The sequence below is a fragment of the Asterias amurensis genome, chromosome 3, assembly GCF_032118995.1.
Source record: "Asterias amurensis chromosome 3, ASM3211899v1".
Taxonomy (NCBI): Eukaryota; Metazoa; Echinodermata; class Asteroidea; order Forcipulatida; family Asteriidae; genus Asterias; species Asterias amurensis.
In genome coordinates this window covers 10,281,752-10,353,840 of record NC_092650.1, presented here as the reverse complement: position 1 = coordinate 10,353,840, position 72,089 = coordinate 10,281,752, and the positions used below count along the sequence as shown (strand labels likewise).

The following is a 72,089-nucleotide window of genomic DNA, read 5'->3' as shown; positions in this document are numbered from 1 at the left end:
TTGACTGAACCATAACCGAGTTGCTGGAATCGACCAGTCGCTGTATTTTGAGGCCCCACTTACTACTTCCAAAGGTATATATTGTTTCTTTACATAAAGAAGTTTTTAACAATTCCAATCTTTATAAAGCTCCTTTTAATTCAGAAATTTCTTTTTTAAAGATTTCTTTTGTTGTGCTCTTCAGGTTGGCTGCTTGGTGTCTCACCGGGACGTTGACTGAACCATCTATCGGAGTTGCTGGAATCGACCTGGTGCTGTACCTGGACGCCTCACTCTCCACTTCTTGAGGTAGATATTTTTTCTTTTAGATAAAGAAGTTTTGGACAATATCAGTCTGTAAAAGCTCTATTTAATTCAGCACCTGCCGCTGTATCTGGATGCCTTACTCTCTACTTCAAAAGGTGGATATTTTTTCTTTAGACAAAGAAGTTTTTAACAAATCCAATCTGTTTTAAGCTCTATTTAATTGAGGACCTTCTTTGTTTTAATTTTTCTTTTGATATGTTATTCAGGTTGGCTGCTTGATGACTGACCGGGGCGTTGACTGAACCATCTAATGGAGTTGCTGGAATCGACCTGTTGCTGTAGCTGGACGCCTCACTCTCCACTTCATAAGGTAGATTTCTTTTCTTTGAGATAAAGAAGTTTTGGACAATATCAATCTGTAAAAGCTCTATTTAATCCAGCATTTTCCTGTTTTAGTTGTATTTGATGTGTTATTCAGGTTGGCTGTTTAATGACTAACTGGAACGTTGACTGAACCGCCTAATTGGGTTACAGGGATCGACCTGACGCTGTATCTGGCTGCCTCATTCTCTTCTTTAACTAGTAGATTTTGTTTCTGTTATTTTTACATTCAAGAAAAACATCACTAGTATTTTGACACAATCTCTAAAGGTATGCCATTTTTTTCATTACTCTACTTGCCAAACTTGCACCTCCTTCGTCATGGTTCACAGGGTCATATGTAGCAACCACCCACACCATCTATCGCACCGAATCTAATCCCAAACTAATAAGAAGAAACCTGGTTTCTAAATGCATTTTTTTATTGTATGTATTTGTTTTTTGTTTCATGCAATGATGAAATGTGACTGAACCATCCAACGGAGTTGCTGAAATTGGCCTGTCGCTGTATCTGGATGCCTCACTCTCTACTTCAAAAGGTAGATAATTTTTCTTTAGACAAAGAAGTTTTTAACAAATCCAATCTGTTTAAAGCTCTATTTAATTTAGATTCTTATTTGTTTTAGTTTTTCTTTTGATATGTTATTCAGGTTGGCTGCTGGATGACTGAACGGGATGTTGACTGAACCATAACCGAGTTGCTGGAATCGACCAGTCGCTGTATTTTGAGGCCCCACTTACTACTTCCAAAGGTATATATTGTTTCTTTACATAAAGAAGTTTTTAACAATTCCAATCTTTATAAAGCTCCTTTTAATTCAGAAATTTCTTTTTTAAAGATTTCTTTTGTTGTGCTCTTCAGGTTGGCTGCTTGGTGTCTCACCAGGACGTTGACTGAATTATCTATCGGAGTTGCTGGAATCGACCTGTTGCTGTACCTGGACGCCTCACTCTCCACTTCTTGAGGTAGATATTTTTTCTTTTAGATAAAGAAGTTTTGGACAATATCAGTCTGTAAAAGCTCTATTCAATTCAGCATTTTCCTGTTTTAGTTGTATTTGATGTGTTATTCAGGTTGGCTGTTTAATGACTGACTGGAACGTTGACTGAACCGCCTAATGGGGTTACAGGGATCGACCTGACGCTTTATCTGGCTGCCTCGTTCTCTACTTCAACAAGTAGATTTTGTTTCTGTTAATTTTACATTCAATAAAAACATCACTAGTATTTTGACACAATCTCTAAAGGTATGCCATTTTATTCTTTACTCTACTAGCCAAACTTTCACCTCCATCCATCATGGTTCACAGGGTCATATGTAACAACCACCCACACCATCTATCGCACCGAATATAATCCCAAACTAATAAAAGGAAACCTGGTTTCTAAATGTATTTTTTTATTGTATGTATTTGTTTTTTATTTCATGCAATGATGAAATGTGACTGAACCATCCAACGGAGTTGCTGAAATTGGCCTGTCGCTGTATCTGGATGCCTCACTCTCTACTTCAAAAGGTAGATAATTTTTCTTTAGACAAAGAAGTTTTTAACAAATCCAATCTGTTTTAAGCTCTATTTAATTGAGGACCTTCTTTGTTTTAATTTTTCTTTTGATATGTTATTCAGGTTGGCTGCTTGATGACTGACCGGGGCGTTGACTGAACCATCTAATGGAGTTGCTGGAATCGACCTGTTGCTGTAGCTGGACGCCTCACTCTCCACTTCATAAGGTAGATTTCTTTTCTTTGAGATAAAGAAGTTTTGGACAATATCAATCTGTAAAAGCTCTATTTAATCCAGCATTTTCCTGTTTTAGTTGTATTTGATGTGTTATTCAGGTTGGCTGTTTAATGACTAACTGGAACGTTGACTGAACCGCCTAATGGGGTTACAGGGATCGACCTGACGCTGTATCTGGCTGCCTCATTCTCTTCTTTAACTAGTAGATTTTGTTTCTGTTATTTTTACATTCAAGAAAAACATCACTAGTATTTTGACACAATCTCTAAAGGTATGCCATTTTTTCATTACTCTACTTGCCAAACTTGCACCTCCTTCGTCATGGTTCACAGGGTCATATGTAGCAACCACCCACACCATCTATCGCACCGAATATAATCCCAAACTAATAAGAAGAAACCTGGTTTCTAAATGCATTTTTTGATTGTATGTATTTGTTTTTTGTTTCATGCAATGATGAAATGTGACTGAACCATCCAACGGAGTTGCTGAAATTGGCCTGTCGCTGTATCTGGATGCCTCACTCTCTACTTCAAAAGGTAGATAATTTTTCTTTAGACAAAGAAGTTTTTAACAAATCCAATCTGTTTAAAGCTCTATTTAATTTAGATTCTTATTTGTTTAAGTTTTTCTTTTGATATGTTATTCAGGTTGGCTGCTGGATGACTGAACGGGATGTTGACTGAACCATAACCGAGTTGCTGGAATCGACCAGTCGCTGTATTTTGAGGCCCCACTTACTACTTCCAAAGGTATATATTGTTTCTTTACATAAAGAAGTTTTTAACAATTCCAATCTTTATAAAGCTCCTTTTAATTCAGAAATTTCTTTTTTAAAGATTTCTTTTGTTGTGCTCTTCAGGTTGGCTGCTTGGTGTCTCACCAGGACGTTGACTGAATTATCTATCGGAGTTGCTGGAATCGACCTGTTGCTGTACCTGGACGCCTCACTCTCCACTTCTTGAGGTAGATATTTTTTCTTTTAGATAAAGAAGTTTTGGACAATATCAGTCTGTAAAAGCTCTATTCAATTCAGCATTTTCCTGTTTTAGTTGTATTTGATGTGTTATTCAGGTTGGCTGTTTAATGACTGACTGGAACGTTGACTGAACCGCCTAATGGGGTTACAGGGATCGACCTGACGCTTTATCTGGCTGCCTCGTTCTCTACTTCAACAAGTAGATTTTGTTTCTGTTAATTTTACATTCAATAAAAACATCACTAGTATTTTGACACAATCTCTAAAGGTATGCCATTTTATTCATTACTCTACTAGCCAAACTTTCACCTCCATCCGTCATGGTTCACAGGGTCATATGTAACAACCACCCACACCATCTATCGCACCGAATATAATCCCAAACTAATAAAAGGAAACCTGGTTTCTAAATGTATTTTTTTATTGTATGTATTTGTTTTTTATTTCATGCAATGATGAAATGTGACTGAACCATCCAACGGAGTTGCTGAAATTGACCTGTCGCTGTATCTGGATGCCTCACTTTCTACTTCAAAAGGTGGATATTTTTTCTTTAGACAAAGAAGTTTTTTATAAATCCAATCTGTTTAAAGCTCTATTTAATTCAGGACCTTCTTTGTTTAAATTTTTCTTTTGATATGTTATTCAGGTTGGTTACTTGATGACTGACCGGGGCGTTGACTGAACCATCTAATGGAGTTGCTGGAACCGACCTGTCGCCGTATTTTTCCGCCTCACTCATACTTCAAAAGGTAGATAATTTTTTCTTTAGATAAAGAAGTTTTTAACAACTCCAATCTTTATAAAGCTCCGTTTAATTCAGAAACTTCTTTTTTAAAGATTTTTTTTGATGTGCTTTTCAGGTTGGCTGCTTGATGTCTCACCGGGACATTGACTGAACCATCGTTCGGAGTTGCCGGAATCGACCTGTTGTTGTGTCTGGACGCCTCACTCTCCACTTCATAAGGTAGATATCTTTTCTTTGAGATAAAGAAGTTTTGGACAATATCAATCTGTAAAAGCTCTATTTAATCCAGCATTTTCCTGTTTTAGTTGTATTTGATGTGTTATTCAGGTTGGCTGTTTAATGACTGACTGGAACGTTGACTGAACCGCCTAATGGGGTTACAGGGATCGACCTGACGCTGTATCTGGCTGCCTCATTCTCTTCTTTAACTAGTAGATTTTGTTTCTGTTATTTTTACATTCAAGAAAAACATCACTAGTATTTTGACACAATCTCTAAAGGTATGCCATTTTTTTCATTACTCTACTTGCCAAACTTGCACCTCCTTCGTCATGGTTCACAGGGTGATATGTAACAACCACCCACACCATCTATCGCACCGAATATAATCCCAAACTAATCAGAAGAAACCTGGTTTCTTAATGTATGTTTTGATTGTATGTATTTGTTTTTTATTTCATGCAATGATGAAATGTGACTGAACCATCCAACGGAGTTGCTGAAATTGACCTGTCGCTGTATCTGGATGCCTCACTTTCTACTTCAAAAGGTGGATATTTTTTCTTTAGACAAAGAAGTTTTTTATAAATCCAATCTGTTTAAAGCTCTATTTAATTCAGGACCTTCTTTGTTTTAATTTTTCTTTTGATATGTTATGCAGGTTGATTACTTGATGACTGACCGGGGCGTCGACTGAACCATCTAATGGAGTGGTTGGAACCGACCTGTCGCTGTATTTTTTCCCCTCACTCATACTTCAAAAGGTAGATAATTTTTTTTTTTAGATAAAGAAGAAACCTGGTTTCTAAATGCATTTTTTGATTGTATGTATTTGTTTTTTGTTTCATGCAATGATGAAATGTGACTGAACCATCCAACGGAGTTGCTGAAATTGACCTGTCGCTGTATCTGGATGCCTCACTTTCTACTTCAAAAGGTGGATATTTTTTCTTTAGACAAAGAAGTTTTTAACAAATCCAATCTGTTTTAAGCTCTATTTAATTGAGGACCTTCTTTGTTTTAATTTTTCTTTTGATATGTTATTCAGGTTGGCTGCTTGATGACTGACCGGGGCGTTGACTGAACCATCTAATGGAGTTGCTGGAATCGACCTGTTGCTGTAGCTGGACGCCTCACTCTCCACTTCATAAGGTAGATATCTTTTTTTTGAGATAAAGAAGTTTTGGACAACATTAATCTGTAAAAGCTCTATTTAATTCAGCATTTTCCTGTTTTAGTTTAATTTGATGTGTTATTCAGGTTGGCTGTTTAATGACTGACTGGAATGTTGACTTAACCGCCTAATGGGGTTACTGGGAACGACCTGACACTGTATCTGGCTGCCTCATTCTCTACTTCAACAAGTAGATTTTGTTTCTGTTATTTTTACATTCAAGAAAAACATCACTAGTATTTTTACACAATCTCTTAAGGTATGCCATTTTATTCATTACTCGACTAACCAAACTTGCACCTCCATCCTTCATGGTTCACAGGGTCATATGTAACAACCACCCACACCATCTATCGCACCGAATATAATCCCAAACTAATAAGAAGAAACCTGGTTTCTAAATGTATTTTTTGATTGTATGTATTTGTTTTTTATTTCATGCAATGATGAAATGTGACTGAACCATCCAACGGAGTTGCTGAAATTGACCTGTTGCTGTATCTGGATGCCTTACTCTTGACTTCAAAAGGTGGATATTTTTTCTTTAGACAAAGAAGTTTTTAACAAACCCAATCTGTTTAAAGCTCTATTTAATTCAGATCCTTTTCCTTATAGTTTTCTTTTCATGTGTTATTCAGGTTGGCTGCTTGATGACTGACCGGGACGTTGACTGAACTGTCTAACGGAGTTTCTGGAATCGACCTGTTGCTGTATCTTGACGCCTCACTTTCTACCTCAAAAAGGTAGATATTTTTCTTTTCGATAATTTAAAATACAATGATTTCAATCTGTAAAAGCTCTGATTAATTCAGAAACTTCTTGTTTTAGTTTTCTTTTGATGTGTTATTCAGGTTGGCTGTTTAATGACTGACCGGGACGTTGACTGAACCATCCAACGGAGTTGCTGCAATTAACCTGTTACTGTACCTGGATGCCTCACTCTCTACTTCAAAAGGAGTACAATTTTTTTCTGTAGACAAACAAGACTATGTTCGTATCTGGAAAAAGTTCTTCTTAATTCAGCATCGTCCTGTTTTGTAATCAGGGCCAAATTTCATCTGGCTGTTTAAGCAAAAAATATTGCTTAACAGTTTTCTGCTAACCAAAACAAAAGCAGGATACTAGTCATAAATTGTACATGTGACACGGTATTTTGGCATATTAATGTTGTGCTTAGTTCCCTGTGGAGCTTAAGCAGCGTTGTAACTGGACCCTGATGATCTATATTTGTTTTCATATGGTTCGTCCTGATGTGAGTACATTGTTATTTTCTTTCAGATGATTGTGACGACTGCTTTTCTGCCCTCCGTCAATATGGACCATGAAGATGTGACAACACAGTACAAAGAGAGATACATCATGGCTTGAGGAGATGGACATCAAAGTATTTCTCAGCTACATACCAGGGTCCCAAGTGGAGTTTGAAGGTAGGATCTCTTTTAGCTAAGCTTAAGCTGAAAGTTTAGAAATCCATTAAAGTGCAGAAAATATACATTTCTTACGTCTCATAATTAAAACATAGTCCCATATTACCTTGCACCAATACTGTATTGTTAAACTGCAGGCGCGTCACTGAGTGAGAGATATGCATGCTTTATAAAAAGCCATTTTTGTGGTTATTATTACACACTCATCTTTGACCTTTAAATTAAAACCTGAGTTAAATCTTGAGTTTAAAGGTCAAAGATGAGTGTATAATAGTGACCACAAAAAAAACCAGTTAAAACTTTTTTTTTACGTTTGATCATATTATTACAGGATTAACGTGAAGAAAACTCTTTCTTCACCACCTCATCTAAGGCGTCATGTCAACAGATGGACACATTGTATAACAGAATGAACCCCAAGAACACAAAGAGGCAGATCAAGTTGGCCTTGGATGGACGGCACAACAGAATGTGGAAGCTTCACGTGGAAGCTTCACATGGAAGCGACAAGCACAAGAAAGATCAAGGTGGAATGGTGACGAAGAGACCTTCCTTCTACAGTATGGAGCGGTATAGGCTAGATAGATTGATATTTTCCCATTTAAAATAACACAAAATCTTTTTTTTTGTAAATTTCACTATTCGTTGGCCTGTTTTATTCATTCTTGGAAGTTGACATGAAACAGTTTTTGTCCTCATTGCTAAAATACTTAACTCTGGATGAAGTTTATTTCATTGCTATTGTAATTTTTATTATTCTTATTGCTTATATGGTATCTGTTCTGTGGAACCCTTACATGGTGGCCACCATGTTTTTATTATTATTATCTACTGTATGAAGACATGTAAAATATTGTGACACACATAGGGTTATGTAAAGTTTGTAATGTCAAAGTTCATGACCTTGTCTTTGTTTGAGTACTCATTAACAAGGTTTTATAATTACCAAGTTCTTGACATTGTCCATGGTATTCATTAAGGTCATTTGAGTTCTCATTAACTAGAGGTTTTATAATTACATAGATCATGACAGAGCCATGGTATTAAGGGTAATTGAGTTCTCATTAACAAGGTTTTAATTATATTGGTCATGACGTTGTCTTTAGTGTTTTTTTATAGTGTGTTGAGTACCCCTTAACGATGTATAAAGATCCCCTTTAACTGATTGTGGGGTGGGAGATGACAATCTTCACGTGGTCCACCCTGTTGTTAACTAATTGTCATCAGACAATACAGCTCTATAATACTTGTTTGTATAGCTCTATATGCACCAAACCAATGTTTTAATTATATTGGTCATGACATTGTCTTTAGTGTTTATTTAATGTGTGCTTAGTACCATTAAGGATCTTTTAAGATTCCTTTAACTTTTATTTGTGGGGTGGGAGATGACAACCTTCACGTGGTCCACCCTGTTGTTAACTAATTGTCATCAAACAATAGAGCTATAATTTATATACTTGTTTGTATAGCTCTATGCACCAAACCAATGTTTTAATTATATTGGTCATGACATTGTCTTTAGTGTTTATTTAATGTGTGTTTAGTACCATTAAGGATCTCGTAAGATTCCTTTAACTGTTATTTGTGGGGTGGGAGATGACAACCTTCACGTGGTCCACCCTGTTGTTAACTAATTGTCATCAAACGATAGAGCTATATATACTTGTTTGTATAGCTCTATGCACCAAACCAATGTTTTAATTATATTGGTCATGACATTGTCTTTAGTGTTTATTTAATGTGTGTTTAGTACCATCAAGGATCTATTAAGATTCCTTTAACCGTTATTTGTGGGGTGGGAGATGACAACCTTCACGTGGTCCACCCTGTTGTTAACTAATTGTCATCAAACAATAGAGCTATATAAATACTTGTTTCTATAGCTCTTTGCACCAAACCAATGTTTTAATTATATTGGTCATGAAATTGTCTTTAGTGTTTATTTAATGTGTGTTTAGTACCATTAAGGATCTATTAAGATTCCTTTAACTGTTATTTGTGGGGTGGGAGATGACAACCTTCACGTGGTCCACCCTGTTGTTAACTAATTGTCATCAAACAATAGAGCTATATAAATACTTGTTTCTATAGCTCTTTGCACCAAACCAATGTTTTAATTATATTGGTCATGAAATTGTCTTAAGTGTTTATTTAATGTGTGTTTAGTACCATTAAGGATCTCGTAAGATTCCTTTAACTGTTATTTGTGGGGTGGGAGATGACAACCTTCACGTGGTCCACCCTGTTGTTAACTAATTGTCATCAAACATTAGACCTATATATACTTGTTTGTATAGCTCTATGCACCAAACCAATGTTTTAATTACCAGGTCATGACATTGTCTTTAGTGTTTATTTATAGGGTGTTTAGTACTATTAAGGATCTGTTAAGATTCCTTTAACTGTTATTTGTGGGGTGGGAGATGACAACCTTCACGTGGTCCACCCTGTTGTTAACTAATTGTCATCAAACAATAGAGCTATATATACTTGTTTGTATAGCTCTATGCACCAAACCAATGTTTTAATTATATTGGTCATGAAATTGTCTTTAGTGTTAATTTAATGTGTGTTTAGTACCATTAAGGATCTATTAAGATTCCTTTAACCGTTTTTTGTGGGGTGGGAGATGACAACCTTCACGTGGTCCACCCTGTTGTTAACTAATTGTCATCAAACAATATACCTATATATACTTGTTTGTATAGCTCTATGCACCAAACCAATGTTTTAATTACCAGGTCATGACATTGTCTTTAGTGTTTATTTATAGGGTGTTTAGTACCATTAAGGATCTATTAAGATTCCTTTAACTGTTATTTGTGGGGTGGGAGATGACAACCTTCACGTGGTCCACCCTGTTGTTAACTAATTGTCATCAAACAATAGAGCTATATAAATACTTGTTTCTATAGCTCTTTGCACCAAACCAATGTTTTAATTATATTGGTCATGAAATTGTCTTAAGTGTTTATTTAATGTGTGTTTAGTACCATTAAGGATCTCGTAAGATTCCTTTAACTGTTATTTGTGGGGTGGGAGATGACAACCTTCACGTGGTCCACCCTGTTGTTAACTAATTGTCATCAAACATTAGACCTATATATACTTGTTTGTATAGCTCTATGCACCAAACCAATGTTTTAATTACCAGGTCATGACATTGTCTTTAGTGTTTATTTATAGGGTGTTTAGTACCATTAAGGATCTGTTAAGATTCCTTTAACTGTTATTTGTGGGGTGGGAGATGACAACCTTCACGTGGTCCACCCTGTTGTTAACTAATTGTCATCAAACAATAGAGCTATATATACTTGTTTGTATAGCTCTATGCACCAAACCAATGTTTTAATTATATTGGTCATGAAATTGTCTTTAGTGTTAATTTAATGTGTGTTTAGTACCATTAAGGATCTATTAAGATTCCTTTAACCGTTTTTTGTGGGGTGGGAGATGACAACCTTCACGTGGTCCACCCTGTTGTTAACTAATTGTCATCAAACAATATACCTATATATACTTGTTTGTATAGCTCTATGCACCAAACCAATGTTTTAATTACCAGGTCATGACATTGTCTTTAGTGTTTATTTATAGGGTGTTTAGTACCATTAAGGATCTATTAAGATTCCTTTAACTGTTATTTGTGGGGTGGGAGATGACAACCTTCACGTGGTCCACCCTGTTGTTAACTAATTGTCATCAAACAATAGAGCTATATAAATACTTGTTTCTATAGCTCTTTGCACCAAACCAATGTTTTAATTATATTGGTCATGAAATTGTCTTTAGTGTTTATTTAATGTGTGTTTAGTACCATTAAGGATCTCTTAAGATTCCTTTAACTGTTATTTGTGGGGTGGGAAATGACAACCTTCACGTGGTCCACCCTGTTGTTAACTAATTGTCATCAAACAATAGAGCTATATAAAAACTTGTTTCTATAGCTCTTTGCACCAAACCAATGTTTTAATTATATTGGTCATGAAATTGTCTTTAGTGTTTATTTAATGTGTGTTTAGTACCATTAAGGATCTATTAAGATTCCTTTAACTGTTATTTGTGGGGTGGGAGATGACAACCTTCACTTGGTCCACTCTGTTGTTAACTAATTGTCATTCAACAATAGAGCTAAATATACTTGTTTGTATAGCTCTATGCACCAAACCAATGTTTTAATTATATTTGTCATGACATTGCTTTAGTGTTTATTTAATGTGTGCTACGTACCATTGAGGATCTTTTAAGATTCCTTTAACTGTTATTTGTGGGGTGGGAGATGACAATCTTCACGTGGTCCACCCTGTTGTTAACTAATTGTCATCAAACAATAGAGCTATAATTTATATACTTGTTTGTATAGCTCTATGCACCAAACCAATGTTTTAATTATATTGGTCATGACATTGTCTTTAGTGTTTATTTAATGTGTGTTTAGTACCATTAAGGATCTCGTAAGATTCCTTTAACTGTTATTTGTGGGGTGGGAGATGACAACCTTCACGTGGTCCACCCTGTTGTTAACTAATTGTCATCAAACAATAGAGCTATAATTTATATACTTGTTTGTATAGCTCTAAGCACCAAACCAATGTTTTAATTATATTGGTCATGACATTGTCTTTAGTGTTTATTTAATGTGTGTTTAGTACCATTAAGGATCTATTAAGATTCCTTTAACTGTTATTTGTGGGGTGGGAGATGACAACCTTCACGTGGTCCACCCTGTTGTTAACTAATTGTCATCAAACAATAGACCTATATATACTTGTTTGTATAGCTCTTTGCACCAAACCAATGTTTTAATTATATTGGTCATGAAATTGTCTTTAGTGTTTATTTAATGTGTGTTTAGTACCATTAAGGATCTATTAATATTCCTTTAACTGTTATTTGTGGGGTGGGAGATGACAACCTTCACTTGGTCCACCCTGTTGTTAACTAATTGTCATCAAACAATATACCTATATATACTTGTTTGTATAGCTCTATGCACCAAACCAATGTTTTAATTACCAGGTCATGACATTGTCTTTAGTGTTTATTTATAGGGTGTTTAGTACCATTAAGGATCTATTAAGATTCCTTTAACTGTTATTTGTGGGGTGGGAGATGACAACCTTCACGTGGTCCACCCTGTTGTTAACTAATTGTCATCAAACAATAGAGCTATATAAATACTTGTTTCTATAGCTCTTTGAAACAAAACCAATGTTTTAATTATATTGGTCATGAAATTGTCTTTAGTGTTTATTTAATGTGTGTTTAGTACCATTAAGGATCTCGTAAGATTCCTGTAAGTGTTATTTGTGGGGTGGGAGATGACAACCTTCACGTGGTCCACCCTGTTGTTAACTAATTGTCATCAAACAATAGAGCTATATATACTTGTTTGTATAGCTCTATGCACCAAACCAATGTTTTAATTATATTGGTCATGACATTGTCTTTAGTGTTTATTTAATGTGTGCTACGTACCATTAAGGATCTTTTAAGATTCCTTTAACTGTTATTTGTGGGGTGGGAGATGACAACCTTCACGTGGTCCACCCTGTTGTTAACTAATTGTCATCAAACAATAGAGCTATAATTTATATACTTGTTTGTATAGCTCTATGCACCAAACCAATGTTTTAATTACCAGGTCATGACATTGTCTTTAGTGTTTATTTAATGTGTGTTTAGTACCATTAAGGATCTATTAATATTCCTTTAACTGTTATTTGTGGGGTGGGAGATGACAACCTTCACTTGGTCCACCCTGTTGTTAACTAATTGTCATCAAACAATATACCTATATATACTTGTTTGTATAGCTCTATGCACCAAACCAATGTTTTAATTACCAGGTCATGACATTGTCTTTAGTGTTTATTTATAGGGTGTTTAGTACCATTAAGGATCTATTAAGATTCCTTTAACTGTTATTTGTGGGGTGGGAGATGACAACCTTCACGTGGTCCACCCTGTTGTTAACTAATTGTCATCAAACAATAGAGCTATATAAATACTTGTTTCTATAGCTCTTTGAAACAAAACCAATGTTTTAATTATATTGGTCATGAAATTGTCTTTAGTGTTTATTTAATGTGTGTTTAGTACCATTAAGGATCTCGTAAGATTCCTGTAAGTGTTATTTGTGGGGTGGGAGATGACAACCTTCACGTGGTCCACCCTGTTGTTAACTAATTGTCATCAAACAATAGAGCTATATATACTTGTTTGTATAGCTCTATGCACCAAACCAATGTTTTAATTATATTGGTCATGACATTGTCTTTAGTGTTTATTTAATGTGTGCTACGTACCATTAAGGATCTTTTAAGATTCCTTTAACTGTTATTTGTGGGGTGGGAGATGACAACCTTCACGTGGTCCACCCTGTTGTTAACTAATTGTCATCAAACAATAGAGCTATAATTTATATACTTGTTTGTATAGCTCTATGCACCAAACCAATGTTTTAATTACCAGGTCATGACATTGTCTTTAGTGTTTATTTATAGGGTGTTTAGTACCATTAAGGATCTATTAAGATTCCTTTAATTGTTATTTGTGGGGTGGGAGATGACATTCTTCACGTGGTCCACCCTGTTGTTAACTAATTGTCATCAAACAATAGAGCTATATAAAAACTTGTTTCTATAGCTCTTTGCACCAAACCAATGTTTTAATTATATTGGTCATGAAATTGTCTTTAGTGTTTATTTAATGTGTGTTTAGTACCATTAAGGATCTATTAAGATTCCTTTAACTGTTATTTGTGGGGTGGGAGATGACAACCTTCACTTGGTCCACTCTGTTGTTAACTAATTGTCATTCAACAATAGAGCTAAATATACTTGTTTGTATAGCTCTATGCACCAAACCAATGTTTTAATTATATTTGTCATGACATTGCTTTAGTGTTTATTTAATGTGTGCTACGTACCATTAAGGATCTTTTAAGATTCCTTTAACTGTTATTTGTGGGGTGGGAGATGACAATCTTCACGTGGTCCACCCTGTTGTTAACTAATTGTCATCAAACAATAGAGCTATAATTTATATACTTGTTTGTATAGCTCTATGCACCAAACCAATGTTTTAATTATATTGGTCATGACATTGTCTTTAGTGTTTATTTAATGTGTGTTTAGTACCATTAAGGATCTCGTAAGATTCCTTTAACTGTTATTTGTGGGGTGGGAGATGACAACCTTCACGTGGTCCACCCTGTTGTTAACTAATTGTCATCAAACAATAGAGCTATAATTTATATACTTGTTTGTATAGCTCTAAGCACCAAACCAATGTTTTAATTATATTGGTCATGACATTGTCTTTAGTGTTTATTTAATGTGTGTTTAGTACCATTAAGGATCTATTAAGATTCCTTTAACTGTTATTTGTGGGGTGGGAGATGACAACCTTCACGTGGTCCACCCTGTTGTTAACTAATTGTCATCAAACAATAGACCTATATATACTTGTTTGTATAGCTCTATGCACCAAACCAATGTTTTAATTATATTGGTCATGAAATTGTCTTTAGTGTTTATTTAATGTGTGTTTAGTACCATTAAGGATCTATTAATATTCCTTTAACTGTTATTTGTGGGGTGGGAGATGACAACCTTCACTTGGTCCACCCTGTTGTTAACCAATTGTCATCAAACAATATACCTATATATACTTGTTTGTATAGCTCTATGCACCAAACCAATGTTTTAATTACCAGGTCATGACATTGTCTTTAGTGTTTATTTATAGGGTGTTTAGTACCATTAAGGATCTATTAAGATTCCTTTAACTGTTATTTGTGGGGTGGGAGATGACAACCTTCACGTGGTCCACCCTGTTGTTAACTAATTGTCATCAAACAATAGAGCTATATAAATACTTGTTTCTATAGCTCTTTGAAACAAAACCAATGTTTTAATTATATTGGTCATGAAATTGTCTTTAGTGTTTATTTAATGTGTGTTTAGTACCATTAAGGATCTCGTAAGATTCCTGTAACTGTTATTTGTGGGGTGGGAGATGACAACCTTCACGTGGTCCACCCTGTTGTTAACTAATTGTCATCAAACAATAGAGCTATAATTTATATACTTGTTTGTATAGCTCTATGCACCAAACCAATGTTTTAATTACCAGGTCATGACATTGTCTTTAGTGTTTATTTATAGGGTGTTTAGTACCATTAAGGATCTATTAAGATTCCTTTAATTGTTATTTGTGGGGTGGGAGATGACATTCTTCACGTGGTCCACCCTGTTGTTAACTAATTGTCATCAAACAATAGAGCTATATATACTTGTTTGTATAGCTCTATGCACCAAACCAATGTTTTAATTATATTGGTCATGAAATTGTCTTTAGTGTTTATTTAATGTGTGTTTAGTACCTATAAGGATCTATTAAGATTTCTTTAACTGTTATTTACGGGGTGGGAGATGACAACCTTTACGTGGTCCACCCTCTTGTGAACTAATTGTCATCAAACAATAGAGCTATATAAATACTTGTTTCTATAGCTCTTTGCACCAAACCAATGTTTTAATTATATTGGTCATGAAATTGTCTTTAGTGTTTATTTAATGTGTGTTTAGTACCATTAAGGATCTATTAAGATTCCTTTAACTGTTATTTGTGGGGTGGGAGATGACAACCTTCACTTGGTCCACCCTGTTGTTAACTAATTGTCATCAAACAATATACCTATATATACTTGTTTGTATAGCTCTATGCACCAAACCAATGTTTTAATTACCAGGTCATGACATTGTCTTTAGTGTTTATTTATAGGGTGTTTAGTACCATTAAGGATCTATTAAGATTCCTTTAACTGTTATTTGTGGGGTGGGACATGACAACCTTCACGTGGTCCACCCTGTTGTTAACTAATTGTCATCAAACAATAGAGCTATATAAATACTTGTTTCTATAGCTCTTTGCACCAAACCAATGTTTTAATTATATTGGTCATGAAATTGTCTTTAGTGTTTATTTAATGTGTGTTTAGTACCATTAAGGATCTCGTAAGATTCCTTTAAGTGTTATTTGTGGGGTGGGAGATGACAACCTTCACGTGGTCCACCCTGTTGTTAACTAATTGTCATCAAACAATAGAGCTATATAAATACTTGTTTCTATAGCTCTTTGCACCAAACCAATGTTTTAATTATATTGGTCATGAAATTGTCTTTAGTGTTTATTTAATGTGTGTTTAGTACCATTAAGGATCTCGTAAGATTCCTTTAAGTGTTATTTGTGGGGTGGGAGATGACAACCTTCACGTGGTCCACCCTGTTGTTAACTAATTGTCATCAAACAATAGAGCTATATAAATACTTGTTTCTATAGCTCTTTGCACCAAACCAATGTTTTAATTATATTGGTCATGAAATTGTCTTTAGTGTTTATTTAGTGTGTGTTTAGTACCATTAAGGATCTATTAAGATTCCTTTAACTCTTATTTGTGGGGTGGGAGATGACAACCTTCACGTGGTCCACTCTGTTGTTAACTAATTGTCATCAAACAATAGAGCTATATATACTTGTTTGTATAGCTCTATGCACCAAACCAATGTTTTAATTATATTGGTCATGACATTGTCTTTAGTGTTTATTTAATGTGTGCTACTTACCATTAAGGATCTTTTAAGATTCCTTTAACTGTTATTTGTGGGGTGGGAGATGACAACCTTCACGTGGTCCACCCTGTTGTTAACTAATTGTCATCAAACAATAGAGCTATAATTTATATACTTGTTTGTATAGCTCTATGCACCAAACCAATGTTTTAATTATATTGGTCATGACATTGTCTTTAGTGTTTATTTAATGTGTGCTACGTACCATTAAGGATCTTTTAAGATTCCTTTAACTGTTATTTGTGGGGTGGGAGATGACACCCTTCACGTGGTCCACCCTGTTGTTAACTAATTGTCGTCAAACAATAGAGCTATATATACTTGTTTGTATAGCTCTATGCACCAAACCAATGTTTTAATTATATTGGTCATGACATTGTCTTTAGTGTTTATTTAATGTGTGTTTAGTACCATCAAGGATCTATTAAGATTCCTTTAACCGTTATTTGTGGGGTGGGAGATGACAACCTTCACGTGGTCCACCCTGTTGTTAACTAATTGTCATCAAACAATGGAGCTATAATTTATATACTTGTTTGTATAGCTCTATGCACCAAACCAATGTTTTAATTATATTGGTCATGAAATTGTCTTTAGTGTTTATTTAATGTGTGTTTAGTACCTATAAGGATCTATTAAGATTTCTTTAACTGTTATTTGTGGGGTGGGAGATGACAACCTTTACGTGGTCCACCCTGTTGTTAACTAATTGTCATCAAACAATAGAGCTATATATACTTGTTTGTATAGCTCTATGCACCAAACCAATGTTTTAATTATATTGGTCATGACATTGTCTTTAGTGTTTATTTAATGTGTGTTTAGTACCATTAATGATCTATTAAGATTCCTTTAACTGTTATTTGTGGGGTGGGAGATGACAACCTTCACGTGGTCCACCCTGTTGTTAACTAATTGTCATCAAACAATAGAGCTATATATACTTGTTTGTATAGCTCTATGCACCAAACCAATGTTTTAATTATATTGGTCATGACATTGTCTTTAGTGTTTATTTAATGTGTGTTTAGTACCATTAAGGATCTATTAAGATTTCTTTAACTGTTGTTTGTGGGGTGGGAGATGACAACCTTCACGTGGTCCACCCTGTTGTTAACTAATTGTCATCAAACAATACAGCTTCATATACTTGTTTGTATAGCTCTTTGCACCAAACCAATGTTTTAATTACCAGGTCATGACATGGTCTTTAGTGCTATTTATATGGTGTTTAGGACCATTAAGGATCTATTAAGATTTCTTTAACATTTATTTGCGGGGTGGGAGATGACAACCTTCACGTGGTCCACCCTGTTGTTAACTATTTGTCATCCAACAATAGAGCTATATAAATACTTGTTTGTATAGCTCTATGCACCAAACAATTTTTTTAACTACAAGGTCATGACATTGTCTTTAGTGTTATTTATTGAGTACTCATTAAGGATGTATTAAGATTCCCTTTAACTGTTATTTGTGGGGTGGGAGATGACAACCTTCACGTGGTCCACCCTGCTGTTAACTAATTGTCATCGAACAATAGAGCTATATAAAACTTGTTTGTATAGATCTATTCACCAAACATATTTTTTTACATATTTTTTTATTACAAGGTCGTGACACTGTCTTTAGTGTTTATTTATAGCGTGTTAATGACAGTGGACACTATTGGTAATTGTCAAAAACTAGTCTTCACAGTTGGTGTATCTCATCATAATGCATAAAATTTGAGCTCAATTGGTCAGCGAAGTTGCGAGATATTAAGCAAGCTTGCAGAGTGTAGTCTAGATTTCGAGCCGTCCACGTAACTAAATCATACCGTGGCGGGCGCGCTTTGGCGATTCAACCGCGCGTAGTACACTATCCAGAATCAAGCACCATCGTCTTGGGCCAAGACTAATAACCGCAGGATGGAACCATCTATTTTCTACTCTTTGGAATAAATTAATTGCTCAAATTTAGGCGGAAAAGTTTCCGTATGGCGCCACCACTTTTTCATTCGAAATAAAATAATATAGTATCTAATTTACCTGATTGACATATCCCTTTTTGTAAAAATGAGTGAAAAAGTGGTGGCGCCATACGGAAAGTTATCCCCGAATTCCAAGGAGCTTACTTCGAACACTTCACGGAAGCACCGGGACGGACGACATGACCGGGGCGGAGACACGATCATGACGGGGAGAGATGAGCCAAAAACACGGTATGCATTCAGCCACGCGCAGGGCCCCGGGGAGGCCGAGATCACAGCAGTTAAAACTAGTATAAGTACAGTCGTACGACTCGTATCGTGTTAGTGTTTCAGCAAGGGCAAGTTGCGTACATTCAAGCAGACTTTCTTCCAAAGATCATGGTCCATGAAATTTTAGAGTGTGTCATATTTTGTCTTATGAGCGATATGTCAAGAAGGAGGTTTCAACTTCAATCTAGAAAGAAATCTTCAAGTAGGCCTACTTATCCTACAGTTATTTTTTCCAATGAGCGATATGTCAAGATACAAGTATTTAAGCATGGAGTAAGCAAGAAATCTTCAATGTGTTGTTTTTGTCTTATGAGCGATTGTTTCAAGAAAGAAATGTTCAAGCAAGAAATTTTCAAATACAGGTATGTTGTCTATTGGGAGATTTGGCTTTGTCAAGATACCCAGGTGTTTAAGCAAGAAATCTTCATTGTTCAAATTGAATTGTGTTTTGTTGTCTTGCCCAAGCAAATGAAATGTAGTGAGCGACTTAAGAAACCAAGGTGAAAGTGTTCAACTAATTAGAAGTTCAATGTGCTAGGCCTGTATGTTAATTTTTTTATTTTACCCACGCACCGATGTGTGTAAGCTCTGTATACTGAGTTTGTCAGTACTTTTTCCCGAGCCCCATGACAAAATATCAAAGGCATATTATTATTACTATTAACAGTATTTTTGACCACAAATCTGAAAAATTTTCCAAACTGACAGAAATTATTATTTTTTTTACCAAAAACTCAAACGTACAAAATTCTCAATAGATCTCATACGTTCTGTCATAACACGCAGGTCTTTTTGGCTTACAACTTCCTCTTATCAGCGAGTCAACCTTTAAGAGATGAGCACTCTCTCTGTTTCATTGGAAACATTTTCAATGTTGGAGAATTTCGTCAGGGAACTCTCAATAGCAGGCATTCTCGGCATTTTGTGGTAAAGGAGATTTTCGGTAAAATGTTTGTTCACCCTTTCACTCATCAAAACTGTTTCACAACAATAACATTTAGATGACTCGGGACAATGTGGGAACTGAAATGTGAAATTATATTGGCCAAGAAGTATTGTGTACTAGATACAAGGTTGAAATACTAGCCCCGTAAACTTAAGACTGTTACACTTGCAATTTAATTGTACCAACATTTAAGACAATCTGTATTAAATACACTGGACACTATAGGTAATTGTCAAAGACCAGTCTTCTCACTTGGTGTATCCAATTCTTCCTCCATGGTGTATTTCAACATATGCACAAAATAACAAACCTGTAAAAATTAGAACTCAATTGGTCATCGAAATTGCCATATAATGAAAGAAAAAACACCCTTGTCACACGAAGTTGTGTGCTTTCATGTGCTTGATTTTGAGACCTCAAATTCTAAAGCTGATGTCTCGAAATCAAATTCGTGGAAAATAACTTCTTTCTCGAAAACCACTTAACTTCACATGAAGCCGTTTCTCACAATGATTTATTATATCAACCTCTCCCCATTACTTGTTACCAAGTAAGTTTTTATGCTAATCATTATTTTGAGTAATTACCAATAGTGTCCACCACCTTTAACGAAATCTTACACATTCAACTCACTTTTTAGATGTCGTACCTACTTCCTGATTGCATTATTTAAATGTACAGGGAATAATTCATCCTTTAAAAAACCTTTGGTGGGGAATTTGATCTTTCATACATAAATCATTGGTTTTTAAATAGGGGAATCACTGTGTGGTGAAGCGGTTTTCAACTGGTGGTTTAATCCCAACAAGGCCTGGCTCTTGATAATTTTACCAAGAGGAAGTCAAGGTAAATTATCAAGAACCAGGCCTCGGCGGGTTTAAACCACTAGGTGAAAACCGATTCAACACACTTTGATTCCCATTCATGAATACTGTTTCGGTCAAAAACATGAACAATTCTTTGTAAAAAAGTAAAATAAATGTAAATTGTTTAATTGTTCAATGATTTCCTTCAACACAACACCCCTCCAGCTATGAAATGGTAAAGCTCTTCGCCGCCCTCGGGTTAGCAACTCCTTATAAGGGAATGCTGTGCGCGTTGCGTGTATTGTGTAATGTGGCATAACTGTTTCAGCTGTTGCTCTCGACTAATAGGCATGACAAAACTGTCTTATAAGAACAGGTGCAAGCTCGCGTGTCTCGCCCATGTTTCAACACTTTTTACTGGTCATAAACAAAGGTTTATACACACCCACGTGACGCGCTCTCCACCAATAGGAATAGCGAAACTGCCTGAGGTATTTATGAATAATGCTTGGTTGACTTAGAAAGGTTGGAATTTATTCCAAACTGTTTTAATAACACTGTGTTAGGTCATTTTCCCTCCAAATTGCAGCTAAAAGCTGAACAAGACAGTTGCAGCCTCTACACCCTACGCCTCTTCTTCCCGCCCTGAAATCTTACCTGCACCATTCTTCTTGTACTACTTGCTGTTCTCCACAGTCCAAGAGTGGCTGCGCCTCAGATGATGCATGCACACCCTATAGGCCTAAGGTAATCCATGTTTACTGTTTGCTTGCTCTGCTAGTATCCTTGATTATATGGGCACATGTAATAACTCTCTCTCCCCATAAAAAGCACAAGTCTTTGCAAACACTTTCAACAATGTCAACCAATGGGACAACACCTGGTTGATTTTGTCTTTCAACATTTAACTGGACCTAATGGAGAGGGAGTTTCATTGAGAACGATTTACTCAGTCCGCACTAATGAAATGTTTTCAGTATTTTGTTCTGTATGCCTATGATATGAAACCATAAAATCACTGAAAATTGTTTGACCCCCAAATCTGAATACTTGACCCATGCAGGCGCCACAGATTTTTGGGGATTTTGACCAAAACACCCAAACTCAAAAAATCTTCAATTAATCTCAAACTTTTGCTGATGTACTAAATCTGCACCGATGAATTGTCTTCAGTAGTCTGTTCTGTATCATTTGGTAGCATACAATTGTTCACCCCAAATCTGAAAATTCGACCCGTGCCAGCATCACAGTTTTTTGGGGAACTTTGTCCATACCCGGGTATGGTCGACTTTTTTTCATTTCAGACCAAAAATCCAAACTCACAAAATTCTCTTGAAGTCTAATAAGTTTGGTTGTTTACCCAGTCTCTAAAATCATCGGAAATTGTGTGATCCCAAAATGAAAATTGTGTCCATACCCGGGTATGGTCGACTTTTTTCATTTCGGACCAAAAGTCCAAACTCACAAAATTCTCTTGAAATCTAAGTATTTTGGTTGTTTAGCCAGTCTCAACTGATAAAATGTCTTCAGTAGTCCGTTCTGTATCATTTGGAACCATAAAATCATCGGAAATTTTTGGACTCCAAATCTGAAAATTTTGTCCACACCCAGGTATGGTCGACTTTTGTCATTTCGGACCAAAAATCCAAACTCACAAAATTCTCTATAAATCTAATAATTTTGGTTTTTTACCCAGTCTCAACTGATAAAATGTCTGCAGTATTCCGTTCTGTACCATTTTGAACCATACAATCATCGGAAATTGTTTGACCCCAAAACGAAAATTTTGTCCATACCCAGGTGTGGTCGACTTTTTTCATTTCGGACCAAAAATCCAAACTCACAAAATTCTCTTGAAATCTAATAATTTGGGTGATTTAGCCAGTCTCAACTGATAAAATGTCTTCAGTAGTCCGTTCTGTATCATTGGGAACCATAAAATCATCAGAAATTTTTGGACTCCAAATCTAAAAATTTTGTCCATACCCGGGTATGGTCGACTTTTTTCATTTCGGACCAAAAATCCAAACTCACAAATTTCTTTATAAATTTACTAATTGTGGTTGTTTAGCCAGTTTCAACTGATAAAATGTCTTCAGTAGTCCGTTCTGTATCATTGGGAACCATACAATCATCGGAAATTGTTTGGCCAAAACGAAAATTTTGTCCATACCCGGGTATGGTCGACTTTTTTCATTTCGGACCAAAAATCCAAACTCACAAAATTCTCTTGAAGTCTAATAATTTTGGTTGTTTAGTCAGTCTCAACTGATAAAATGTGTTCAGTAGTCCATTCTGTATCATTTAGAACCATAAGATCATCGGAATTGTTTGACCCCAAATCTGAAAATTTTGTCCATACCCGGGTATGGTCGACTTTTGTCATTTCGGACCAAAAATCCAAACTCACAAAATTCTCTATAAATCTAATAATTTTGGTTTTTTACCCAGTCTCAACTGATAAAATGTCTGCAGTATTCCGTTCTGTACCATTTTGAACCATACAATCATCGGAAATTGTTTGACCCCAAAACGAAAATTTTGTCCATACCCAGGTGTGGTCGACTTTTTTCATTTCGGACCAAAAATCCAAACTCACAAAATTCTCTTGAAATCTAATAATTTGGGTGATTTAGCCAGTCTCAACTGATAAAATGTCTTCAGTAGTCCGTTCTGTATCATTGGGAACCATAAAATCATCAGAAATTTTTGGACTCCAAATCTAAAAATTTTGTCCATACCCGGGTATGGGTGACTTTTTTCATTTCGGACCAAAAATCCAAACTCACAAATTTCTTTATAAATTTACTAATTGTGGTTGTTTAGCCAGTTTCAACTGATAAAATGTCTTCAGTAGTCCGTTCTGTATCATTGGGAACCATAAAATCATCGGAAATTGTTTGGCCAAAACGAAAATTTTGTCCATACCCGGGTATGGTCGACTTTTTTCATTTCGGACCAAAAATCCAAACTCACAAAATTCTCTTGAAGTCTAATAATTTTGGTTGTTTAGTCAGTCTCAACTGATAAAATGTGTTCAGTAGTCCATTCTGTATCATTTAGAACCATAAGATCATCGGAATTGTTTGACCCCAAATCTGAAAATTTTGTCCATACCCGGGTATGGTCGACTTTTTTCATTTGGGACCAAAAATCTAAACTCACAAATTTCTCTATAAATCTAATAATTTTGGTTTGTTACCCAGACTCCACTTGTAAAATGTCTGCAGTAGTCCGTTCTGTACCATTTTGAACCATACAGTCATCGGAAATTGTTTGACCCCCAAACGAAAATTTTGTCCATACCCAGGTGTGGTCGACTTTTTTCATTTCGGACCAAAAATCCAAACTCACAAAATTCTCTTGAAATCTAATAAGTTTGGTGATTTAGCCAGTCTCAACTGATAAAATGTCTGCAGTAGTCCGTTCTGTACCATTTTGAACCATACAATCATCGGAAATTGTTTGACCCCAAAACGAAAATTTTGTCCATACCCAGGTATGGTCGATTTGTTTTTTATTTTGGACCAAAAATCCAAACTTACAAATTTCTCTAAAAATCTAATAATTTTGGTTTGTTACCCAGACTCCACTTGTAAAATGTCTTCAGTAGTGTGGCTGTATCATTTGAAACCATAAAATTCTCGAATTTTTTTAAAACCTAAGTCTGAAAATGTTGACAATACCGGCATGGTTCGATTTTTTCATTTCGGACCGGAATTAAACGCCCTCGTTCGCCATTATTTTAAAAGCATAAGTGCACATTGCATATGCAGTTGTGTCTGACCCGTTTAAAACCGTCCATGTAGTAAATTAAAACGCCTTTGGTCAACGGAGCACATTCACCGTTATTTTACAAGCATAAGTGCATGTCAAGAATAACATGGGAAATGTTCGGATATTCGCTGCAATCATAAAACACGTGAATATTCATGCTGCATAGGTTCAGTGAGCTCGCTTACAGGTGCACGTACATGTACAGTCATGTACCCCTTCGCATAGAGCCCGACAGTTTGCATATGCAAAAGTGTCCAGAGCATAAAGTTTTGTATGGCGGACACAATCGCATCTGCTACCGGCATGGGCAAATTTTCAGATTTGTGATCAAACAATTTTTGGTGATTTTATGGTTTCAAATGATACAGAGTGCACTACTAAAAGACATGTCATCAGTGCTGACTAATAGTAAATCAACCAGAGTTTGAAATATAATGAGAATATTGTGAAATTGAGTTTTTAGTCAAAAATCTGAAAAATGTGCCAAGCCTGTGTCGCATGCAATTATGTCCTTTATGCAATATCCAGAGGGTTTTGCATATGCAATCTTGTCCGCCCGGACGCTGCTGCATTATGCAATTGTGTCTGCCCTGACACATTTGCATATGCAGGTGTGTCCACCCCGTTTTAAACCTTCCATGCAGTAAGCTTAAATGCCCTTGGTCAACGGAACACGTTCGCCATTATTTTACAAGCATAAGTGCATGCTGTCATGAATGACATGGGAAATGTTGGATATTCGCTGCAATCATAAAATACGTGAATATTCATAATACGTAGGTTCAGTGCATGCAAGCTCGCTTACGGGCGCACATACATGTACAGTCATGTACATGTCCGCTGGACGTTTTTGCGTAGCTAGCCCTGGAAAGTTTGCATATGCACTATGTGTACTCTATCATTTGAAACCGTAAAATCACCGAAAATTGCTTGATCTCAAAACTGAAAATTTGCCCTTGATAGCAGATGCAATTGTGTCCGCCATGCAAAACTTTCCGCTCCAGACAATTTTGCATATGCAAACCGGGGCTATGCAAAAAACCTGTAAGCGAGCACGTGCATGTACTGAACTTACGTATGCAGCATGAATATTCACGTATTTTATGATTGCACCGAATACCAACAGCCGAACATTTCCCATTTCATTCATGACACACACTTTTGCTTGTAAAAAAATGCCAAACGTGTTCCGTCGACCAAGGGCGTTTAATTTACTGCATGGATGGTTTTGCACTGGGCGGGCACAACTGCACATGCAAATGTGTCCGCAAATGTGTCCGGACAGACACAATTGCATTATGCAGCAGTGTCCGAGCGGACACAATTGCATTGTGCAGCAGCGTCCGGGCGGACACAATTGCTTATGCAAAAGTGTCTGGCGAACATTATCGCATAATCGCATATGCGATAATGTCTGCTGGATAATATTGCATAGAGGACACAATTGCATGCGACACCGGCTCGGCACATTTTTCAGATTTTTGACTAGAAACTCGACTTCAAAAAGTTCTCGTTCGGCAAACTTTTCAGATTTAGGGTGAAAAATGTTCACATGATTTTATGGTTCCCAATGATACAGAACGGACTACTGAAGACATTTTATCAGTTGAGACTGACTAAACAACCAAAATTGTTAGACTTCAAGAGAATTTTGTGAGTTTGGATTTTAGGTCCGAAATGAAAAAATCGAACCATGCCGGTACGGTCAAAATTTTCAGATTTAGGGTGAAATTTTTTCGATAATTTTATGGTTCCAAATGATACAGCACGGACAACTGAAGACATTTTATCAGTTGAGACTGGCTAAACAACCAAAATTATTAGACTTCAAGAGAATTTTGTGAGTTTGGATTTTAGGTCCGAAATGAAAAAAATCGAACCATGCCGGTATGGTCAAAATTTTCAGATTTAGGGTGAAATTTTTTCCGATGATTTTATGGTTCCAAATGATTCAGCACGGACTACTGAAGATATTTTACATGTGGAGTCTGGGTATAAAACCAAAACTTTTAGATTTAAATAGAATTTTGTGAGTTTGGATTTTTGGTCCGAAATAAAAAATAATAGAACTATGTCGGTATGGTCAAAATTTTTCAGACTTGGGGTCAACAAATTTCCAATGATTTTATGGTTCCAAATAATAATACAGAACGGGCTACTGAAGACATTTTATCAGTTGAGACTGGCTAAACAACCAAAATGTGTAGATTCAAAGAAAATTTTGTGAGTTTGGATTGTAATGGAGAGCTGTTGTTAGTATACCATTGTGAGAAACGGAGCTCTGAATTAAGTAACGTGTAGTTTTCGAGAAAGAAGTAATTTTCCACGAAATTAATTGTGATACCTCGAGGTTTAGAACTTTAGGTCTCGAAATCAACCATAAACGCACACAACTTCATAGGACAAGGGTGTTTTTTCTTTCATTAATTTCATTTTCTTTTCACAACTTCGATGACCAATTGAGGTCAAATTTTCACAAGTTTGTAATTATTTTATGCATAATGTTGAGATACACCAGCTGTGAAGACTCGTCTTTGACAGTTACCAATAGTGTCCAGTGTCTTTAAGTTTACTGTCTTTACAAGTGAAAAACATCAAATCATTTCAATTAAATTAAATTAAATTAAAACAATTCTCTCCAAATATTTTGTGAAATTCTTTCGCGGCGTCGTATATTTATTCACGACAAGTCGCGAATATTTTCGCGACGTCGTATATTTACTCACGACAAGTCGCGAATATTTTCGCGACTAGTCGCGAATATTTTTTACGACGTCGTGAATAATTCTGCGACTAGTTGTGACTAAATCGCGACTAGTCGTAAATATTGTTTTCAGTAACTTGAGTGTGTATTACACGGCGCGCGTAGAGAGCCAAGCTATGACGATTGTAGCCACTCGGCTATGTGTATGGGGCCCATGTTTTATCCAGTAGAATTGTTATCGAAGTTCGAAAAAACAGAGTCTGATTTTCATCAATATTTCGGGGGTTTTCAAGGTTGAATTACTCCCAACCCAAATAATTCTGAATGCTAAAGGATTATTACTCTAAACGTTACTCTAACCCTAACTCACTTACAACACTTACAAGCACCGACTGACACTTGCGGATACCTACCGTGAAACCCCATACCAGACATTGAATGCAAAATCACCAACCAGTTTTTGTTTTTTTATTCAGTCCCTAAGCCATCAGAAAATCAAAAACCCACATACTGCATCTTAGCCCTCTGCATCATCCTGCCCTCGGATCTTTGGTCAACCCATGATGATTGTTTGTTTTCTCTTCATTTTCGATCTTTGTGCCTAGTGTTTGTTTTTGATGACATGATGGGTGCCGAGTGAGCTATTCAGATGCAGCATTGACATCCGGCATGAGGAGTGGATGGAAGAAGTTCAGGGAGCTGGCCCCATTTTTTAAATAAAAGGGGCCGTCCCTGAAGATGAAGGGCTAGGTATACACCACCTTCAACTGCTACCCAAGTATGTTCAATGATTAAAACCATCTTAAACACTTGTAAGAACTAATGGCTACTCTAATGGCATGCTTGTAGTAGGCCTGTAGGGATTGAGAGGTCTTTAAAACATCTGCCACACTGATGAGGCTACAGAGATGATTTTGTCATACATCAATTTCTGCAAAGCCATGATCATCCCAAAAAAGGTGTACACTTCTAACACTTGCCCCAGTTTTTCACTGCCTGTATCAATGGTCTTTGGATATTGGTCTGAAGGTATTTGTATCTTATATGGTCAACTCTGATATCCAAAATGCCCAAACAAGTTGCTATGAACAATTATTGACCATGGCCCTTTGTTATTGCTATGAAGTGTTTTGAGCAGATTATTAAATGTATGTATTTGTCACAAACCACAGATCGATCCATCAGTTTTCTTATAGAGCAAAACAAGGTGTAGGAGATGCTGTCTTTACTTTACTACACAAAAAATGCTCATCTTGAAACAATACAGCGACTTACGCTAGAGTTTCTTTTTGGATCTGTCATCCACAATTAATATAGGCTAAATTGTTGATGGATCAAATGCATAGCGTGGATGTAAACCCTATTAGTTGTGGATTTATAACAATAACAATAATAACAAAACATTCCCCAAATCGCTTAACAGCTAAATATAAAAGCTATAAGAAAACAAAACTGAAAGTAAATTTCTGAATTAAAACCCACAATAAAATTATATAAAATAGGCAAGTCCAGCTGTTACCTTAGTTAAACCATTAAAAAAAATACAAACTACAAAAGGATTCCAAATATTCTGTAAAACTATAGTAGTTAAAAATTTAAAAGTTAAAAGCGAAAAAGATTAGGGATTTGTTTAACTGTTCGATAGAAGAGCGTTTGTCGCAGTAATGTTTACATTTTTGGGGTGTAACAAAGAAAAATTTACAAACCAATGACCTGTGCAGTACAGTGGTTTGTCTCATACCATCATAAAAATCATTATCAAATCTGCTAGTTTGAGATCAATCTGCCATCTGGGTCAAGATAAAATTGTGAAAAACCAATGACACACTCTGCATGATATCGACTACCAACCAAAACTTCATAAAATGCTCACTTTGCGGAAATTGTTTTTTATTTTAAATTTACTCATCAATATGACGCTTCAGACAGGAGCACTCTGTATAGCATAACTTGCAAGTTCCTTAAATGCAATAAGTCTCATTCGACTCTCATGATAATTTTGTTTATGTTTTCTGCCATTGCATCAATGCCACAATGCCACTGATTACCTAATGTACCATTTTGTGGGTAAAACTCCATGTCAATATCAGTTACGGTAGCCGTGTTCTTTTTTGTCTTGCCTAAAAAAGACGCACGATACTGCACAATCTTTGAGGTATCCATGGTACCACATTGATTCCCAAAATTGCAACAAAGATTTTTCATCATGTACTCTTTATTTTACTTATCAAGAAAGAAAACCTGAAGGGAAACTGACTTGGTAGATCTTAAACAACTTAGGTTTGAACAAGGAAAAGTTTACTGGAGCGGCCCGCTTCAGTACATTTTTCTTTGTTCAAGCCCCATTGCTTTATTTTACTTACAGGAATCGTGGACAGTTAAACAATCAAAGATGTGCGAGAAGATTTGCGAAAAGATGGGCAGGGAGGCAGCCCAGCAAGGCCTAGTGCACAGGATGTTCAAGTGCCTTCTGATGCCAAGAAGCTTTTCTGTAGTGAAACCCTTTCAATCATCACGCAAGACACACATGGCAATGTACACTCAAGTTTTTTTTCTCTTCTAGATTTAATTAAGTTGAACAGTTTTCATTAAAATGACCTAGTTGTGGCACATTGAAGCCAACTTTGTGCGGCTGCCTTCTACACAAGTTTGGCAAGTCATTGGTGTCTTTAGGTATGCATGAATTTAATCAGCATTATGGAAAAAGCTTATTGCCTTCATGGAAGAAGTCGTTCCCAGTGGTGTATATTTTCACTGTGCAACTATTTCCCAGAATACCTAATTCTTGGTCTTAACCCCTGGAACTTTGAGTTTGAAACATCCTATAATGGATAGCTGGCGTGCTAGGCTTAAATTTTTTAGCAGCACTGATTTCAGTCCTTTTTGCTTTCCATTGTTGACAACTTGAAGCCGCAATGCAAGCTGCCTCAATGTTTTGTGCAAGGGGAACGTCAACACCAAAACCTCATGTATTATGTGCCCATTTGTACTCTTGGATGTAGAGAAGAAGTGTATGTAACAGTGCATGTCATCTCACAGTCTTTGATTTCACACGTAGTGCATAATGAGAAAGGTATTAAAGCCAATCTGAATTTCATAACATATTTCTATCGATGTTGAAACTGGTTCGTGTAATTTTCTAAATTCTGAATGTTGGTGTTTTCTTTGCAGGTCTACAAGAGACATGACCTGAAAAGCTCATAGTTGAATGAGAAGATGGAAAACCTCTTCAAATGTTTAGGTTCTGCTCAGATTTTGTTTGGCGATGAGGGATGTTCAGGTAATACTGATTTGAATTATCATTGACAACAATGACCAATGGTCCATGTATAAAAAAATACATTTATAACAGGACTGAAGAATGATCCATATCGATATATAGTCGATATAAATTGTGTTTTTTCCTTCTTTTTTAGAGAACAATATATTTTACTCCACAAATAATACGAACAACAGTTACATATTATAGATAGCCTTTGATTTGGACCCTTTGCGTTTTGTATGTGTAAATGTAGACTGAGGTAGCTTCAAGATGATATACAAGTAGGGGGTATGAGAAATCAATGGCACATGTGCAATTACCAAACCACATAATAAATGAAAATCTTTTTGAAAAACAGAGGGGTTTGATCTTAATAGAACAAAAGCCACACTCCTGTCAGCAAAAAAAAGAATAATAAAAAATTCCACCCTTCTACATGGAAGAGCGTATTAACAGTTCATACTGTTGTAAATCTGTTCTGGTGGCTGTTATCCTTGCTCATCACAGAAATCTTTTAAAAATCCAGGTCAGTTAAGTTGATGTTCAAATATTTTATTTGCAGATATGGTTAAACAGAGTGAGATATATCTTCAAGTTTGATGGGAAATCAAGCATCATCATTATTTGTGTCATGGTCGGTTCTGCACTTAAGCTTGCAAGAAGAAGATTGGAATCAGGTCAGTGCATTGTATCAATGAGAATGGGTCATTTTTGTTGTTTATGCATAATTTACATGATGTTGTTAAATGGACAATGCAATCGCCACAGAAAACATAATATCAAAGATATCATGAGAGGCGTTATTTGGAGATGATGGAATCTCCTTTTGTGTGTATGTTGGTGAAGATAGAGACTATACATTCGTCAGAACCCCTGAAGAATGTGCCTATGAATATCATGAGAGGCGTTGTTTGCCAATATTAGTTATGGTAGCCTTGTTCTTTTTGTCTTGCCTTAAAAGGCGCACAATATGGCACAATCTTTAGGGAATCCATGTACCACATTGATTCCCAAAATTGCAACAAAGATTTTTCATCATGTACTCCTTACTTTACTTATCAAGTAGGAAAACCTGAAGGGAAACTGACTTATGGTAGATCTTAAACAACTTAGGTTTGAACAAGGAAATGTTTACTAGAGCGGCCGACCTCAGAACAATTTTCTCTGTTCAAACCCCATTGCTTTACTTTACTTGCAGCAATCATTGAGAATGAGACATTTATAAGATGTGCGAGAAGATTTGCGACAAGATGTGCAGGGAGGCAGCCCAGCAGGCCTGATGGAAACACTGTTGAAGAGATTCGAGCCCTTAAAGAACCTTTTGATGCCAAGAAGCTTTTTTGTAGACACACAAGTTGCAGTCCTTTGAAAATTTAGGTAAACACAATTTAAGTTTTCTTGTACGTTCCAGGTTGTGTATGATTTTACTGTCTTTGTTTTTTAGAGAACTAAGGCCTTGTGTACTATCAAATTTTGCCTAAAATGTTTGAAAGGGTAAACTGTAAAACTTTGCTCTTAAAAATTACAGTAATTTACTGTCAGCTGAGTTGCCAGTAAGTAACTGTGATTTTTACCGGCATTAGGGGCGAATTCAAAATTAAACAATCGGTAACTCGGGGTAAATCTTCATTTTCCCCCGGGGTATTACGAGGCAAAAGGAAGTCGGACCATAATGAGCTAATTATCTACAGGTCAATGAACATCGCTCTTGGGGCCACAGAGAGCCCAGTTTACTTCTCTGATATCGCTGCCGGCAGCCCTTTGGTTTGGCAGAGGCTCATTTAATTCGTAATTGATACTGTTCAACAATAGATAAGTGGAGTTTGTGGTCCATTGGTTTCTTTAGAACCGATGAGTACCTGAATGGATCAGCAGACCATTTATTGGAGCAGCCAGGCAGCTGTCACTAATCCGATCATCCCTTGCTAAAGTAATCCCACACAAAAATCTTGCCTTTTGTTAAATTGCTCTTTGTATCCGCGGTCACCCAACCATGCCCAAGTTGACCCAGCATGTGCAGATGGATATTCATGACTCTATTGTTCGTATGCAAGGCTGTAAATACCCTGTATTACCTCGGGTGATTCTTAAAAAGCCCCCGAGTTACCGCTTGTTTAATTTTGAAATTGTCCCTTACTGTAAATAAAATTTAAAACAAATAAGTAAAAACAGAGTTTGGAGTTTTAACACATTTCTATTATAGCACAACTAGCCAACTTGACGTAAAGTGATTTGTGTGTAAACGGATTTTGTACAGTATGCAGTTCATTTAATTAGGCATATTGAAGAATATTGATGTAAACACAATGCTTACTGCATGGATGTTTTGTTCAAGCTAAATCACCCAGCAGGTGAACTATTTTACAAAGATGTAACAGAAATGAGACAAACTCAGCTTCTTTGTGTTACCTGTGATCATCACTTGTCTAATCCATACAACGAAATTAGTAAAGGATCTTTTTCAAGTACAAAAGATTTTGAAATTTTGAAAAGCTTTGTGTGTTGGGCGCAAAAGCTAATGTACGCCAAATTGAATTATGTGGAACACAATTGGCATAGCTATTATTAACAGCGCGTATTACACACCGACCGACGCGCAAAAAACGCAAATGAAACAGTGTCACACTGTCTATACCTGGTAAATTAAGTTGCTTTAAACATAAGGGCATTTATGAACGGGAATAAAAGAGTAGTGACTCCATATCTAAAGCGGACGTTTAAATCCTTGCAGGGTCGTTACGGTGCGATAAAGGCCCTCGCCTTCCGCTCAAGCCTTTATCACATGGCCACAACCCTGCCATTTTTAAACGTCCGTTTAAGAACTCGTCGCCTACTCTTTGATTCCCTTATTAATTTCATTGTGTATTCCAAATGTAGGGCAACAGATCTACGAATCATTGTATGTATTTGTTTTTCTTGTCCCAGTGCTAACTAAATTAACCATAATAATAATGTGGCCTTTGTGTACTTATCAAATTTGTACAAAGCTATTGGGTTAGTTACTAAAATTTGTACTTACCAAGGTTTGCCTGAAATTGTGTATTAGGTCTTGTGTACTGATAAGATTTTGCATTAAATTTGCCAGAAATTGTGTACAAGGCTATTGTACCTCAGCCTCCTTTACTAAAATTTAAACTTTGCCGAAAATGTTTGTACAGTGCTTTATACAGCCTTGTGTACTTATAAAACTTTGCCTGAAAAAGTGTTCAAATGTGCTACTTGTATAGCATTTGCTACAAAATGTGTAAAAGGCTTGTGTGTTTGGAAATGTGTTTAAAGCCATTATACACTTTCCGTACAGAAAAACACTTTGCTTGAAAATGTAAGAGCTAGTACTTACTAGACTGGTGCATATGTCTTGTGTAGTTGTCAAATGTTGCTTGAAAATGTTTACAAGGCCTCGTGTACTTTTTCTCCTAAAATTATCAAATTTTGCCTGAAACTGTATCTCAGGCCTATATAATAATAATAATATAGCCTTGTACAGTTGCCATATTTTGCCTGAACGTTATCAAACCTTGCCTGAATCTGACAAGGCTTAGGAAATGTGTGTTATCAAGTTTGGTTGACAATGTTTGTGTTGAAAACTATAGCCTTGTGTACAAATTCTGAACTATCACATTTTGCCTGAAAAGATGTACAGGCCTTGCATACTTACAAAAGTGTTGTTCTTAAACTAAAACTGTTGAACTATTGTGTACAAGACTGTAGCCTTGTGTAATAATTAAATTTTGCCTGAAATTATCAAATTTTGCCTGAAATTATCAAATTTTGCCTGAAAATAAGTACAAGACTATACGGTACACAAGGCTTGTGTACTTCCCTGTAGCATGTCAGTTACAATCTTGTCTGACTTAGAATAACTTTTACTCATTGATGCAGTCTGCTTACCGCAAATTCCATAGTACCGAAACTGCTCTGTTGAAAATTCAAAACGATTTGTTAATGGCTATGAATAGAAAACATGTTACCCTGTTGGTTTTATTACATTTAAGTGCTGCATTTGATACACTGGATCATGGTATTTTACTGAGTACACTTAAGTCTCGCTTTGGAATTGATGGTACAGCCCTTAACTGGTTTCGCTCATACCTTGATGGCAGATCACAAAGGGTTTCGATTAATGGTAAACTGTCTCATAATTATAATTATTTGCATGTAATGGTTTGTATCTACATGACAATAAAACTGAATTCTTGATCATAGGTACCCGTCAGCAACTATCGAAGGTTACACTGGATGGTATTCAGGTTGGGCAGTCAATTGTGTCACCTGTTTCCCTTGCCCGAAGTCTAGGTGCATGGTTTGATGCCAATATGTCAATGAAAACTCGCATTTCTAAAGTTTGTGGTAGTGCATTTTATTATTTGCATAACATTAAGCGCATAATAAATTTTTTGTCTAAGGAATGTACTGAAACACTCATTCATGTGTTTGTCTCTAATAGACTATATTACTGTAATAGTCTTTTTTTATGGCTTACCCAACACTAAGATTAAACAACTCCAGAGAGTGCAAAATGCTTGTGCCAGGCTGGTCTGTAATGCTTTCAAATATTGCCATATTTCTCCACTACTTATGGATTTACATTGGCTCCCTGTTCGGTTTAGAATTGAATTTAAAATTTGAATGATCACTTACAAAATTCTTCATATTTTAGCTCCTCAGTTTTTAATTAGGCTTGTTTCGATCAAACCCCTATCTCGCTGAGGCCTTCGCAGTTCTGATAATGGTATTTTTCTTAGTCACCCTGTTGGTTGTAGTAAGGCCGCTCTTGGGGACAAGGCCTTTGAATGTAGTGCTCCCCACCTCTGGAACAAACTCCCCCTCATACTAGGATCGCTGGCAGCCTCAATATTTTTAAATCGGTCCTTAAGACTTATCTTTTTAAAGAAGCTTTTTACTGATTGTGCATATAAATATATTGTTCCTTTACTAGTTTGTTTTTGGTCTATCTTATGTTTTGCAATTTGAACTCTTCGGATTGTCCTGTAAGGTTCTTGTATTTTCAGTTTGTTTGGATTGCTGTATATTTTCCTGTTGTTAAAAGTTATGTTATTATAAATACTTTGTTATGCGCTTGTGTACATTTTTTGGAATGGGCGCAATATAAATGAATAAATTATTATTAAAATTAGTATCAAATTTTGTTTGAAATTGTGTTCTTGTGTACAAGACTATAGCCTTGTGTACTCCCTAAATTCTGCCTAAAAACAAGTACAAGACTATGTCCTTGTGTGCTTATAAAATTTTGCCTGAAATGATCAAATTTTGCCTGAAATGATATAATTTTGCCTGAAATAGTGTAATCATAAATTTGTATCTGAAATTATCAAATTTTGTCTGAAATTATCAAATTTTGTCTGAAATAGTGTACAAGACTGTAGTCTTGTGTAATCATCAAATTTTGCATGAAATGATCAAATTTTGCCTGAAAATAACCACAAGACTATAGCCTAGTGTAATCATCAAATTTTGCCTGAAATTGTGTACTTGTGTACAAGACTATAGCTTTTTCGTACTCCCTAAATTCTGCCTAAAAACAAGTGCAAGACTATAACCTTGTGTACTGATCAAATTTTGCCTGAAATGATAACATTTTACCTGAAATTATAAAAATTTTCCTGAAATAGCATAATCATCATTTTTTTTTCTGAAATTATCAAATTTTGCCTGAACTAGTACACTGTAGCCTTGTGTAATCATCAAACTTTGCCTGAAATGATCAAATTTTGCCTGAAAATAAGTACAAGCCTATAGCCTTGTGTAATCATCAAATTTTGCCTGAAATTATCAAACTTATCCTGAAATAGTGTACAGGACTGTAGCCTTGTGTAATCATCACATTTTGCCTCAAATGATCAAATGTTGCCAGAAATTAAGTACAAGACTATATATATAGCCTTGTGTAATCATCAAATTTTGCCTGAAAATAAGAACAAGACTATAGCCTGGTGTACTCCCTAGGTTCTGCCTAAAAACAAGTCCATACTATAACCTTGTGTACTCATCAAATTTTGTCTGAAAGAGTTTACAAGACAGTAGCCTTGTGTAATCATCACATTTTACCTCAAATGATCAAATTTTGCCTGAAAATAAGTACAAGACTATAGCCTTGTGTCATCATCAAAGTTTGCCTGAAATTGTGTACTTGTGTACAAGACTATAGCCTTGTGTACTCCCTAAATTCTGCCTAAAAACAAGTGCAAGACTATAACCTTGTGTACTGATCAAATTTTGTCTGAAATAGTGTACAAGACTGTAGCCTTGTTTAATCATCAAACTTATCCTGAAATAGTGTACAGAACTATAGCCTTGTAATCTTCAAACTTTGCCTTAATTGATCAAATTTGGCCTGAAAATAAGTACAAGCCTTGTGTAATCATCAAATTTTGCCTGAAATAGTGTAATCATCAAATGTTGTCTGAAATCATCAAATTTTGCCTGAAATTATCAAATTTTGCCTGAAAATTAGTACAAGACTATACGGTACACAAGCCTTGTGCACTTATCAAATTTTGCTTGAATATATCAAATTTTGCCTGAAATTGTGTACTTGTGCACAACACTATAGCCATGTGTACTCCCTAAATTCTGCCTAAAAACAAGTGCAAGACTATAGCCTTGTGTACTCATCAAATTTTGTCTGAAAGAGTGTACAAGACAGTAGCCTTGTGTAATCATCACAATTTGCCTCAAATGATCAAATTTTGCCTGAAAATAACTTGTGTAATCATCAAATTTTGCCTGAAATTGTGTACTTGTGTACAAGACTATAGCCATGTGTACTCCCTAAATTCTGCCTTAAAACAGGTACAAGACTATAACCTTGTGTACTGATCAAATTTTGCCTGAAATGATAACATTTTACCTGAAATGATTAAATTTTGCCTGAAATAGTGTAATTATCAAATTTTGTCTGAAATAGTGTACAAGACTGTAGCCTTGTGTAATCGTCAAATTTTGCCTGAAATTATCAAATTTATCCTGAAATAGTGTAGAGACTGTAGCCTTGTGTATTCATCACATTTTGCCTCAAATAATCAAATTTTGCCTGAAAATAAGAACAAGACTATAGCCTGGTGTACTCCCTAGGTTCTGCCTAAAAACAAGTCCAGACAACCTTGTGTACGCATCAAATTTTGTCTGAAAGAGTTTACAAGACAGTAGCCTTGTGTAATCATCACATTTTGCCTGAAATGATCAAATTTTGCCTGAAAATAAGTACAAGACTATAGCCTTGTGTAATCATCAAATTTTGCCTGAAATTGTGTACTTGTGTACAAGACTATAGCCTTGTGTACTCCCTAAATTCTGCCTAAAAACAAGTACAAGACTATAACCTTGTTTACTGATCAAATTTTGTCTGAAATAGTGTACAAGACTGTAGCCTTGTTTAATCATCACAATTTGCCTCAAATGATCAAATTTGGCCTGAAAATAACCACAAGACTATAGCCTAGTGTAATCATCAAATTTTGCCTGAAATTGTGTACTTGTGTACAAGACTATAGCTTTTTCGTACTCCCTAAATTCTGCCTAAAAACAAGTGCAAGACTATAACCTTGTGTACTGATCAAATTTTGCCTGAAATGATAACATTTTACCTGAAATTATAAAAATTTTCCTGAAATAGCGTAATCATCATTTTTTTTCTGAAATTATCAAATTTTGCCTGAACTAGTACACTGTAGCCTTGTGTAATCATCAAACTTTGCCTGAAATGATAAAATTTTGCCTGAAAATAGTGTACAGGACTGTAGCATTGTGTAATCATCACATTTTGCCTCAAATGATCAAATGTTGCCAGAAATTAAGTACAAGACTATATAGCCTTGTGTAATCATCAAATTTTGCCTGAAAATAAGAACAAGACTATAGCCTTGTGTACTCCCTAGGTTCTGCCTAAAAACAAGTCCATACTATAACCTTGTGTACTCATCAAATTTTGTCTGAAAGAGTTTACAAGACAGTAGCCTTGTGTAATCATCACATTTTACCTCAAATGATCAAATTTTGCCTGAAAATAAGTACAAGACTATAGCCTTGTGTCATCATCAAAGTTTGCCTGAAATTGTGTACTTGTGTACAAGACTATAGCCTTGTGTACTCCCTAAATTCTGCCTTACAACAAGTACTGATCAAATTTTGTTTGAAATAGTGTACAAGACTGTGGCCTTGTGTAATCATCAAATTTTGCCTGAAATTGTGTACTTCTGCACAAGACTATAGCCTCGTGTACTCCCTAAATTCTGCCTAAAAACAAGTGCAAGACTATAACCTTGTGTACTGATCAAATTTTGTCTGAAATAGTGTACAAGACTGTAGCCTTGTTTAATCATCAAACTTATCCTGAAATAGTGTACAGAACTATAGCCTTGTAATCTTCAAACTTTGCCTTAATTGATCAAATTTGGCCTGAAAATAAGTACAAGCCTTGTGTAATCATCAAATTTTGCCTGAAATAGTGTAATCATCAAATTTTGTCTGAAATTATCAAAATTTTTCTGAAATTATCAAATTTTGCCTGAAATAGTGTACAAGACCTTAGCCTTGTGTAATCATCAAATGTTGTCTGAAATCATCAAATTTTGCCTGAAATTATCAAATTTTGCCTGAAAATTAGTACAAGACTATACGGTACACAAGCCTTGTGCACTTATCAAATTTTGCCTGAATATATCAAATTTTGCCTGAAATTGTGTACTTGTGTACAAGACTTGTGTACTCCCTAAATTCTGCCTTCAAACAAGTACAAGACTTATAACCTTGTGTACTGATCAAATTTTGCCTGAAATGATCAAATTTTGCCTAAAACAGTGTTATCATCAAATTTTGTCTGAAATTATCAAACTTTGTCTGAAATTATCAAATTTTGCCTGATACAGTGAACAAAACTGTAGCCTTTTGTAATCATCAAACTTTGCCTGAAATTATTAAATTTTGCCTGAAATTATCAAATTTTGCCTGAAATAGTGTAGGCCTACAAGACTGTAGCGTTGTGTAATCATCAAATTTTGCTTGAAATGATCAAATTTGCCTGAAAATAAGAACTATACAGTAAACAAGCCTTGTGTACTTTCCCTGGAATTATCGAATTTGACCTGAAATTGTGTACAGACTAAAGCAATGTGTATATTTCAAATTGTGCACAGACTTATTGTGTACAAGACTAAAGCCTTGTGTACTTTCAATTTTAGCCTGAGACTATCAATTGTTGCCTGAAAATGTGTAAAAATTTTTAGCCTTTCATATTTGCATGAAGCTTTCAAGTTTTGCCTAAAATTGTCTACTTAACCAGCCTTTTCTACTATTTTTTGTTTATTTTGTCTGAAAAGTAGCAAATATTGCCTGAAATAGTGTAAGACTTGTGTTATCAACTTTTGGCCTGAAATTATAAAATGGTCGCTGAAAATGTGTTCAAGGCTAATGTGTACCCTACTAAAGCCATTTTTACTTACCAGGTTTTGCCTGAAAGTGTGTATAAAACCTTGTGTGCCTGAAATTATCAAACTTTGCCAGGAGTTGTGAACTTTATCAAATTTTGCCTTAATATATCAAACTTTGTCTAATATTGTGTACTTGTGTACCCCCTAAATTCTGCCTACTGATCAAATTTTGTCTGAAGTTACCAAACTTTGCCTGAATTTGGCCTTGTGAGCTTTCAAATTTTGCCTGAAGCGATCAAATTTTGCCTGAAATTGTATACAATTGTGTACTAAACAAGATCACCTGGCCTTGTGTATGCACCAAAGTTTGCATGAAATGGTCAAATTACACGACTTTATCCTTGTTTATCATCAACATTTGGCCTGAAATTATCAAATTTTGCCTAAAAATCTATTCAAGGCTAATGTGTACACTACTATAGCCATTTGTATTTACCAGGTTTCGCCTGAAAGTGTGTATAAGGCCTTGTGTGCCTAAAATTATCAAACTTTGCCAGGAGATGTGTACTTGTGTAATCATCAAATTTTGCCTGAAATGTTCAAATTTTGCCTGAAATAGTGTACAAGACTGTAGCCTTGTGTACTCCCTAAATTCTGCCTAAAAACAAGTACAAGAGTATAATAGCCTTGTCTACATATCACATTTTGCCTGGAATAGTGTACAAGACTGTAGCCAATTGTGTAATCATCAAATTTGCCTGAAATCATCAAATTTGCCAGAAATTATCAAATTTTGCCTGAAAATAAGTACAAGACTCTACTGTACACAAGCCTTGTGTACAAATTTTGCCTGAATATAAATTCTGCCCCAAAACAATTTTGCCTAAAATTAACAAATTTTTGACTGAAAAAGTGTAGGCCTGCAATGCTAAAGCATTGCTACACCAATTTTAGCTTGAAACAATCAAATTTTGCCTGAAATTGTATACAGTCTTGTGTACTTAACACAAGGACACCTGTCCTTGTGTACTATAGCCTTGTGTATTCACCAAAGTTTGCCTAAAATTAACAAGTTTTGCCTGAAATACTGTACAAGACTGTAGCCTTGTGTATCATCAATTTTGCTGGAATTATCAAATTTTGCCTGAATATATCAACATTTGGCCTGAAATTGTCTACTTGTGTACAAAACTTGTGTACTCCCTAAATTCTGCCTAAAAACAAGTACAAGGGTGTTATATAGCCTTGTATACTTAAAACATTTTGCCTTAAATAGTGTACAAGACTGTAGCCTTGTGTAATCATCAAAATTTGCCTGAAATTATCAAATTTTGCCTGAATATATCAAAACTTTTCCTGAAATTGTGTACTTGTGTACAAGACTATAGCCTTGTGTACTCTCAAAATTCTGCCTAAAAACAAGTAACTTGTGTACTTATCAAATTTCGCCTGAACATGTCAAAATTGTCTGAAACATCCCTAAATTCTGCCTAAAACAAGTACAACGGTGTAATACCCTTGTGTACTTATCACATTTTGCCTTAAAATAGTGTACAAGCCTTGTGTAATCATCAAATTTTGCCTGAATATATCAACAATTTTCCTGAAATTGTATTTGTTCACTCCCGAAATTCTGCCTAAATTGTGTATAAGGCCTTGTGTGCCTGAAATTATCAAACTTTGCCAGGAGTTGTGTACTTTATCAAATTGCAAGACTATAAATAGCCTTGTGTACTGATTAAATTTTGCCTGAAATTGTGTACGCAGCTATTGTGTACAATATAGCCTTGCGTACTTATGCCTAAACATATGTACAAGGTAAAAGTCTTGTGTTCTTATCAAATTTTGTCAGAAAATTAGCAAATTCTGTCTGGCAATTAGCAAGATTTGCATGAAAATGTGAACAAGGCTATTGTGTACAAGCGATAGCATTGTGTACTTGTGAAATTTCTCCTTAAATTGTGTACGCAGCTATTGCGTACAATAGCCTTGCCTACTTATCAAATTTTACCTGCAATTAACAAAAAATGCCTGGAAATTGTGTATAAAGCCATGTGGACATGTACTTATTAAATTGACAATCAGCAAATTCTGCATGAAATTATCCAGTTTTGTCTAAAATGGTGTACAAGGCTATCGTGTTCAAGTACTTGTATAGAGTAGCTTGGGTAGAGCAGATGAAAACACAAGTTGGTTTAAACCAGCAGCCTCAAGCATGTTCAGAAAAACCTTGGATTCTTTGTTGTTGGGATCAAAAACATGAATGTTGAACTCTCCGACCAGAGCGGTTTTACAGTCCAAAACAGTGGTAGATTTGGTGACAGTCGAAAAATGAGCGTGTCAAACCTCAGGTTGTTTCTTGAAGGAAGAAGTTGATAAAAGGCACAGAGGCTATTCAATTCAATTAAAAGAACTTTAATAATCTTCAATAGTCAATTAATTCTGTTGGCGTGCTTCATATAAAACATTTACAGTTACGGCTGGAAGTAAACAAAATACAATTAGTTAAAAATATATAGATTACTTGACACAATGACAAGAAGCAGGTAAGTAAGAGTGGTGTGAAACCACAGCAATTACAGACAACTGAATAAATATAAAACACATTAGTTGAATATACATTAATAAGAACCACAAAACAATTTATAAATACAGTGTAAACAGATAAACGGTGGTGAACCAGACCTCCAAATAGCTGACACCCAGCATACAAAAACAGTTGAAAACAAGTGCAAAACAAAAACCACTCAGAACAGGTCTGAATGGAACAAAACAGAAATGTCCATCTATTTGGGGGAGGGGGGTGTTCTAGATCATTGTTAAACAATTGCCTAAGTACATGATTATCTCTTAAGTATCTGTCGCTCACTGACCTTGGTTAAGTCTCTCTGTGGCTCTCTGATAATTTTGAGACCCAAGTCTAACAATCCTTTTCAAACTGTTTTTGTTCTTGACACTTAAGTTACAAAATACAAGGAAATAAATGAAAAACATAACACACTTTCAATAAACAACTGATAAAACAGACTGTTCAACTGTTGAACAGAACAGGGCAAAATTTCAAAGAGCTGCTTAATGGTTAGCAATTTTTTTTGCTTAACGTAGCAAAAATAATCGCTTAAACCATGGAGGATGTACACATATTTCACGAGGTTAAGCACGTAAACAAACGGCACGCACAAGATTGTAAATCATTTGCTGCAGCAAAATAGAAGAAGGTAGGCCCCCTACTGACAAAATGGCGGGCAATATAAATGCAGAGTGGCGATAAAACAAAAATTAACGCCTTCTCTGTCTTCCATGTACTATTTGTAATGATTCAAAGCGCCACTTGAAAGGTTTACACAACCTGAGAGAAAATAAGAAGATAATACTTTGTACATCATTCCTTAAACATTTCAGACGCGTTTACTTCGCTACACCTACCATACAAACACACGTCAAATACACACCCAAATGCACTGCTGCACGCCACACCAATAACATATTGCAATTATGTTGCACTGTGTGTGTGTGAAGGGCCCAATGGCATAGGGCTGTTTAACAGTAAGAAAATTTGTTTGCTTAACATAGCAACAAAAATTGCTTAAGCGTAAACCTATTTCACGAGCGAATGCTAGCTTAGGCACTTAACATTTTAGATGTTTGCTTTAGCAAAAAGCAAGGTGATGACAAATTGGCGTGCAAAATAACTGCGGAGTGGCAAGAAAAAAAGTCATCACCTTCTGTGGTCTGATATGTATTATTGTTTAATGGTTAAAAGTGCCCCTCGAAAGGTTTACACACTAACTTGAAAGAAAACAAGAAGATAATACATTGTACGATCATTTGTGAAGCTTTTTAGACACTCGTTTGGGTCACTACACCTACCCTCAAACACACATACAGTATACACCGCTGCGCCGGCACAATACAACATTCGCAGTAATGTTGCACTATGCGAATGGGGTGCAAATGCATAATAGAGGCTTGAAGGACCTTTAAAGCCTCTGTTTTTGATAATAATTAATTATTTTGAGTAATTACCAATATTGTCCACTGCCTATAATAAGTGAAACAAAGAAAGAGTATAACACATGATAACACAACTTATTAACCCAAATCACCTGACGTCTTTAAATGTATATAGCCCATTTCACAGCAACCATCTCAATGCGTTTTAGTGCCCTTGGCAAATAATATTCTTTAATCTTTCTAATCTAATAGCAAAAATAACACCTGGCACGTGATGATGAATTGAGCTGTAAGAACTTGACTCTCGATCATGAATATGTATGAGGTATAGTAACCTGTAATCTTAAACAAAACCACAAACAAAAACTTTAAAGGCACTGGACACTATTTTATGAAGTTGCAAGTTCTCCGGAGTTGATAGGGATGGTAGTTGAATGTGCGACAGACTCTGCGACAGAGATTTGCTGATGGCCTCTCTTGGTCTGTTCTCTTAGAAGTTTGTACACGAATTGAGTGAAGACCAGTAGTAAGGCATTTGACTATAAACATTTATGGATACCAGTAAAAAAAAGGGAAAAGGGGAAGTAGAAGATGATGGAAAAGGAGTGCAGTGAACCTATTCAAAAACATTGTTGTGCTTCCATTTGGGCCTCACATATCTGCAGATTTTGTAGTATTAAATAAATAAAATTAAAAAATAATTTCTTTTAGCGCGCATTTAACAATTACCATCTGAATGAGCTTGCATTGATTTAACGTCCCACTAAAAAACTGGGTCCTACACACTTCAAGATGAATTTTGCTTGGTTCATGAGTAATGAACTTTTGAATTACGAAATTTGAAGTAAAGGTCACATGGGATCATACATCAAGCAAGACTTATAACATAATTATTTATTTGCAAAAGTGCTTTGATATGCAACTACCTTGTAAGCTAACTATTAGTAATTAATGTTCTCATTTTAAAATAAATAAGAAAGTTAATTAATTAGTTTAAGCTAATTATTACACTTAATATTTCATGACCTTAGTTTTAACATGATAAAGAATCAGACTCAGTTGTGTCTTAGCAACAGGACTTATTCAAAAAGTCCCTCATAAGTTTGTTGACATCCATGAGAGGATTGAAATTGTGCATAATATTTATGCAAGTATCAAATGGAAGTGCTCTTTTCTTTGTCCTTTCAACATGTTCAAACATGAAATTCTAGGCCTGCTCATGAGTCTGTCTACACTGCTCTCCCTTTCAATGTTGGTTTTACATGTATCTTTCACACAATGATTTGTTGTCATGATAATTCTTAGCAGTATTACCTTAGCGTCCCTTGTTCCTAGGCAACATCTTAGCAGAATATGAACAACTGAAGAGGTTTTTCATGCGTATCTTATTTTCTTTTGTGCTTGCTTGTCTGGTCATATGCCTCTTACAGACCTGTGAAGAAAATGATTTGGGGTTGAAAAACAAAAGTGACTAAATTGGGACTCGAACCAAAGACCTCCAGATCAACGAGCTGGCGCTCTACCAACTGCGTCATCTAGCCCTATGTTGACAGTCTCCTCTTTTTAAAAATATTTTTGTTTGGGGTGAAAGTCAGAAGCCACACAACCAATAACTGTCATGTAGCAAGATATCTCACCCAGTGTGTGATGCCTGGCTACACTGCAGCTGTATGGCTGTGACTGACACTCCCCGGCCGAACAAAGAGGTTGACAAAAAAGGGTGACCGCTAACATAGGGCTTGATAGCTGAGTTGTTTTTTATAATGACCCCAAACTGCAAGCAATTAGCATACCGCAAGCTTCAAAAACATTGAGAGGGAACCAGTAGCTCTATCTTGATGCATCGTTATAAAGGGCGCTCTGCATAGTCTTTAACATAGAATGTGTCACTCACAGGAATAATTTAGATATCCAAATACGATCATTCAAAATCACACCTCAAAGGGTTTGTTTTGGCGACTAAATAATTAAATTGAAACTGTTTGAATTCTGGACGCAAAGCTTCAACACAGGAGTTCAGTAACTGTAAAACCTATTTGTTAGCAGTACTGGAGTTTAGCAAATTTATTTATAGACAAAATAACAAAAGATTGACAACAACTTACCTGGTATGTTGCAGGACGATGACAAAGATTTCACTGCAGTAAAGTTTCAATCGTACTTTATGGGCTCGGGTCTCTTACAAGAGGCCTTACTGCTGGGGTGCCTGTCCGCAAATCTTCTCGTACATCTCAGAGTGTCATAGTCTCAACAACTCCTACAAGTAAAATAAAGAATTGGGAATTGAGCAAAGGAAAATTTGCCCAGTCTGTTTCCTTTAGGTTTATTGTTTAAAAACAGTGTGACACTTTTGGTACTTGTCAAAAACTAGCCTTCACAACTGGTGTATCTCAACCTGTGCTTAAAATAACAAACCTGTGAAAATTTGAACTCAATTGGTCATCGAAGTTGCGAGATATTAATAAAAGAAAAAAACACCAAGTTGTCACACGAAGCTGTGTGCTTTCAGATGCTTGATTTCGAGACCTCAAGTTCTAAATCTGAGGTCTTGAAATCAAATGACGGGAAAATTACTTTTTTTCCGAAAACTACGTCTCTTCAGATGGAGCTGTTTCTAACAATGTTTTATACTATTAACCTCTCCTCATTACTCTTAACCAAGAAAGTTTTTTTAATAATAATTAATTATTTTGAGTAATAACCCAAATATTACCAGTTATTAACCCAAATCACCTGATGTCTTTACATGTATTTAGCACATTTTACAGTAACCTTCTCAATGCGTTTTAGTGCCCTTGGCAAATAAACATTCATTAACCTTTCTCAGCTAATAGCAAAAATAACACCTGGCACGTGATGATGAATTTAGCTGTAAGAACCTGACTCTCAATCATGAATATGATGAGGTATAGTAACCTGTAATCTTAAACAAAACCACAAACAAAAACTTTAAAGGCACTGGACACTATTTTATGAAGTTGCAAGTTCTCCAGAGTTGATAGGGATGGTAGTTGAATGTGCGACAGACTCTGCAGTGTCGAGATTTGCTGATGGCCTCTCTTGGTCGGCACGCTGTTCTCTTTGAACATTTATGGAAACCAGTAAAAAAAAAAGATTGAGAAGGGGAAGTAGAAGTCGTTGGAAAAGGAGAGCAGTGAACCTATTCAAAACATTGTTGTGCTTTCATTTGGGCCTCACATATCTGCAGATTTTGTAGTATTAAATAAATAAAATTATTAACAAAATTTCTTTTAGCGCGCATTTAACAACTACAATCTGAATGAGCTTGCATTGATTTCACAACCCACCAAAATACTGGGTCCTACACACTTCAAGATGAATTTTGCTTGGTTCATGAGTAATGAACTTTTGAATTACGAAACTTGCAATTCCGGTTTGGGCTGGAAGTAAAGGTCTTATGGGATCATACTTAAAGCAAGATTTATAACATAGTTATTTATTTGCAAAAGTGCTTTGACATGCAACTACCTTGTAAGCTAACTATTGGTAATTAAGGTTCTCACGTCAAAATAAATAAGAAAGTTAATTAACTAGTTTAAGCTAATTTTTACACTTATCATTTCATGACCTTAGTTTTAACATGATATATAATCAGACTCGGTTGCGTGTCTTAGCAACAGGACTTATTAAAAAAGTCCCTTATAAGTTTGTTGACGTCCATGAGCGGATTGAAATTGTGCATAATATTTATGTAAGTATCAAGAGTAATATCCAGGACACAGTGTTTTAGAGACTAATTTGCTCCAATTCACAGATAAATGAAGACAATACAAAATGAGCAATATCGATATCAGAGCGACATGCAGGCAGTTTCTTGGCACAGTTATTCATCATCGTCGTCAGGTCAAGCATTTTTTGCCTTCCTTGACATGTTTCTTTAGGCACCTTTGTCTGCCATGGATGAGTTTTCAAAGTAGAAAATGTTCACCTAGTTTTTTGACAAGAGTAGTATGCACAATGTCCTTGGGATTGGCACTGCAGAATTTGTCAGAGCAGTATGCACAATGTCCTTGGGATTGGCACTGGACAATTTGTCAGGATTTGACCCGCCTGTCCACACAAGGGATGGCACAACTCTCCAGTTTGAATCCAGATTCAAATACCTTGAAGTTAACATGCAGGCAACCAATTAAGTAGGAAAACAGAGAAAACAAAGATATTTGAAGGAGAGCAATAGCGAAAGCTGCCACATTGCGCTGCATGGAACACTATAGGCTGAGACCCAAACTGGTATCTGATCTTGCTTTCAACATCTGGAATGGGGTTTCCTGGTAGGTATCTGTAATTATCAGTTAGTGTCTAGGTGGAGGTTAGTGTCTATAAGGGTTGGTCGTAAGCCTAGTTGTGGGTGTCTGTAAGTGTGGTTATGAGTGAGTGGTTAGGGTTATAGGATTAGTGTTATAGAAATCCCAGGTAGAACTATATAGGATTAGGGTTAGGATGAGGGTTTAGGATGACTGGGTTAGATTTGTGTCATGGACAGACACCTACAAGAAACCCCATCCCTGATATTGAATGCAAGATCACATAGCAGCTCTGGTCTCTCTGTTTGTTTCAAACCATTTCGCACGCCAACTAAGCGTAATTTTAAGACCTTTGCATTTCTCTGAGTCCCCTGCCCTTGTTTCCTCAGTTAGTTCAAGACACACAATTCTGATGTTCCCCTCCAAGACACAGTGGTACACAGGGGTTCAACAACCTACCACACGGCCAGACATCTAACCAAGATCCTCCATACATTAGTCTGGCCTCACATCAGCAACTAAAGTTTGACATTAATGTCAGTTTTGTCAGACAACACTTGATCATCAGTTCCTCAATCACTTTAGCAATTAGGATCCACAGATGACATTGACCATTGAACTAAAGGAGACTGATACCATCCCCCTTCCATGATGATTAAGTCACCAAAAAAGCGGATAGCAAAAGGAACACAGAGTGTGACCCTATTTGACCTTTACTTCTAGTATAAACACGGAAGTTAAAGCCAACGTCAGTTTTAAACTACATGTATTTGTAACCTATAGAGAAAAAGCGCTGCAGCTTGCTGTTCCGTTCCACTGATCAACAGGTTCAAAGATAGATAGATAGATAGATAGATAGATAGATAGATAGATAGATAGATAGATAGATAGATAGATAGATAGATAGATAGATAGATAGATAGATAGATAGATAGATAGATACTAGATAGATAGATAGATAGATAGATAGATAGATAGATAGATAGATAGATAGATAGATAGATAGATAGATAGATAGATAGATAGATACTAGATAGATAGATAGATAGATAGATACTAGATAGATAGATAGATAGATAGATAGATAGATAGATAGATAGATAGATAGATAGACAGATAAAGTTTTGTTCACAATTGTCATCATAGGTATAAACATCACTAGCAAAAAGGGGAAAAGTGTTTACTTTATTTATTTTTGTTTGAAAACTGATTATTGATGTGATTTATAAGAATCAGACATAATACTTACTTTATAAATCATCACACCAAAATAAATTCCTTTTTTTGTGAGTGATGACTAAAATGCCACTGACAAACAAATTTAGCGACACAACTGTAAAGCAATCAATAGTCGGGACATCTTCGACACTAGTCGCAATAGTCACCCATGCTTATAAATATTGTGTCATAAAAAACTCAAAGTTATAAAATAAACTTAAAGAATCATTCACACTGTATGGTTAAAGGCACTGGACATAAATGGTAACGGCCAAAGACCAGTATTCTCACTTGCATGCATCAAATAACAAACCTGGGAAAATTTGGACTCAATTTTGGTCATTTCAATTGCAAGAGAGTAGTGGAGCAGTTTCTCCAAATGTTTTCCACCATCAAACGCTCTCCAGCTGCAGATGCATAACAAAGGCTTCTCAGCTGAAGTATTTGACTATCTGAATGAGAAATTACCTCTTTCTAAAAAGAAATATGTGTCTTGCAAATTGTTTCACTATCAACAGTTCACCATAGCACGAGTTAGTTGTTCTATTAGCTGTCAGTGTAAAATTAAACCACCAATAGTCTACCAGCTAATTATTTAAAAAATAAGTTAACTTTATGCACGGTTTTCTCCAAACATAAATATTTGGCTGCCAGGATTTTTCAGCCCTTCGTAAAATTACTGAAAATATGCATGCATGGGTAATCTCAGGAGTCTACACTCATTATTGGGAAATCAAAATCAACTAATTTGTTTCATATCCTTTGGCTTTTTGTGGAAATAGTTTAGGTCAGAGAGTGCTCTGAAGTGTCTTCTGCTCAGAACTATAAGGTCATTAATGGAAATTTCATATTTCTAGTAATCAAAGAATCAAAAAGTGAAAAAAGCAAACAAATTTGAAAAAGTAAATTGATGAAAATCAACAAAGTATTGTTTTACTTTGAAACAAAGTTTTCTCTTTGCCAAATTCAAATCCCAATAAACCTCATTTACCAGGAGCTCAAAAATATGCAAGCATTTTTATGAGACCCATACAACTTGCAATGAAGACTGCATATAGTTCTGAACACTGTATTGACAACTGTTGCTTTGGTAAAATTCAATAAGGAATGCTGTCAAACTACCATTCCTATTTTAAAAGATGTTAAACTTTCATTCAGGATAAAGAATGATAGTTTTGGTTTCACCCTGACATCGATGTGTGTTAATACTCTATACTCTCCTGTGTATTTTCCCATGTCCTGTGAAAAGACCACTCAAGATGAATGCCCTAATTTTTTCAGTTACAGTTAATTCATGTCATGTTTTAAGAATGGACAATGCAATTACTACCAATAAAATGTAACAAAAATTATTGAGGTATTTTATTTAAGTGGGTGCAATGAAGACTATATAATGAAACCTACTAGAAATTTGTATATCATAGAACTAGTCCCTCAATCAGAAAATTGATAAAGATAAGCAAGAAATGAGAAGAGCGATGTCTTGTTGAAAGCTTGTTGCTGATTTCTTGTTCGGTGGCCAGGATGGAGTTTCTTGGTAAGTATGTTAAGTGTTGGCCGACAGAATTTCAGTTTCCTTGGTCAAGTCAGTTGTGTTGACCACATTCGACCTAAACCACAGACCCTAATCCTAACTCAACCCTAACCCTAAACCCTAAGTCCGTATCCAGACCCTGCTCACCTTCAAGAACCCTCAAAAACTACCAGGAACCAACTAAAGTAAGCTAAGGAATGTCTAGCTAAGCCCTACCTCAAGACCAATTCATCCACTTAATGCCAGCCGAAAAGGGTTACACCTATGTTGCCATATGTACCACAAAGTATGACCACCAAGTGGCTTAAGTTCTGTCCTCAAGAATGCCGTCTACCAAGACCAACCAAAGCCAGCAGTAGAATGCTGCCATCTAAGCCCTACCTCAAGACCAATCAATCCACTTCATGCCAGTCGAAAAAAGTAACACCACTGTGGTCATAGCTACCACAAGTATGACCACAAGGTGACTAAAATGCTGTCAACTGACACCTACAAACGCCTACCAAGGAACCCTATCCTGGCCAATGAATGCAAGATCAACAACAAGCTACAGTGTCTACTTCAGTCTCAAGCTATCAGCACACCCACGTACTGTCTCAAACAGCATCGCATCACCAATTTCAGCCAGTACGTTTGAATCCTAGTAAATGTGTTTGTTGATCAAGAGTGTTCTTCAAAATTGTTAGGCAAAAAAAACCTTTCTATTCAAAGTAAAATATTCATTTGTTGATTTGTATTTACGTTTTCAAATTTTGTATGCATTTTTTCAAAGAATGATCTTTTGACTATTAGAAAAACGAAAGCCATTAATGACCTTATAGTTCCGAGCAGCATAACATTTTGCAACTACTGTAAGGAAAATGGATGAGAATGTGTATAAATTACTAATTGTTGATAGAATGTACCAGCTGAAGGCAAGTACATCTGTAGTTTAAAATGCATCTATAATTCAGAGTCTTTTCTCTGACCTAAACTATTTCCACAAAAGCCATTGTATATTAAATAATAGTAGTAAAAAAAGATACATCAAAAAAGTGTGGATTCCTGAAGATTTTGGTTACATTTTTATATGTAGTATTGCATGGTCCTCGAAAAAACATCATGTGGATTATATGTGAACAATTACACGAGGCAGTTCATACTAAATTGCCTTAAAAGTGGATGCTGCTTGAGTTCTTCAGAACCACTTCCAAATTTTAACCCTTATTGTAATAACAAAGGAGTGGTAGTTTTACAACAATCATTACTGATTTTTACCTAAGCAATAGTCGGCACTGTGATTGTTAACTAAAGAGTACCTTTGCGTAGAATAACAGAATTAATATTTATTGATACAATGGGATCCATTTCTGGATGCATTCTACACTGACCTGATTCCATTCTTCTTCTTGCAAGCTTGAGTGCAGATCCAACTTTGCGTTTAGACACAACTAAAGTACTGCTTGATTTCTCATCAAATAACCCATGATTTGCAAGAAGATGATTTTGGGCATCTGCAAATAACGTAAAGTTCCTTTAAAAGGGCTACATGTGAAATGTATCTTTTTCTGTAAAGAACATGGGAGGCAGCAGGTCATATATCAACCACAGTAATGGATGTACATGAAGTTTAACGAGGCCAATGATCATGAGTAAGCATTTGATAATTTGTCCCCACCCTTCAGAAAGGTGGTGTCATCCGTTTCACCAAGGATTGATGCCGGCAGCGGGACACAGTGTTCATCTAGTTGAGCACTGGTCGAAAACATTTCGGGGGGGGGGGGGGGGTCATTGATATTGTGTCCCCCTTCCTCCAAAAGTTAAAGGGACATGTAAGATCTACATGCAGATTTGACATTGTTGTACTGATGTGGTGTTACATAATATAGCTTACACAAGTCCCGTTTTATCTGCACTCATGTAGGTCTGGAGAAACATGCTGGTTACAAAGACTATGGCCTCTGTTGCTCCATGTCTTGGCTTTTGTGCCCTTCAAAAGACTCCCTTTGACTTTAAGATTTTCAAATGGAAGTGCTCTTTTCTTTGTCCTTTCAACATGTTCAAACATGAAATTCTAGGCCTGCTCATGAGTCTGTCTACACTGCTCTCCCTTTCAATGTTGGTTTTACATGTATCTTTCACACAATGATTTGTTGTCATGATAATTCTTAGCAGTATTACCTGAGCGTCCCTTGTTGTTAGGTAACATCTTAGCAGAATATGAACAACTGAAGAGGTTTTTCATGCGGATCTTATTTTCTTTTGTGCTTGCTTGTCTGGTCATATGCCTCTTACAGACCTGTGAAGAAAATGATTCGGGGTTGAAAAACAAAAGTGACAAAGAGTGGGACTCAAACCAAAGACCTCCAGATCAACGAGCTGGAGCTCTACCAACTGTGTCATCTAGCCCTATGTTGGCAGTGTCCCTTTTTACAAAATATTTTTGTTTTGGGTGAAAGTCAGAAGCCATACAACCATTAACAGCGGTGTAGCAAAAGATCACAACTTGGCTACACAGCAGCTGTATGGCTGTGACTGACACCCCCCGGCCAAACAAAAGGGTAACCGCTAAAATATGACTTGATAGCTCAGTTTTTTTTTTTATAATGATCCCAAACTGGAAGCAATTAGCATACTGCAAGCTTCAAAAACATTGAGAGGGAACCAGTAGCTCTATCTTGATGCATCGTTTTGCAGTGCGCTCTGCATAGTCTTCAACATAGAATGGGTCACTCACAGGATTAATTTAGATATGCAATATAGGATATTTCAAAATCACACATCAAGGGGCTCGTTTTGGTGACAACATAATTCTGATTTTTGGGTTTTCCCTTGTGGTTTCTATTGATATGTTTTAATTCTGGACGCAAAGCTTAAACACAGGAGTTCAGTAAAACATATTTGTCAGCAGTACTGGAGTTTAGCTTATTTATTTATCGATAAAAAACAACAATTTTACTGCAACTGACCTCGTATGTTCTAGGACAATGGCAAAGATTTCACTACAGTAAAGTTTCAATCGTACTTTATGGGCACGGGTCTCTTGCAAGAGGCCCTACTGCTGGGCTGCCTCCATGCACATCTACCGGCAAATCTTCCCGTACATCTTAGACTGTCATACGTGTAGTCTCAACAATTCCTACAAGTAAAATAAAACATTGGGAATTGAGCAAAGAAAAAAAGGCCCAGTCTGTTCCCTTTAGAGTTAATGTTTAAAGACACTGTGACACTAATGGTAATTGTCAAAAACTAGCCTTCACAGTTGGTGTATCTCAACATGTGCTTAAAATATCAAACCTGTGAAAATTTGATCTCAATCTCAATGGGTTGTTGAAGTTGCGAGATATTAAAAAAATTAAACAAAACAAGTGTGCACGAAGCTGTGTGCTTTCAGATGCTTGATTTTGAGACCTCAAGTTCTTAATTTTAGGTCTAAATATCAAACATGGGAAAATAACTTCTTTTTTCGAAAACTATGTCTCATCAGAGGGAGCTGTTTCTAACACTGTTTTATACTAAAGGCACAGGACACTAATGGTAGTTACTCTAAATAATTTTAAGCATAAACTTACTTGGTGATAAGCAATGGAGAGCTGTTGATAGTATAAAACATTGTGAGAAACAGCTCACCATTAAGTATGTTGCTTTTGAGGAAGAAGTAATTTCTCACGAAAATATTTGAATTGAACTTGAGACCTAATCTGAGGTCTCAAACTCAAGCATCTGAACGCACAAAATTTGTGCGCCAGGGTGTCTTTTTTTCTTCCATTATTCTACGACCGATTTAGTTCACAGTTGCAAAGTTTTTTTTATTATATATGCATAATACGTTGAGATACACCAAGTGAGAAGACTGGTCTTGAACAATTAACGAAGGTGTCCAGTGCCTTTAAGTATTGCCATTTGTGGCGTTAGTCATTATAAAAACAACAATAATAATAATGCATTTATAATGCTATCTATCTAGTGTAAAATGTCTATTCCAAGGCGCAGCACACACAAATAACAAAGTAACAGAGAGAAATATAGAATACATGGACAAGTATATATTAATAATCTAAAACATGTTATAAGCTGGAGCTAAATAAATAAGTTTTCAGCAAGTTTGTTTAACAATTACCTGCAAGTACACTCAGAAAACAAATGGTAAAAAGATGTTATGTAAAAAAAGTTGTGTAAAAAACTACCTAAATTAAGTAAAACACGGCCAAAAATATGTACTGATTTGTAGTGTAAAAAAATCTATACATGTTTTGAGAGTAAGTATTGCAGTTAACAAAAGTTATGTAAGATTTACCGAAGTAAAGAGAAACTTTACATGGCATTGGTAGGTCTTACTAGGAACTGTGAAAAGAATCCGGTGTTTACATGCAAGTTATGTTTTTTGTTTTTCCCCTCGTGTGCGCACGCGCGTCTGCGTGACAAGTTGCTAACGTCTCAGTCCATGCAGTCATGTCGTTCGTGCTCGTCGAGCAAAAGTAACAAGAATGGAGATTTTTGCTTCTAGGTGGACGTATTAAAAGGTGAGTTTCTCAAAAGTTGTTACGATCTACAGTCATATCTACTGATGTGTGTCGTATTATTATTTGTTAGTTTTTACAACCATTCTGACCTACATGTTTGCCATGAACTTGAAGATGTATACAGCGCTATAGTGCTGCTATAACAAAACAACATATTGCAACACGTTACAACACATGCCCACTTTATAGCGCTGCAGACATCTTCACGTTTATGACAAAAATGTAGGCCGAAATGGTTGTAAAAACTAACAAATAATAATACGACACACATCAGTCTGTGTATATGACTGCAGATCGCAATTGTCTTTGAAAAACTCACCTTTCATTACGTCCATCAAGGAGCAAAATCCCCATGCTTGTAACTTTTGCTCAACGAGCACGAACAGGCAGTAAGGCCTTACTCAAACGTTCAGACGGGAAAAGGGTACAACGGTAAAAATATGTAATTGTGTACGACTACACACAATCCAAGTAAACATTTTACCTAAACAAACAGTAAAAAAATAATAATTACACAGCTATAAGGTAAATTAAAGTTTTAACCCATACAAAGGGTAACGCGGAATAGTTTTACATGTCATAAAAGTGTAAGGTTTACACAATCAATGTGTAATATTTTACATATCTAGCGTTTACTTAAAATTTAGGTAAATATGTTTACTCCTAAACGAAGTAAGTTTGTAAGTATTTGTTGTGTAAGTTTTACCCTGCAACGAACTGGTAAAAGTTTACCTAACTGTTAGCAGGTTCACCCCCTGCCTCTAAAACATGGTTTTTTTACACAACTTGTGTAAATATTTTTCTGAGTGTAAAATCAAAGTAATGGGGTTTGAACAAAGAAAATTCAACATTCAAGTCCTGGTCTAGTCAGTTTTTCTTTGTTCAGTCAAATCTGAATTATTTAAAATCTACTTAAAATCTAGTTAGAATCGAAGTCAGATTCCCTTGTGGTTTTCTTACTTGATAAGTAAAATAAGGAGTACATGAAGTATACAAAGTATTCAAGGAATAATCTAAGACAAGTTACAAGCTGGAGTTAAATAAATGAGTTTTCAGGTAAAGCGCTCCAAAGTTCTTAAAGCACAAGTGGAATTTTACTCCCAAAATGGTGAACGTGGTCATCACTAGTAGCCACATGGCATTGATGCAATTGGTAGATACCTTGAACAAATTTGTTATGAGAATTATTTAATTTTAGGAATTCATAACTTAATGTGAACTATACAGAGTTCCCCTTAAATGCAGTGGACACTCTTGGTAATTACTCAAAATAATTGTAAGCAATAAAACTTTCTTGGTAACTAGCAGTGGAGTAACACAGTATGAAAAAACGGCTCCATCTAAAGAAACCTAATTTTTGAGAAAGAAGTAATTTTTGCACAAATTTTATTTTGAGACCTCAAAACTAGATTTGGAGGTCACGACATCTAAAAGCCCCTATTTCGTGTGACAAGGTTGATTTTTCTTCCATATATTTCGCAACTTTGACGACCAATTGAGTTCAAATTTTCACAGGTTTGTTATTTTGTTCATACTTTGAGATACACCAAGTGAAAAGACTGGTCTTTAACAAATACAAAAAGTGTCCAGTGTCATTTTGCTGGAGTTTATTCAGGAAGCCAACTTAAATATTGAACTAAACAAGTTTTAAAGGCAGTGGACACTATTGTTAATTACTCAAAATAATTATCATCATAAAACCTTTCTTGATTACGAGTAATGGGGAGAGGTTGATTGTATAAACATTGTGAGAAACAGCTCCCTCTGAAGTGACGTAGTTATTGAGAAAGAAGTAATTTTCCACAAATTTGATTACCTCAAGTTTAGAATTTGAGGTCTCGAAATCAAGCATCAGAAAGCACACAACTTCGTGTGACAAGGGTGTTTTTTTTTCGTTATTATCTCGCAACTTCGACGACTGATTGAGCTCAAATTTTCAAATGTTTGTTATTTTAGTCTTTGACAATTACCAATAGTGTCCACTGTCTTTAAGGAGGAATAAGACAACTTTAGACAAACACGGATGGTCACCTTATTACCTTAAAACAAATTTTTGTGGGGCCTTAACTTAAACAAACTGGACAGTGTTGGATATTACTAAGACAAATTGTGAGCAAAGAAACTTACTTGGTCAAAAACCATGGAGAGTGCTAAGTAGTATAGTTCATTGCAGTAACAAAAGACTTCAGGCCTGAAGCCTTTGTTAACAACTAAAAGCATAAAAAATGCGTCAAAAAAGGGTGTTTTTTCTTTTGTTATTCCCTTGCAAGTTCAATTACCAATTAAGTCCAAATGTTCGCAGATTTATTATGCATGTATTAGGATACACCAAGTAAGAATACTGGTCCTTGACAAGGACCAAAGGTGTCAAGTGCTTTTAATTTAAAAAAACTTAGTAAACCTAAGCCAAATAACTAAAAATGTAGCTTTTTGTTTCAACCAGATGCAACTTTAGACAAAAGAAAAAGGCCAAAGAAAAGTTACAAAGAAACAAAAAAGGGGTGTTGTTAGAAGGATATTATTAAGGAGTATACTAGAGTATTGGATGCAGGAATGAAACAGAGGTTTAAGCTACACTGAGGACAGACAGATATCATCAGAGAGTAGGGTGGAGTGTTAGATACAGGAAGGAAACAGAAGTTTCATGAAAAGAGGAACGAAATTAAGAGTGTTGTTGCTTCTATTGGTAACAAAGATAACTATACAAGTTAGGACAATTAGTGGTTCAATAGAGAAAGCTACTTAGGACAGACAGATATCCTTAGATAAAAGGCTAGAGATACATGAATGAAACAGAGGTTTTTTGAAATAGACAAAGAAACTAAATTTTCGTGGATTGTTCAGGGTTTTTGATTTGGGGTAAGAGCTAAGACAAATTTACCCAACTGATTTTATATACCCTTGAATCATTGTAGCTATGTAATGTAGTGGGAACTGGGTACTGCCCAAATGCAGCTGTTTTGCTAAGTCCAGATGCTTGACAATGTGGTCAAGTGCCACATTAAATTTTAGTCAATCAGTATTCCATGTCCTGTTTTGTAGGAATCTCTCACTTGACTGTCATGCGATCCGAGTGATACTGTGTATGAGGACATGATCCATGTGACAAGGCCCTCAAGGCCCTTGAGGATCATCACAAAGTGTGATAGAAAATTGTGTTGCTTGCTGTTTCCTTAGCAATGACCATGTAGGTCCTTAATGATGAACAAACGTCTCCAATTTGCTTACGTTGAAAATGTTGTTGGTGTTGAGCATGCCGAACAATATAAACCTGGCTGCGTTACCTGGCCTGCAAGGGGAGTGGTTCGTTAAGATAAATGCAAGTCCATGAACAATCATGAATCGTTGAAGCATGTGTCGTTTCCATCGACAGATATGTTGACAATCCTTAATCTCATTTCTGGAGAGAAGCGGTAAGTCAGCATCATGCTCGCGATCAATTCAAGACCTATGTTGTGTCCCCTTTTCCATCAGTTAGCACAAGTTGAGTTTTCTGGTTAGACAACAATGTTCTGACACCCCTACTGTATTCTAACCTAATCGAACCCAATCCTAATCCCTAACCCTAGGCCCTAACTGTTACCCTTTCCCTAAAACTAATCCTAGCCTTATCCCCTTACCATACCATGACCATACCATGACCATAACCAGGTTTCAGAACAAAGGTGTCTAACCAGAAGAAGGAGAACATGAAGTCGATGTAAAGGACTCATCATCAATAAGCAAACAGTAAGTTGTTTATCCAAAGAATGGAGCCATGGAAGCCTCATTGAAACCTTAGGTTGAAGGCTGGAGCCCGTGTTTGTTTTTGATCCATAGCAATACGAGGCAAACACATCTCATTTATACCCTCAGCTTGGTTGGGAGTTTCAGGCATTTGTTTCATTAGATATGATTTAGAAATCTTTCTATATCGTATTTCCGCCATGCAAAGTTAAAAATCCTAGATACGATTTAGCTGACTGAAAGTGGATATCGCAAGCCCAAGATGTCATTACATGTTGAGAGAGGAGTAGCCTGATGAGAGGATGTTACACTCAAGGTACCTGAACTTCTGTCAGTTAACGAAATAATAACCTCCAACTCTGAATAAGGCGGGTGGTGGGCTAAGTCCAGAACAAGTACAGGACAAGTCGACCCATTTATGCAACGACTGAAGCAAAGAATGCCTTGTTTAGACCTGAGCTTGAAAGCTGAAGTCTGTGTTTGTCCTTGGCTGTAGTGTAGTGTAGAGTAGGATAAGAAGGGACATTGTAAATAACCTCAGCTTGGTTGTGAGTTTCAGGCATTTGTTTCGCTAGATCAGCTTGGTTGTGGGTTTCAGGCATTTGTTCCCTAGATATGATTTAGCCGACCAAAGGTGGATAAAGAAAGCCAAAGACATCGACAGATGTTGGAAAAGGAGTAGCTTCAAAAGTGGATGTTACAGCCAAAGTACTTGAATTGCTGTTAGTTTGTGACAGATTTACCCGCAACGCTGACTGAGGGGTCAAGTACAACAAGTACAGGACTAACTAAGAGTACAAGAGTCGCTAAATAGAGAGAGCTACAGGGCTTATATAGATTTCATCAGAGTAGGCTAGAGTGTTAGACACATGAGGTTTCATGAAATAGAGAAAGAACTGAGGAGTGGTGTTGCTTGGCACTATTGGTTATTACTCAAAATAACTGTGAGCATAAATTAACTTACTTGGTAACGAGCATAGAGAGCTGTTAAAAGTTTAAAACATTGTGAGAAACGGCTCCCTCCGAAGTACATAGTTTTTGATCAAGAAGTAATTTCTCAGTAAAATATTTGAACTGATCTGGTAGACTCCCTTGGGCCATATATTGTTCTCTTATACGATCAGACACTGCATAAATGATGAGATAGAAACTTGCTATTGACTATATGAAAACATGAGTAAACTTTACAAATATACATTTATTATTGAAAAAAACAAATTCCTTGAATCTATTCATTTACTTTTATACTACGCTAAGTCATTATAATTTGTGTATATTCGTAGTCACTGTACAGCCCTTTGTAACTTTGGTAAGGCGCTCTATAACAAATATTTACTGTTATTATTACTATTATTACTTCATAATCGATGGCTTTGGGGAGTTTAAGTCAGAGAATAGACTCCGAAGTAAATATTCATCATTACAATGTACTCGCCGTTGGTTCATACATTCTATTAAAAATCTACAATTTCTCCTCAATTCTCCCTTAAGTATTTTGCAATTATCCTCTTCTCAGAACCATGAAGTCATCAATGGCAATTTCGTACTCGTAATGATCAAAAGGACATTAAACGTAGAATGCACACAAATTTCAAAAATAATATTATGAACAAAATATAGAAATTAATTTTGTACTATCAAAATGGAGGTTTCTTTTTAATTCTTGAAAACCATTCTTGATCAGTAAAACACGTATACAAGGAGCTCCAAGGAAATTGTACTTGACCCACACAAACTACAATAAAGCCTAATTACATTTCTGAGAAGCCATCATGATTGCATGTCAATATCATGCCTTCTCCCCATATGGTATTGTCAATTAAAGAATGTCAAATTGATTGACGTGAATGTCATTTTATGGTGTTGACTAACTTGCTTTAGTTGGTGACGTGGTGCTGTGCGAGGCAGACTAGTGGGTGACTGATTTTGGTGAGATGTCTGCTGCATTGTATGTTGGTAAACCTCTGGCACGATGGGCAGAGGGGAATATCGGGATTGTGTGACTTGCATTGAACAGGAAGCAAGGTCAGGAGGATGCAGAGGGCTGAGATGACGGTAAGTAGGTGTGTCGATGGCTTGAGACTGATGGAGAAACTGGAGAATGGTTGGTAATCTTGCGCCGATGCCAAAAATGGGGCCTATTGGTAAACGTTTGTAAGTGTTGGTCGACAGAATCTCAGTTACCTTGAGGTCGTAACCAGAGGTGGACATGATCACAGTCAAAAACAACCTAAACACAACCCCTAACCCTAAACCTAACTCTTAACTACAGTCCGTATTCAGATCCTGCAATCACTCAGAAAGGCCAAACTACCAAGGAACAACCAACAAGCCAAGCAGTGTCATCACCTAAGCTCTACCTCATGAAGAAAACAAACCCTAACACTAAACCTACTCAAGTTCAAAGGCAAAACAAAAGAATGTCGCAATATTTGTAGGTAAAAGCCAAGGTTCTTACTTAGTTGTGCAACATGATATTCCATTGACATCCTGGCATCAAACAGAACTCCCTTATTACCTACAGATTTGGCAAGTAAAATAGTTGTGTCTTCATGGGCACGTTCTTTAGGGGTTCTGACGTGCATAGAGTCGCTCTCTTCACCAACATTCACACAAAAGAAGATTCCATCATCTCCAAACAACGCCTCTCATGATATCTTTGATATTATGTTTTCTGTGGCGATTGCATGGTCCATTTAACCACATTGTGTAAATTACGCGTAAACAATAAAACCACCCATTCTCATTGATACAATGCACTGACCTGAGTCTAATGTTCTGCTTGCAAGCTTGAGTGCAGAACTGACCTTGACACAAATAATGATGATCAACCATATCTGCAAATAAAGTTTTTGAACATAGATTTAACTGACCTGGATTTTTAACAGATTTTTGTGAAGAGCAAGGATAACAGCCATCAGAACAGATTTACAACAGTACGAACTGATGCCCCCATAAATGTGCTCTTCCATGTAGTAGGGTAGTATTTGACTTTCCACAACAACTTGTTACTGACAGGAGTGTTGCTTTTCTTCTTTTAAGATCAAACCCCTCTGTTTTTCAATAAGAATTTTGTTTTTAAAATGTGGTTTGGTGATAACACAAACTGTGCCATTGTGCTCTCATACCCCCTACTTATATATCATCTTGAAGCTACCTCTTTTTACATTTACACATACAAAACGCATAGGGTCCCAATAAAATGCAATCTATAGTTTGTAAACGGTTGTTCGTATATTTGTGGAGTAAAAGAAATGTTGTTTTTTAAAAAAGCAGGAAAAAACACAATTTAGGGCCAAGATAAATCTGTGTGGATCATTCTTTAGTAATGTTAAAATTACGCTTTTTGTACATGGACCAATGGTCATTGTGAACCAGTGTTGTCTGCAGATAACATCGATTACCAACCATAAGGCAACCATTACTGAAATGCAAGGATTCTAAAAGACAGTGAGAATTTGTGCAATTGTATTTCCTGGACGAGAGAGTAACGCTCAGTGAGAGTACAAAGAACAGTGTAGTCATGTAAACGTGAGGGGCAAAACATTTTGAGTACAGTGTTTTGTTTTGCTGTCACTCTATAAGCATATGATACAATTCATGGAGACAATACAGCAGAACAAGCTAACCAATACTTAAGTATGTATTCTCTGCATCTGTACTCATGTCCGTCTAAACTGATGCCTTTTCATAATTTTGTTCTAATATTTCACTAATGATTAGTTTTCATGATAATTCAAAGCAGTTTTACCTTAACATCCCTTGTGGCCAGACAACATCTGAGCAGAACTCAAACACTATGAGCTCATTCTATTATGAGCTTTTCAGGTCATGTCTCTCGTAGACCTGCAAAGAAAACACCAACATTTCAGAATGTAAGAAAGTACTCAAACAATATTCCACATTGATAGAAATATTTTTTTGAAGTTCAGATTGGCTATAATACCTACCTCATTATGCGCTACATGTGAAATCAAAGACTGTGAGTAATGAATGCACTGTAACCTACACTTCTTCTCTACATCCAGAATTTCAAATGGGCACATAATGCATGAGGTTTTGGTGTTGACGTTCCCCTTGCACAAAACATGGAGGTAACTTGCACTGCAGCTGCAAGTAGTCAACAATGGAAAGCAAAATGACTGAAATCAATGCTGCTAAAAAATTTAACCCTTGCAGGCACGAATGCTGAATACATTTAAGCGCTTATAAAGTGTGTCATCGGTTTTTCACTATTTTCTCAGGACCCAGATGACCCATTGAACTCAAACTTACGTATATTTTGGATTACACTGCCAGTATAACTGTTTTGTTAGCAAGAAACTTGGATGGACTCATACATGGTAAGCAGATAGTAATTTTAACTTTCTAATTATGCAAAGATTGAAGCCAACAATGCCTCGCTGACTATTGAGGTTGAAAGGTTGGAGCCTGCTAGTCAAAGTGTTTCCGAGTCCAGGCATAAAAACTTTAGTGGGATCTTTGAAACTCTAGAGCAGTGTATTACCAACTCGACTGCCAAGATTGCCTGGTAGCTCAATATAGTTCTAATCCTAAGTTTAGCAGCAAGGTCTGTGATGCTTCAAGATGTTAAATTTGCATCGCCTTAAAATTACAAATTACAAATTTTCGCTGTACACCGTTTACTCAGCACTGTTTACTCAGTAGTTTTTCTACGAGTCCTGTAAAAAAATGTGATTGTTTAATATTGTCGTAACACAGGGGCAAACAGTGAAAACATCAAAACTTTAGTCCAATCAAATACGATATAACTTCACACTGGTGTGCAGTGTGATTACACGCACCTCGCACAGTACAGACGCCTCTGTAAACCAACCGATATATATACCGGTGGGTTTACAGCGGCGTCTTTTCGGAGCGAATAATGCGACTGCCTTGAGCAAGGCTACAGTTGAGGTATCATACGCGGTTAGTTGACACTGCAACTTGCGTTGCTCTTTGCATTAGGCATACACAAAATGGACCTGCTCCACTCTTTGTGTGGAGGCATTAATTTGAAATACTATTCTAGAGGGGCGGACATGCATGCATCAATCCACTTCATTATTCTTAATATCATTTATTTGATTAAAAATATATAAATCAAATTTAGAAGCTGGGTTGTTGTACTTTATCAGTCCACATGTTTATTATTTCCGTACAACCTATATCCCTGTGAAGCAATGGCTCGTTCCATCATGCAGTGTGTGTGTGCCATGTGTGTCAACGTGCTGTAAAACCAATAATTTAGCAGTTTTTAACAAAAGAAAAACACCAAATTATAAACCTCTATGTCAAAACTACAGTTGTCCACCACCTCATTACATTGTCTTCCTAGACCTGCATGTATCTTCAAGTTCCTTTAAGTTTAGGAAAATCACTGTTTAACCCTTTGCGTGCTGCGGGTGCAAGTTTGCGCCCGCACTGTTTATCCCCTCACTGCTGTAGGCGCATATTTGCGCCCAACACAACATGCTATTTGTTTGCACACAATCAAGCTTTCTTTTGACCCCTGACATCCATCCGGGTACTTTTCTATACACTTCGATACACAGAGGACATGTTACGAACGAATACGCGACAGTTTTTCATGAAAAAATCTTGTATTTTCCGAGTTTTTCAGTGACTGTTTTCACCGTCAAACAAAATGGAGTAACAATGGACGCCGCAGGCAGCATTCTGGAAGATTTTCACGGATTCTAGCTTTGGAAAATAAGAGTCTAAGGATGTTTTGGGAGACGATAGAGATGATAATACTTGAGTGGGGTTATGTCTATTGACATTGGGCCAGATAACGGACACATATCTATGGAAGATGGGGCCGAATCTGACGATAGCGATGGCAGCTTTCCTATGCAAGAAGGAAACAGGGTAGAACTGTACATGGTGTTGGGGACATTTTTCGCTGTGCTTTGGAAGTGTGTACTTAATAAATTATGTACTCGAATTCAATTCTGTTTGAACTAACTGGTTGTCCGTATTATACTCTTCATTTATCTTAATTTGCATTTTGCAATAAAATAATTCCTTCACACAGAAAAATGCTTTCGAGTACAGATGTGTGTAATTTTAATGATTCCAGCGGGCAGAGAATAGTGTGTGTAATGAATGGTAGCATGCAAAGGGTTAAATGCCGATAAATCCCAGGATGATATTTTGATCGAATGGGGTGAGTGTTTCTTGGCATTGAGAATGCACCGTCTCGAGCACTCGTAAACTTGCACTGGCACACACTGGGTTTTTAATTCTGCCCTCCCATGCTACTAATTACTATTTATAGCAATCGTGCATTACATTATTGCAAAAAAGTCGCGTTGCATAATTGGGAAGCGACTTAGTAAAGTTGAATAGTGACAGTCAATGTGAAACTATAGGAAAGTAAACAATGGTTACTCCCCATGAAGAGTAATACTAATACACCTATCAATTGTAAGACATGCGAGTCGGATTTGTGAGTCCAAAGACCCACACTGATTAAAAAAAATGACACACTTGTTGCAGATTTGGACGGTCCTCCGAACGATTTTTGACTAACCAACCGCGGAAAACAACGCACATTACCGACGCACATAAAGTCTCTATGAACTACGCAGGCGCAGTGAATACAAAGTAATTCAACCTTACAGCTACGAGAGCGAGTTTCGCGGTTTTGCAAGTGCATGCACCATTTGAGGTGTTCGAGGTGGTACCGCTCGATTTTCGAGACGAGCGGGACCCAGCGCACTAGCTAGTAAAACGCACAGAAAACAGAGTGGGGCCCTAATAACCGCAAGTCAAAGCACACCATGCACGTGTGTACACGATGGTGCACAATCTTCAAATTGCTCGATACACAATTGGAACTGCCTGTTCTGCATAGCGCAAGTTATAAATTGTGCACAAAATTGTTGCGCAAATTTGTTGATTGCGCTCGACCGATGAGCGACAGCAGATGCGTGTTTTGCTGCAAAATAAACGATTGCAATCACGATAGCGGCTAATTAGATCGAGCAAAACACAGGTTGTGGCATTGAAAGGTTGGAATGTGTGCAAATACCAACATCATACGAAGGCAGGGAGGAAAAGTTGGCTTCATTATTTGATTCTCCACCAAATAAACAAAAAACATCGAAGGAACATGACGTTTTTGACTGACGACTTATGGATTTTGATGTACCCACCATCACTTTATTGAGAGTAAAGACGCAGACTTGACGCAACCTCCCCGGGGGTCAAGTTGTGCGTCTTACAATTGATAGGTGTACAATTTGATACACCCAGGGCCCAGGTCGGAATTCATCAACAAACAATTAGGCCTATGATTATGAACTGAATGATATTAGTCCTATTTTTGTTAAGTTATATCTCAAAAAGAATGATTGGAATAAATGGTTTAGAATGTTCAATTAGGACCGTAATTATTAGATCTCACTTACTCTGAAGTCGATCGTGGCTCGTTTTAGGGATTACTGCTAAAATGGAAAAGATAGAGATTGGTGGTGGACAGTTCGGCAACTCTCTGGGACGGGAGGTCATACAGAAATTCCATCCCTGCAACAAAATGGAATCTCCTTCTCAACTGCTCAAGAAAAAGCAGAGGTACTAGCTCAAGCTTTTTCGATGAAATGCAATCTCAACCGTGCAGATGATCCATCACCCAATATCCAGGACCGTACTGCCAAACACCTCAGCCATGTGAATTTCAGGCCACGGGACATTAAAAGAAAGTTGCACAAGCTGGACACGAACAAAGCATCAGGCCCAGATGGTATCTCTGCCAAGGTTCTGAAAAACTGCGCTGTAGAACTTGCAGCTCCCCTCGCCAAACTTTTCCGATTCAGTTTCAGCAGAGGCTATTTCCCCTCCCAGTGGAAAGTTGCATCAGTTGTTCCTGTGCACAAGAAGAATAGTCGATCTTGCCCATCAAACTACCGGCCAATTTCTCTCCTACCTATTATTAGCAAGGTGATGGAGACCATAATAAATGATCAACTACGGAAACATCTCTTTCATAACAACCTCATATCAGACAACCAATTTGCCTTCAGAAGCCTCCACTCTGCCCCTGATCTCCTCACCTTTATGTCTCATCGATTGTCCAGCACCTTAAACGAGAGAGGTGAAGCTCGAGTGGTCGCCCTGGACATAAAAGGAGCCTTTGACAGAGTATGGCATCATGGGCTGTTTCAAAAACTTACTTCATTTGGAATCACTGGCCAACTGCTTACTTGGATGAAGAGTTATTTATCTAACAGACATCTTGAGGTAGTGGTTGCTGGGCAGAAGTCAGCCTGCTATGAGATCAATGCCGGTGTTCCCCAGGGCAGTATTCTTGGCCCTACTCTGTTCCTGATCTACATCGAAGATCTGCATGATGTGATCCGCCATTCAGAACTTCTTGCCTATGCTGATGACACTACAATATTCACATCCATCAAGAACTCACCTCCTGAAACAAGATCAAGCATGAGAGCAGCTGCTGCTAATCAACTACAAGAAGACCTGGAACGAATAAAAATATGGGGTCAGACTTGGAAAGTTGAATTTGAGCCGACCAAGAGTCAGTGTCTCACTGTGTCCAACATGAAGGACATCCAAAATCATCCACCTATCATGTTCCAAGGCCAGGTTGTCAGTGACAAGCCGGAGATGAAACTTCTTGGAGTTACTTTCTCTCGTAAACTGGAATGGAAGACACATCTGAAGAACATCACTCGCACTGCTGGTCAGCGTACTTCAATGCTGCGCAGATTGGGTCCAGTCTTCGATAAGGCTGGTCTTGTTACCATCTACAAGACGTACATCAGAAGCAAGATGGAGTACGCACCTCTAGCCTGGATGGGAGCTAGCACAGTCCACCTTTCGGCTCTTGATAAAATCCAAAGGAGAGCATGTCGCCTGATAGGATTAGGCCCGGAAGAGCAACTGAGGCATAATCTTAGCAGTTTATCCCATCGAAGAAATGTTGCAGCAGCCTCCTGTTTATATAGGATGCAGTGCATCAAGTGCCCCACCTTGCTGAAATCGCTAGTCCCACCTGTAAGGCAACCTGCAGCTCGACTGACCAGGCAATCTTTGCTACTCAACAGATATGCTCTACACTCCCCGGTCCCTCAGGGTATGACTGCAGCAAGAACTCTTAGAAGTTTTGACAGGGCTTTTCTTCCTGCAGCTGTGAAGATCTGGAACAGCCTACCATCATCGGTTATCTCAGACATTACTACCCAGGGCATGCAGTCATTCAAATGTAGAGTAAATAAATACCTTAAGTAACGTCCTGTTTTACGGCAATTATGATTGCCGGTGATGCTAGTTGTTGTGTCTCTCATCACTTTCTAGTGAGTGAGGCATAGTCCAATAACCAATATCTCCTTTTCTTTCTTCTTGTTTTTTTGTTTTTTTATCTTGCAATGGTATGTTGAGACAAGCTCTTAGCTATCCCTATGGGATATTATGCTTGTCTTTTCAGGGGGCTCTCCATAAAAAAAAAATAAAAAAAAATACCGGTAACATGTACATTGTCCATGTACATACATACATGTATATGTAAACCACAACGTGAGAGGAGACCGTGGGAAGCTTCGCTTGACTACATTGTAATACTAATGTCATAGTCTGGCCCGTCAATGTGTCATGACCGTAGTTTGGAGGCAGCTTAAAAAGTACACGTATCATGAAAACAGTTCAAGGAAGTGCCAAAATGGTTTTACGGAAGTATATTTTGACAGGGATATTAAAAAACCAAAGATATACCGTTTCTCTGTAGAATTTCGAACTGCATCATGCAGACGGTTTTCCTTGCAGCTGACACTTGCGGTTTTACGAAGACGTCTTATTTTTAAATCCCGATTAAGGTTTTCAGCCCAACTGCCGTTACCCAGTGGTGGGAAACTTTAGCCAATCACCAAGAGAGGGCGCTCTCCACCACGTAATGTCAGAGCCGTAAAAAATGTCAACAACTTAGGAAAAGGAGAAGCACGAGTGACGGCCACTGACAGCAAATACCTTGTGTTTTGCGTGTTTTTGATTTTGTATTTGATTTAGCCAAATTGTATTTTGTTTCTCATAACACAATTATGTCAGCGATATTTTTTGCCCTAAAAATAATTATCAAAACGTGGGATTAAAACCGGCCCTTGTGATGTTTTAATTGTTTTGTGTTTTATTTGTTTTGTCCCTTATGGATGTACATGCTTTTTACGGTGAATTATGATGTTTTTTTTGTGAATTTCAGCCACCCGCCCTCATGTTTAACCAACTAATTTTATCAAAATGCTGAAGTGGGACCATATCTCAAGAACTATACAACAGATTATCAATTTTTGTTCAGTTATAGACTCCTTGGGCATTCACGATTAGTTTGAAACAACTTTGACCCCATGTTGACCTTTACTTCCGGGTCAACCGGAAGTGAGCCCATATCTAAAAAAGTAAAAAGCTAATGTTCAAACTTCAGTTATAGACTCTAAGGCAATAGATATTAGCTTTGAAAAACTGTGACCCCAAGTTGACCTCTACTTCTGGGTCAACCGGAAGTGGGACTATATATCAAAATCTACACAACCGATTTTATAGTCTCCTTGGCATTGCAGATTAATCTTTGGTAGCTGTGGGCCCATGTTGACCTTTACTTACGTGTCAACCGGGAAGTAAGACTTTATAACAAGAGCTACACAACTTTTTTGAAACCTTTTTTCAGTTATATATTCCTTGGGCAATGAAGCACATAATCCAAGCAAAACACCACGGAACAGCTTCGTGTTTGTTCACAAACACTTAATGTCTAGTTAATTTTTATTTCCTAAATCTATTCCTCATACCCCTGGCTATATCAGATTAGCGCCCCAGTGTTTGAAGTCTGCTAATTAGCTTAGCCCAATTAATTTAGTCAATGAAGAATTTACGAATTTGTGTACTGTATGCGCTGTATGCGTAAGGTATGGGCAAATAAAAAGGCAAAAGTTCCATCTTAATTGGAAAATATTATTAATTTTTATTTCATTAGTCTGTTCATTATACCTTTGGCTATATCAAATTAGCGCCCCAGTGTTTTAAGTCTGCTATTTAGCTCAGCCCAATTAATCCAATTAGGAAAGAAATTGCGAATTTCGTACTGTATACGCTATTATGCCTAATACATGCGTGGGGTATAGGCAAAAACTAAACAAACGAATTCCATTTAAGATGGAAAATATTAATATCATTTATCTCATAAATGTGTTCCACATACCCATGGCTAAATCACATTAGCACCTCGACATGTTAACTTACCTAATTAGCTCAGCCCAATTAAATTAATCAAGAGAAGCATTCACGAATTTCTTACTATACGTTGTATGATATACTAAACACACGCGTAAGGTATGGGCAAATACAAAGCCAAGAGTTCCATCTTAATTGGAAAATATTACAAATTTTTATTTCATAAATCTATTTCTCATACCCCTGGCTATATCAGACCAGCGCCCCAACTTGTTAAGTCTGCTAATTAGCTCAGGCCAATTAATTAAATTAGGGAAGAATTTGTGAGTTTTTCTACTTTATACACTGTTTATATGCAATGCAAAGAACAAGCGTTTGGGTACGGGCATATGCAAAACCAAGAGTTCCATCATAAATCTTTTTAATTTTTATTTCATAAATCCATTCCTCATACCCCTGGCTACATCAGATTAGCACCCCAACGTGTTAAGTCTGTTAATTAGCTCAGCCCAATTAGTTTAATAAAGGAAAAATTTACGAGTTTTTGCACTTTATACGCTGTACATTATGCTATACAAAGAACACGCGTAAGGTATGGGCAATTACAAAGCCAAGAGTTCAATCTTAATTGGAAAATATTATTAATTTTCATTTCATAAATCCATTCCTTATACCCCTGGCTATATCAGATTAGCGCCCCAACTTGTTAAGTCTGCTAATTAGATCAGCCCAATTAATTTAACGAAGGAAGAATTTACGAGTTTTTCTACTTTATACGCTGATGTACATTATGCTATACAAAGAACAAGCGTAAGGTATGGACAACTACAAAGCCAAGAGTTCCATCTTAATTGGAAAATATTATTAGTTTTTATTTCATAAATCCATTCCTCATACCCCTGGCTATATTAGATTAGCGCCCCAACTTGTTAAGTCTGCTAATTAGCTCAGCCCAATTAATTTAGTCAAGGAAGAATTTACGAGTTTTGTACTTTATACGCTGATGTACATTACGCTATACAAAGAACAAGCATTAGTGTTCTTGACATCCAAGTTTATGCATTTTGGATGGGATTGGCCCCCACGAATTGGTGAGAGGCAAGGAAATTCATGGAGGTACACCGGGTCAGGGATAGCTCGGCATACTTGGGTGGGTGGGGGTGCCGTTTGCGCCTTATCAGCCCTACCCCCCTCCCATATCACCAAATTACGGGAGAGCGCAGCTGGCGCCCCCTAGCCGCGCATTAATGAAATTCAGGAAAGAGTAAAATACACTGTGCAGTAAAAGGTGGTCAAATTTTGGGTCTGCCCCTCCTTTCTTGCTTTAACGATTTTTTTTATTTTCTGGCTTCATCGTTATTGTCTTTTCCATAAATTTGAATAAATCATTGACCTTCAAAGGGAGAACTAGATTATCCGGCTGCATAACTAGTGAGTTTCAAATCCTACTTAATTAAAATTAGCCCTTGAATACACGCCTTCTGTGTCACTTCAGAGGGAGACGTTTCTCGCGATGTTTTATACGTGATGACCATTTCTTCCTTGCTCATTATCCAAGAAAGTTTTTATACTCTGAAATATTTTGAGTAATACCAATCTAGTGCCTTAAACCGGTTTTGTAAACTAAGTAAACCGCTCTATGAAATTGACCCCGCCCCTGGACGTAAGTTACATTCTGCCTCGTTTCAGAGGTCACCAATCATAACACGGAAAGTAAAAGCCCGCGAAGTTTCCATTGATTGCTACTACTACGAGATCGCAGTGATTAAAGACCAGCGCTTTCAATATCCCGTTTCTTTGTTATTTTGGGTGTGGGGCTTGCATGCTCCCTTGGCTAATTTGAAAACAAACACTGCATGGTCGAGTGGACTCGTTGCTACGCCATGGTTGGGAGTGCTTGTGTGGATCCCAAGTTAACTGTAAAATGGACGGTACCATATGTTACTGTAAAATGGCTGCAGTTAGTCGAGAGCGATTTGCCTTACTTTCATTAGTGCACTAATGATGTGTGCTGTGCTTTGTGAGT

General features: G+C 36.6%; 1 protein-coding gene and 2 long non-coding RNA genes across 3 annotated transcripts; 2 read left to right on the top strand and 1 right to left on the bottom strand.

Annotated features, from left to right (window-relative positions):
- Positions 1-5,939: 5,939 nt before the first annotated feature.
- On the top strand, positions 5,940-7,780 carry LOC139935196 (uncharacterized). The gene is made up of 4 exons (XR_011785776.1): positions 5,940-6,018; positions 6,128-6,232; positions 6,768-6,916; positions 7,248-7,780. It is a non-coding gene; the product is annotated as an uncharacterized lncRNA (long non-coding RNA).
- Positions 7,781-18,861: 11,081 nt separating this feature from the next.
- On the top strand, positions 18,862-31,671 carry LOC139934450 (uncharacterized). Its single transcript, XM_071928693.1, has 7 exons — positions 18,862-19,161; positions 21,141-21,298; positions 27,638-27,810; positions 29,398-29,567; positions 30,204-30,312; positions 30,857-30,971; positions 31,493-31,671. The coding sequence occupies exons 5-7, from the start codon at positions 30,298-30,300 to the stop codon at positions 31,669-31,671; spliced, it is 309 nt and encodes a 102-aa protein (XP_071784794.1). The 5' UTR covers positions 18,862-19,161; positions 21,141-21,298; positions 27,638-27,810; positions 29,398-29,567; positions 30,204-30,297.
- A 10,833-nt stretch (positions 31,672-42,504) lies between these two features.
- LOC139934377 (uncharacterized) lies at positions 42,505-52,354 on the bottom strand. The gene is made up of 3 exons (XR_011785704.1): positions 52,025-52,354; positions 45,743-45,894; positions 42,505-45,069 (listed from the first exon to the last, which is right to left on the bottom strand). It is a non-coding gene; the product is annotated as an uncharacterized lncRNA (long non-coding RNA).
- Positions 52,355-72,089: the final 19,735 nt, after the last annotated feature.

Bases quoted from the DNA above. Each gene is read 5' to 3' on its own strand.
- LOC139934450 (XM_071928693.1), top strand. The intron at 30,972-31,492 runs GTCAGTGCATTG...CTTTACTTGCAG, and splicing joins AAGAAGAAGATTGGAATCAG to CAATCATTGAGAATGAGACA.